This window comes from Herpailurus yagouaroundi, unplaced genomic scaffold (assembly GCF_014898765.1).
Source record: "Herpailurus yagouaroundi ecotype Mexico unplaced genomic scaffold, PumYag 250, whole genome shotgun sequence".
Lineage (NCBI taxonomy): Eukaryota > Metazoa > Chordata > Mammalia > Carnivora > Felidae > Herpailurus > Herpailurus yagouaroundi.
Genome location: NW_024412467.1, coordinates 3,795,826 through 3,867,914, shown reverse-complemented (window position 1 = coordinate 3,867,914; position 72,089 = coordinate 3,795,826). Strand labels below are relative to the sequence as shown.

General features: G+C 37.9%; 1 long non-coding RNA gene across 1 annotated transcript; it reads right to left on the bottom strand.

Annotated features, from left to right (window-relative positions):
- Window positions 1-15,402: 15,402 nt before the first annotated feature.
- On the bottom strand, window positions 15,403-31,910 carry LOC121020478 (uncharacterized). The gene is made up of 3 exons (XR_005786150.1): window positions 31,850-31,910; window positions 18,139-18,298; window positions 15,403-17,381 (listed from the first exon to the last, which is right to left on the bottom strand). It is a non-coding gene; the product is annotated as an uncharacterized LOC121020478 (long non-coding RNA).
- Between the last annotated feature and the right edge of the window lie 40,179 nt (window positions 31,911-72,089).

Sequence of the window (72,089 nt, the reverse complement as noted above, 5' to 3'; positions counted from 1 at the left end):
GTCATTCTTAAGGCACTCTGCACACACACACACACACACACACACACACCCCGTCTTGATCTTCAAAGATAGCAAAGCATTCACTGAAACTATTTTAATAGGGAAAGACCATTGCAGTGTTGAATTCCAAATTCTCAAAAGCACTGGGTTCTGTAATAGCTCATTTTTTTCTAGCACTGGCTGTGAGTATTTTGCCACCAAAGATTTGGCCTTTTCTTCTTATAGTTTTTTTTTAAATATTTTAAAAATGTTTATTTATTTTTGAGACAGAGAGAGACAGAGCATGAATGCGGGAGGGTCAGAGAGAGAGGGAGACACAGAATCCGCAACAGGCTCCAGGCTCCGAGCTGTCAGCACAGAGCCCGACGCGGGGCTCGAACTCACAGACGTGAGATCATGACCTGGGCCGAAGTCGGACGCTCAACCCACTGAGCCACCCAGGCGCCCCCTTCTTATAGTTTTATATTCTCTCTGAATTTCTTCCAATATCACCAGTTGAAATGCTTGGGGCAGACCTTCATTCTAGAATATTGTTCTCTTCTTAGACATCGATGTTTCAAATAATTATAAAAACCACCGCAAAGTTAGTGCCAAACCAGTGAAAAAAAGGTCAGTCAGCAATTTTACACGCAGGAAGAGTCTATCCTCAATTTGCACATCAGAGTTTTAATATTATGTTGACTTTAAAACCGAATAAACCATAAAGTTTACATTTGGACAACTTGAGTCAAAATTAATCTAAACAAAATGCCTGAAGTGACGGTGATTTCCTAAATGAATAGCAGGACTTGGGTCGGAGAAAGACTAATTCTCAGCATTAAAAGAGCCTCAAATATTTCTATTTCCCCTCTTAAGCAGATGTTAAGATGAATGGGCTGGGTCCCCCCAGTCTACTTTATGATCATGTCCTTAGGAAATGATTACTTCCATGTGCTCCATATTTGAATAACATTAAGAAGAATTTGCCACCTTCAGAAAGGCATTACCAATGGGAACTGCAGACACTTGGTAATAAGATGACAAATCATTTCATTGAAGCAAGATTTTCCTACGTGTGTGTGTGTCTTATTTAAGAAGTCAGGACACAGAGCTGGTGTCGTCAGAGGGGCAGGGTTAGTAATCGTGTAATCAAAGTCACATGTTTTTTAAAGTTTGGAGTGCACTGAACAGTGTATGCGTTGATTTAAGTCAGTTAAGTTTATGTGTGAAGTTCTTTTTTCCTTTAGAAAAGAGAAAGGCATGAGGAAAACAGGTAACTTCTCTACCGTCTTTGTGGTTGGAGGGTGTAAAAGAGACCATGCTTGGTATCAGCTTTCTTTATTTCTCTCAATCCAATCTTGCTTTTCTCCTTCTGCCTAATTACTCTAGGAAAAATATCCAGTTTTTCTCCCTTTTTTTTTTTTAATTTTTAATGTTTATTTATTTTTGAGAGAGACAGAGACAGAATGCGAGTGGGTTGGGACAGAGAGAGAGGGAGACACAGAATCCGAAACAGGCTCCAGGCTCCGAGCCGTCCGCACAGAGCCCGACGCGGGGCTCGAACTCGTGAGCTGCGAGATCACGACCTGAGCCGAAGTCGGACGCTCAACCGACTGCGCCACCCGGGCGCCCCCTTTTCTCCCTTTTAATATCTACTCTGGCTGGCAGAGAATATGAAGATATAAGGGTGAGTGAAAAGCTCTCTGGTTCTTCTAGCTCACATTAGAATATTTAGAAAGTTAGAGAAATCTTAAAAGTCTAACTCACCCAGATCTCTTCCACGTTGGGAGGCCAATTAATGTATTGGGTTCTGTTATGTCCTATTGGGCAATGTTCTGTACCCCGGAATGTCATTCTGAAGCATTACTTTTAATGACAGAATGAGGAAAATAAATAAACACAAAGTCATTTGCCCCTTGGTTGCAAACGGATATCGAGTTCGGAGAGATCTGATGTATCAATAGAAGAAGGCAGTTCTGAATGCTAAATCAAATTACACCTTTTCCTGTTGGGATTTGAACATCTGCCTCCGTGTAGATTGATTAGAATAAAGCAACCATCAGAGGCCCTTTGTCTGTGTTTGACTGGGCGAAACAACTGACGAGTGGCCATCAGATTACCCACAGAGGGGCAGCTGTGAGATGGGGTTTGACAGCTGACTTCATTATAATTCGTGGGCTGCAGACTGCAATGGATTTGTCCTTTAATTGAGCTGGGCCAGCAAACTGCCCAGAGAGGACATAGGAGGGAAATGGTTGGATGCTGATAACACAACAGAGGACCTAGCAGGTGAATCCCACTCTAGGACAGAACAGACAGTATCAGATCCACCCTGGAAAGCAATGTTTGGTATGGAGAGAGTTCCAATGGCTTTAACTGAAATTGCCCTACCTGGGCTTTTGGAAGGTCTGCAAAAGTCCTTTTATTCATCAGGGATCTTTTTCCCCCCTTAGCAGGCAATTTCCAAAATATGTGCCTATAGCTTCCTTTGTCACGTGCCCGTGAATGCTGTCTACCAAGAAGAGTGTCTTCAAAAGTGTATGAACAACGATGTGTAAAGAAGGAAAGAAGGTTTGCTACGGTTCGCAAGATTCTGGAGGGGTTTCTCATAAAACATTTTTTTTTGCAGATTGTCAAATTATTATGATTTACCATGATTCAGCATATATAGATATATTCAGGAACATAAAATAGTATATGGTCAAATATTCCTAAGTGAAATCCTGCCGTCTGAACCATCAAAGCCAATTGGATTTAATAAAACACAGAGGTCAAAATAATCCGCCATTTCAAGTTAAAAGAAAGACAACTTACAACTGCATACATTGTGAAAATGTTATAGATTTTTGCTTTGGGAAAATAGCTTGGTAATAGTCTTTGGCATTTAAATATATGTGCTTCTGTGATTTGTCTTCATTTGCTTCTGGTAGGTTTTCTTCTGTTCACAATAAGGAGCCAACGTGAAATAATTACTAAAAAATTCACACTGGTCATAAATAAAATAATACACACTGTTCAATGTCACCATCACAAATGCTTTTTGTGAGGGGCGCCTGGGTGGCGCAGTCGGTTAAGCGTCCGACTTCAGCCAGGTCACGATCTCACGGTCCGTGAGTTCGAGCCCCGCGTCAGGCTCTGGGCTGGTGGCTCAGAGCCTGGAGCCTGTTTCCGATTCTGTGTTTCCCTGTCTCTCTGCCCCTCCCCCGTTCATGCTCTGTCTCTCTCTGTCCGAAAAATAAATAAACGTTGAAAAAAAAATAAAAAAACAAACAAACAAAAAAACAAATGCTTTTTGTGAATGTTTCCATTTACGTTATCATCGCTTTACTTTATAGAGTGGAACTATATAGTGGGACTTCTTTATTTACAATTATAGGATTAATTGAATAAATCAACGGAGGGCATTATTACCATATTTTTTATTACCGTGTTCAGCTTCCTTTCCCTCAAAATTTTTTGCGAGTTCATTGCAAGAAGAAAACTCTTTACATTATTATCATGGTTCAATCTTCCTGTCTGTGAATGCCGAACCAGAAATGTAAAGTAGTTAACAAGCAATCAAAAGAAAATCTAGATAAATGATACTTTGATAATTGCTTTTAGAATCATAGAATTTTAGGTACTCAAACATTTAATGGTCATTTACTCAAATAACTCATTTCTTTCTGGTGGTAAAAATCAATGTGGAGATGGGGTGATTCATCTTAGGACTTACGACCTAGTAACAGAGATTTTCTGAATAGAACAAGGTGAGGTCTGGTTTATTCAGGCCAGTAGTTGAACGTTACTGTCAGACCCTTCACAGAATGTCAATACTTAACTCATGAAGGACATTTCCTCAATATGTATAATGGTTAAGTATAGAGGTTAACTCCTATATACTTTACAACATAAACTCCTAAGTGCAAATTTCTACTATTCTACTATTCTATCCTACTATTATAAAGGTAGGTAATGGTAACCTTCTAATTTTACAAATGAGGAAAGTGAGGCACAGAGCGATTTTTTTTTAAGTGACTTGCCCAATCTCTTTGTGGCTGTTTCATTTGTAAAATTAGGAGGCTAATATTATCTACCTTTATAATATTACAAATTCTGTGTGTGTGTGTGTGTGTGTGCACGCGATGATTAACACATATAAAAGCATTAGAACAAATAGAAAGTTGGGCACCTCGGTGGCTCAGTTGTTTGATTATTCAACTTCGGCTCAAGTCATAATCTCATGGTTCATGAGTTTGAGCCCCGCAACTCCGCATCTGGCTCACCGCTGTCAGCACAGAGCCTGCTTCGGATCCTCTGTCCCCCTCTCTCTGCCCCTCCTCCACTTGCTCTCTCTCAAAAATAAATGGACATTAAAAAAAATCTTAAAGAACAAATATAAAGTAAGCCTCATATTAAAGCAAGTGTTAACTATGACCCACCCTTCTTTCTCTCATTAGCCTCATTATATTTTTTGCATGCTAATGTATTAAATATAAATAAATGAATAATACATGAATGCTTTTTTATGAAAATAGTATCTAGCGATAAAATTTAGAAAATTATCGACCTGTATTTCTTGAGCAAATAACCATTCCAGAAATAAACATTCCAGCCAGTTCTAAAGGCAATTTCTGATTGCCTGATTTATTCTTCATGAGATTTTGCCTCATTGGTGTGCCCTTTCCTTGAAATGGTTTCCGCAGTTATGGAGACACTGACCTCCAGAGGGGGGAAAAAATGGGGAAAATCAGCCAGGCTGATAAAGTTGTGTCTCTATGTGACCATGGGAAATTATTCCCAGTGAAGAAAACCTGGATCTATTTTACACCCTTATTTGAATCATGTCCATGACTTTCAGACCCTATCTTATTTTTTGCCACCTGTAATCTGGTCTTCCTAGATTTCTTCAATCAAATGCTAATTACTTGTAAACAATCCTTAAAAAACATTTCTCAGGATTCCCAAACTAACTAAAAATTGGCAGTATGAGAGACATGGGATTGGCATAACTTTACAAAATAGTGATGAATGGGGGCGCCTGGGTCTCTCCGTTGGTTGAGTGTCTGACTCTTGATTTTGACTCAGGTCATGATTTCACCTTTCTGAGTTCGAGCCCCACGTTGGGCTCAGTGCTGACAGCACAGAAGCTGCTTGGGATTCTCTCTCTCTCTGCCCCTCTTCTCCTTTCTCTCTCTCAAAGTAAATAAGTAAACATTAAAAAAAGAGATTTAAAAAATAAAATAGTGATGAATAATATTAACCCCCCAAAATAATTCTCTACATTGTTCTGTCCCTGTCCCTGAAACACACAGTCTAGTAATCTCCTAAAAGGCCTCCCATAATAGGTCACAGAATAATAATATGTTATGTTCTCAATATGATAATTTACATGCAACAAAATTCAGCACATGCATAATAAGTTTCTGTATGTTTTTCCACAAACTATAAAGCAGCAATGGGCATTTTTAGAAAGTAAATGTGTCCATTACACAACGGCCACTAAATTAGGTTATATATATGCTATGCACTAAAATTCCTTACCAAATAAGATAATGGAAACTAATAGAGTTATTGACCACCAATACCACATTTGCTTCATTGTGCACACTAAATCTCTTATGGATAGAGAGTGCCACTTTAGATGTTACACGATTTGTGTTCATATGGAGGAAAAGATAGAAATTAAAATCAAGATTTTATATGTTCTGGGTCCCAACTCTCTCATCATTGTCTAAAATTTGAATTGCTAAATAAAGTGAACTAATTATAAACTTTCTCTAAAACTTACAGTGTGAAAAACACAAGTCTTGCATTTGTTATCTCCATGGGTTTGTCTAATGTCTGTGACTTGGAAATCATGTTTCCTTTGTTAGGTCAAGGCTTATTCCCTCAAATCAGACATAAACATTATATACAAGAACCATAGAGGTTCTCTTTCTTATTCTGAATCCAGGCATTCAAATGAGTTTACAAGGTTCATTTGGGGAAATCACACTTAAAGTTTGGAGGTTCTGTTTTAGCTTTATTTGAAGGACGCCTGTGAATCAGATACTCATATTCACGTTTGTTGCTAAGGGTGAGGTTTGGGTATGGAAAGGATGTCTTTAGGAATAGCACACCTTGGTCCTTCAGAGTGGTTGCATTTTAATCTTCAGAAAGATCTATGGGACTGATACATCGACAGTACCCGTTGACATACAAAAACGAGATCACTGAATCTGACTGAAGATTAATTCAGCCTCCCTTACTCAGGAACCATCAGTGAAGGACCCGAGATTAGGAGATGAGGTGTAAAGAAGAAAGATATGGAAGAAGGAGGTCAATTCAATCCAAATTTATACAGTTAACTAAATAGGAAGACTTTCTTGGACTGAAAGAAAAGAGAGATTGAAAGACTAAAAAGTCCAAATTTATAAAACTATGCTTTTAACAAAAACATCAGATAAACTGTTTTAGCCTTGGGGGATTTAAATTTTATCTCATTCTGTTGGATTTCTCCTTTATCTCTGTTGTAGAATGATCATTATTTTATCTCTAATAGAAGTATTTAAGGCTATAATTTCCTTCAGCACTTATTAATCTGTACCTAACAAATTTTCATATCCTGCATCATTATTAATATTCAGCATGAAATGTTGTTTATTTCATTTGTGATTTCTTCTTTGACCCTTAGATTATTTAAAAGTTGTTTTTTTTTTTTTACATTTATTCATTTTTGACAGAGAGAGAGAGTGAGAGCATGGGAGGGGCAGAGGGAGAGGCAGACACAGAATCTGAAGCAGACTACAGGCTCTGGGCTGTCAGCACAGAGCCAGATGTGGGGCTCGAACTCATGGACTGCGAGATCATGACCTGAGCTGAAGTCAGACACTCAACTGACTGAGCCACCTAGGAACCCTTGGATTATTTTAAAATATTTGTTTAGTTTGAAAATATTTGTGATTCTCATAGATATCTTTTTTTTTAATTTATAATTACACCCCCTTGTGAGCAGAGAACATACGCTGCATAATTTAAATTTTAAATGTGTTGGGGCTTGCTTTATAGCCCTACGTAATGTCTGTCTTGGTGGACATAACATATGCTCATGGAAAGAATATGTTTTCTCTGGGGCGCCTGGGTGGCTCAGTCGGTTAAGCATCCGACTTCAGCTCAGGTCATGATCTCACGGTCCATGAGTTCGAGTCCCACGTCGGGCTCTGTGCTGACAGCTAAGAGCCTGTAGCCTGCTTCAGATTCTGTGTCTCCCTCTCTCTCTGCCCCTCCTCTGCTCATGCTCTGTCTCTCTCTGTCTCAAAAATAAATAAAAACATTAAAAATTAAAAAAAAATTTTCTCCTGTTGTTAGGTGCAGTGTTCTTTTTTTTTTTTTTAAGTTTATTTATTTTGAGAGGAGGGGAGGGAGGGACAGAGAGAAGGGGGGAGAGAATACCAAAAAGGTTCCACACTCAGTGCAGAGCCCAATCCAGGGTTCAATCCCATGACCGTGAGACCATGACCTGCACTGAAATCAAGAGTTGGCCACTTAACTGACTGAGTCACCCAGGTGCCCCACATTTATTCTTTTTTTTTTTTTTTTTAATTTTTTTTTTAATGTTTTGCTTATTTTTGAGACAGGGAGAGACAGAGCATGAACAGGGGAGGGTCAGAGAGAGGGAGACACAGAGTCTGAAACAGGCTGCAGGCTCTGAGCTGTCAGCACAGAGCCCGACGCGGGGCTCGAACTCATGGACCGTGAGATCATGACCTGAGCCGAAGTCGGCTGCTTAACCGACTGAGCCACCCAGGCGCCCCTATTCTTAAAGGACAACTTTTCTGAATATAGTATTTAGTTTTTTTTGTTAATTACTTTCAAGATATTGTTTACCGTTTTCTCATCTATAGATTTTCTGATGAGAAATCCATGTTAATTCCAACTGTTTTTCTGTTGGTAATGTGGTGCTTTTCTTTGTATGCTTTTGAGATTTCTCTTTATTCAGCATTTGGTGTTTCAACTATAATGTGACCTTGGCTTGGTTTTCTTCATATTTATCCTACTTGATGTTTGTAAAATTTCATGAATCTTAAATTTACATATTTCATTAAATCGGAAAGAGGTTGAACATTATTTCTTCAAATAAATTGTCTTCTTGATTGTCTCTTGTCCTTTTCTGAGACTCCAATTACATGTTTGTTGGATTTTTTGATGTAGTTCCACAGTCTTGAGCTCTCTTCTTTTTTCTCCTTTTTTTCTGTTTTTTTTTTCTCTCTGTTCAAGTTTACTGACTTTCTCTCACTCATATTATGTAGGAATTTTTTAAATTTCAGATATTGTGTATCACACTCATTTATTTCTTTTCCTAATTTCTGTTCCTTTCTGCTTCCTATCTATTCTTTGTGAGCATACTTTCCCTTATGTGCTTGAATATTGTTATAATTGCTATTAAGAATAGCAATTGTCTGCTACTTGTAACATATGGATTGTCTCGGGATTGTCTTTTCCATTCAGAATGGGTCTTCATATGTATAGTGATTTTGGATTGTATTTTGAGCATTATTACTGTGGAAGCCGAGGACTCTGTTTTATTCATTTTAAAACATTTAAAATTTTGCTGTTATTTTTGTTTGTTTTAACAGGGAATTAACTTGTAGAAATTAAACTCCAAATTCTGCATCCTAAATCTCAGTGTAGGTTAGTCTATTTATCCTTTGCTGATGACTATCAAGAGCATGTATGGTTCAGGAGAGAAAACAAATTTGGGCAGAATTGATACAAAAAATTTCGGCATTTTTTTCCTACTTCTTACTTTCATTGGATGCCCCTCACTTTTAAGCAGATGTTAAGTGCCTCAAATTTTGTTCCCTAATTCTTCAAGGCCCAACAACCTTAGGTTTTCTATAAAAAATTAGTTGCCATGTGTGCAGATAACTTTGACTGAATGCCTTAGAAATACAAAATCACCCAAAGTATCCTTTTTCTTCTATATTTTCGCTCCTGAAAGTATCTGTTGTATATTTTTAGTGTCATTATTTATTTTTAAAAATTGGTGTGAAGAGAGTAAAAAGAAATAAAGTCATGAGGATGTAATATACAGCATGGAGACTGTAGTTACGAACACTGTATTGTATCATAAAGTTAATAAGAGAATAGGTCTTAAAAGTTCTCATCACAAGGAAGAAAAAATTCTCTACACAGTATCAGATGTTAACTAGACTTACTGTGGTGATCGTTTCACAGTATACACAAATATCGAATCATTATGTTTTATGCCTGAAACAAATATATGTTAATTATAGCTGAATATTTTTTTAAACAAAAATGTTATTTTATTTTTTCTTTTAAGTTTTTATTTAAATTCCAGTTAGGTAACATGCAGTGTAATATTAGCTTTAGGTGTACAATACAGTGATTCAGCACTTACACATAACCCCCAGTGCTCATTACAAGTGCTCTCCTTAATCCCCTTCACCTATTTCACCCATCCCCCCAACCACCTCCCCTCTGGTAACCATTGATTTGTTCTCTACAGTTAAGAATCTCTTGGTTTGCCTCTCTCTTTTTTCCCCTTATGATTGTTTGTTTTGTTTCTTTAATTGCACATATGAACAAGATCATGTGGTCTTTGGTTTTCTGTAACTGACATGTTGCACTTAGCATTATACTTTCTAGCTCCATCCACATCATTGCAAATGGCAAGATTTCATTCTTTTTGATGTCTGAGGAATATTCTATTACACACACACACATACACACACACACACACACACACACACACACGTATGCATACACATCACATCTTCTTTATCCATTCATGAGTTGATGGACATTTGAGCTCTTTCCATAATTTGACTATTGTTGATAACGCTTCTACAAACATCAGGGTGCAAGTATCACTTCAAACTAGTATTTTGTATTCGTCTGATAAATGCCTAGTAGTACAATTGCTGGATACTAGGGTAGTACTATTTTTAACTTTCTGAGGAACCTCCATACTATTTTTCAGAGTGGCTGCACCAGTTTGCCTTCCCATCAACAGTGTAAGAGGGGTGCCCTTTCTCTGCATCCTTGAGAATATATGCTGTTTTTGTGTTGTTGATTTTAGCCATTATGACAGGTGTGAGGTAATATCTCCTTGTAATTTTGGTCTGTACTTCCCTGATGAGTGATGTTGAGCATCTTTTAATGTGTCTGTTGGCCATATATATATCTTCTTTTGAAAAATGTCTATTTGTGTGTTCTGCTCATTTTTAACTGAAATATTTGTTTTTTTGGGTGTTGAGTTTGAGAAGTTTTTATACATTTTGGATACTAACCCTGTATGAGATATGTCATTTGCAAATATCTTCTCCCATTCTCTAGGTTGCCTTCTGCTGTTTTGATTGTTTCCTTTACTGTGTAGAAGCTTTTTATTTTGATAAAGTCTCAATAGTTTATTTTTGCTTTTGTTTCTCTTGTCTCAGAAGCATATCTAGTAAGAAGTCACTATGGCCGATGTCAAAGAGGTTAGTGCCTGTGTTCTCCTCCGGGATTTTAATGGCTTCCTGTCTCACATTTAGGTCTTTCATCCATTTTGAATTTATTTTTGTGAATGGTGTAAGAAACTTGTTGAATTTCATTCTTTTGTATGTTGCTGTCCAGTTTTCCCAACACTTTGTGTTGAAAAGACTGGCTTTTTTTTTTCCATTAGATATTTTTTCCTGTTTTGTCAAAGATTAAATGACCATGTAGTTGTGGGTTCATTGCTGGGTTTTCTATTCTGTTCCATTGATGTATGTGTCTCTTTTTGTGCCAGTACCATACTGTCTTGATCACTACAGCTTTGTAATATAACTTGAAGTCCGGAATTGCAGATGCTTCCAACTTTGCTTTTTCATCTTTAAGGTTTCTTTGGCTATTCAGGGTCTTTTGTGGTTCCATATACATTTTAGGATTATTTGTTCTAGCGTTGTGAAAAATGCTGGTGGTGTTTTCATAGCAGTTGCATTAAATGTGTAGATAGTTTTGTTTTATTTCTTCTCTAATCTTAATTATTTCTCTCTTTCTGCTGGCTTTAGGCTTCATTTGTTGTTCTTTTTCTAGTTCCTTTAGGTGTAAGGTTTGGTTGTATATTTGAGATTTTTTTTGTTTCTTGAGTAAGGCCTACATTGCTATATATTTTTCTCTTACAATTCCTTTTCCTGCATCAGAAATGGTTTGGACCATTTTTTCTTGTTTTCTTGTCATTTGTTTCCATGTATTTTTAAATTTCTTTTTCGATTTCCTGGTTGACTCATTAATTGTTTAGTAGCATGTTGTTTAACCTTCATTTATTTGTGGTCTTTGAATTTTTTTTCTTATAGTTGACATCGAGAATCATAGAATTGTGGTCAGAAAATATGTATGCTATGATCTTGATCTTTTTTGTACTTGTTGAGGGCTGATTTGTGACCCAGTATGTTGTCTGTTCTGGAGAATGTCCCATGTGAACTTGAAAAGAATGTGTATTCTGCTGCTTTAAGATGAAATGTTCTGAATATGTTAAGTCCATCTGGCCCCATGTGTCATTCAAAACCATTGTTTCCTTGTTGATTTTGATTATATGATCTGTACATTGATGTAAATGGGGTGTTAAAGTCCCCATACTATTGTTGTATTATTATTATCAATGAGTTCCTTTGTTTTTGCTATTAATTGTTTTATATATTATAATAGTTAGATCTTCTTGTTGGATTGTCCCCTCTATTATGATATTGTGCCCTTCTTCATCTCTTGTTACAGCCTTTTGTTTAAAGTCTAGTTTGTACGATATAAGTATTCCTACCCCAGCTTTCTTTTGACATCCATTGGCATGATACGTCCTTCTCCATCCCCTCACTCTCAATCTGCAGGTGCCTTTAGGTCTAAAATGAGTCTCTTATAGGTAGCATTTAAATGGGTCTTGCTTTTTTTTCTATCCTTTCTGACACCCTATGTCTTTTTATTGAAGTGTTTAGTTCATTTACATTAAGAGTAATTATTGATAGATATGCATTGACTGCCACTTTATTACTTGTGTAGTGATTGTTTCTGGAGAGTTTTCCACTCAAAGTATTCTCCTTAATATTTCTTGCAGGGCTGGTTTAGTAGTCATGGACTCCTTTAGTTTTTGTTTGTCTGGGAAACTATCTCTCCTTCTATTCTGAATGATAGCCTTGCTGAATAGAGTGTTCTTGGCTGCAGAATTGGCTTCCCAGTCAGCTCATTGAATATATCATGCCACTCCCTTCTGTCCTGCCAAGTTTCTGTTGAGAAATCGGCAGCTACCCTTATAGGTCTTCCCTTGTAACTTATGGACTTTGGTCTTGCTGATTTTAAGATTTTTTTTTTTTCTTTATCACTGTATTTTGCAAATTTAATTACAGATTGCAGGGCTTCTTGGTGTTCTCCTGCTTTTGTTAGTTTTGATGGGAGTTCTTTGTGCCTCCTGAATTTGGATGTCTATTTCCTTGCCTAGATTAGGGGAGTTTTCAGCTATTATTTCCTCAAATACATGTTCTAGCCCTTTTTATCTTTCTTCTTCTTCCATAACTCCTATAATATGAATGTTATTATGTTTGATGGAGTCACTGAGTTCCCTAAGTCTGTTCTCATGCACCATAATTCTACTTGTTCTCTTTTGTTCAGCATCATTATTTTCCATTATTTTGTCTTCTTTATCCTTTATTTGTCCCTCTGCTTCTTCTAGCCTTGTGTTCATGGCAACCAGCCTGCTTCTAATCTGTTATTGCATTTTTCATTCCTGACTGATTCTTTTTTAACTCTTATTTCTGTTATAAGGGCCTTTTTGAAGTCCTCCATTCTTTTCTCAAGCCCAGTGAATATCCTTATGATCTGTGCTTTAAATTCTCCATCAGGCATGCTACTTATGTCTGTTTCACTTAGATCTCTGGCTGTGACCTTATCTCGTTCTTGCATTTGGGATGAATTCCTCTGTTCTTGCATTTTGTCTAAGTCTCTGCCTTCTTCTGTGTGTTGGAAAAGCCTCTTATGTTTCCCGCTCCTGAGAGTAATGGCTCTATGGAGAAGAGATCATATAGTATCCAAGGCACGGTGGTTCAGGAGGTGTATCCGGTCCTGCATGTGGTCTGCTGTTGTGTTTTGTCTGCTGTATCTTTTAGATCAGTTATCTGCAGAGCCTCTCCTTGCTTGCATGGGGCGGTGTTTGGTAGTTGGCCAGAATGTGGTGAGTTTTAACTAGGTGTGCTCTGGTCTGCTTGTTAAATGAGAGCTGATACTATTTCCAAAAGAACTGAGGCCCTGCAGAACTCTCTGGTGGCCATGGGTTTGTGCTGGTCTTCTATGGGAGGGGCCTGTTGGCCTGGGATTGAGGCAAGCCTGACAGAGAAGTGCAGGCCTTCCAGAGAGCAAGTGGTGGGGCTTGGTGTGAGCAGATTAGGCAGGCAGTGTAGACATTGTGCTGCTTCCCACTCACTGAAGCTGAGGGGCGGGCGAGGGGATTGGCACCAGCCAGCTTCTTTGTCCCTGGAGAGGTGTCTCCCTGAATGCTACCTTGAAGGCATGCATTCCAAGGGGAGCAAATAATCTCCCCCACTGTGTGCCTCAGGGGCTCCTCATGTCTGTTGTTGCAAGCCATCTGCCCCCGGGCCGTTTGCCTGCCTTCTCGCCTAGAGTAGGGCAATGCTCTCCAGGCTCTATCCCAGCCAAGCCCTCAGACCTTTAAAACTCCAGTCTTTAAGACCTGCTGGTTGCAAGAACTCACTAAAATCAGCCCCTCTCATTTTCCCAGCCCATGGCTTTGGGAAGATGCTCTTGTGCTTTTCCTCGTGTGCTTCTCTATCTGTCACTTTTCTCTGTGACCACGGCTCCCTCCCCTCCACAGCATCTGCAATTTGAGATCCTTTTCTCCTCCAAACCATTCCTCGAAACTTCCTAACTTCCTCCATGTGGCCTCTTCTGTTCCTTTAGTTGTGGAGCTTGTTTTGTTAGTCTTCAGGTTGATTTCTGGAGTATTTAGAATGATTTGAGAGTTGCCTATCAAACGGGATGAGATGAGTCTAGGGTCCTCCTACTCCTCTACCCTCCTTCTTTCCTTCCTCTTAATTAAAACAAAAATTTAAATGTATTGAGAGTTTATAGCTCTTATCTGCAGTAGGATTATGTCCTTTAGAAATTACTTGGTTATAGCAGAAGTGGAAGAGTGATCAGTGTTTCTTGAAACACAAGAAGCTCCAACTACCCAAGATTATTTGAACTTTTTTGGGCTGGTTACCTAAATGCTTACATGATGCTTAGTTATCTTTTTCCCAAATGTCTGTCAATAAATGGAGCCTGAGAAAGAAAGTCATTCTGAGGCAGTAGCCATGCTGTAGCCACATGCAAATATTTAAGGAACCCAAGAAGGTGCAGTGTATACCCTTGCTATAATTCTAATAATGAAGAACTCTTTAGGAATATGAGCAACGAAGTAGGAGAATTTAATGTTTAAGGGTATTTCTGAATTAAAATCCTTCTCCCCATTCACCTAAATTGGTCAATACTGTATAGAAGGTATGATAAATCTTCCTTACGTTAAAATTAGACTGCCATTAAGAATACAATTTGAGCCACATTTTCAGATAGTGGTGATGCTTCTGAGCCCATGATTCATAGCACCTTACTTAGCAATCTCATCGGTAATAGAATTTTCAGAACAGATTACTAAACTAGAGGCTGAACACATCGCCACAGGAAAATAAAAAGGATAAACGGGATTGGGGGCTGGGTGGCTCAGTGGGTTAAGCGTCCAACTCTTGATTTTGGCTCAGGTCATCTCAGGGTTTATGGGATCAAGCCCAGCGTCAGACAGATCCCACTTGGGGTTGCTCCTCTCTTTCTGCATCCCCCGCCCCCCCCCCCACTCATTCTCTCTCCCCCCCTCTCTTTCCTTCAAAATAAATAAATAAACTTTTTAAAAAGGGAGAAATGGGGCAAAATGAATTAACTTCAAAACTAAGATATTATTAAATACATAGACAAATAAATGTTTATGGACAAATATATGTAAGCCATCTTGCTCTAAAATGCTTATCGAGTATATAAGCTACCCGACACTCGGGACGGGACTAAGGAAAAGTAGAGATGTGTTCTATCCCACAAAAGGTAACAAAATTTATGCAGTAATGGAAACAATATTTGGAGTTGAAGGGAAGTGTGTGTGTGTGCTCTTGTGTACGTGTGCACAAGTTTGTCGTTGAATGTTTTTAAAGCAAGAATTCTAGTAGAAAGGGTATCTAACTACCGTCATTCTTTTATGTGGCTTCTTCCCTATTCATGTAATTCTAATTTATCAATCCTGCTGAGAAGCTTAAAGAGCAAAGTTTAGTTTCTTCCTGAATATAATTTTCATTTTTATTGTTTAATCCAATATGAATTTTTATTAGACTTGCTGAATTTTAACACTAGTTTCTTTGCAATATCCTAATGAATTTTTGTCACTGTGGGGCACTTTATATTGCTATCAGATTAGTAGGGGAGCACATGTTAGTTATTAGACTTCCTATAAATAATGTATATTCACTTACGTGGTACCAGTCCATACTGAAAATTGTTTCTTAAGGAACATAGAATTTACCAAGTTAAAGAGTAAGAGAAATCAAGTTGACAAAGAGAGAAGGTGCTGAATTTTCGAGGCTAGGTTAAGAATGTCTGCTAAATGTTAATATTCACTCCTGGTGACTATTTCTATTACACTTTGATATATAAATACTGAACTTTATATTCAAAAGCTAGTCCGTTGGAGAGGATTTTATGAAAGCTGTAGTAGAAAGACACTTGGCCAAGCTGCCCAACAACTTAATTCTCTGGGTTTTATTTTATATAAATCAACTAAATGTGGCAAAAATGACAAAGCCCAATGCTGGTCAGAGTTAGAGATTTCTCACTGAGCATCAACAAGGTATAAATTATAACTTTATGATGGGAAATAAGTCAAAATAAAGGTGATATCATAAAAAAATTATAAAGTCCTTAAATACAGCAATTCTACCTCTACTAACAAGCATTTCTTTGCTTAACCCAAGGAAATAATTAAAAACATGATGAAGCATTAGATGCAAAGACGAATGTCAATTACGGCAAAAGAATTAAATGACAAAAGAATCAAAATTCTTCCATTGTGACTTTTGTTGAGATCAAGGCACTCCACCACCAGGAGGGCCACCTGGATACACATGGTCTGAGGCAGGAGCAGGCAGGGTTGGAGTGTATGGAAGGACATTTGGGCCCTGTCGCATAGCTCTTTGCTCAACTGGAGTTTTTTATTTTGTCTTTGTTGTTGTTGGAAAACATAGGTTAAGTCACTTGTTATTTGGAAAACTATAGGAAAAGGTCACCACAGTAACTGGTACAAATGGAAATTTATTTGTATAATTTCTTTTGCAGGATCTTGAGTATTTTCAAGATTATGAATAGTAACTTATTTGTGCGTGTTCAAAATGTGTGAAGAAATCATTTTACCAAATCATTCTACTACAAATGTCAAGTATAAAGATGCATAAAATCGGAAAGCTTATGTAATGTTCTCTTGAATAACTAGCAAATAATTTTCCTCCTGGAGAAAAGTTAGGAATGAACCTAAAAGATTGCACAGAAATCGGATACATATGCTTTTTTCTCAAGCCATTGAAAGCTGAATGGTTGTAAACTCAGGGTCATCTGTCTGATAGTAAGCTACGTACATTTTTTGCCTGGAGTTGTGCAATGAGGAAAGCCCTCCACCGACATCTGTTTTGAAGAATCTGTAGCTATTCATTTATTTCATTATCCTTTTAGCAAAACCAGAGCATTTCAGAGCTATTCAAGTCACGGCTTTCAATACATTACCAAGCCATGATTTAAGCTCTGCTACAAGCCCATACATTTGAGGGGGGAGAAAAAAACCAATGGGGAAATCATTGGCTCGGGTCCTCCAGTTGAGATCATGGTTAGAGGTGTGACAGTTGCCAGAAACCTCGGAAAAACATCACATATTCTCACATCACTCCACCCTTCACCACAAGAAAAAATAAGGCAATATGAGGCTAACGTCTTTCCACCTTTCCCAAAAGTCAGGGCGTTAACGGCCACTCTGTGTGGACTAGATTGTTAAGTTTTGTGTCCGAATGCACAAAGAAATGGCATAGGTCACAGGTGAGATACAGCATCCTGCAATCCACTGTAAAAATCGATTTTTCACGTGGCATTCTCCTTGTACTAAGGTTGACCGTTATTAAACACAAAAATATCCTGACGTGTAACTGCCAAAATACTTACAACCATATCCTTGAGGAAACTGGAGTGCATGATTTCTCTCGAGGTCAAAACTTGAAGTAGAATTAAATATAAAGTCTCTTGCTCCAAGATAATTTAGTCTGTTGCCCTAATTTACTGTGCTGGTTTAACATTTGAATAGACTTTGGAAAATATTCTTCTTCTTCTTCTTATGACTGATTTGGAAGACAGAGGTAGAGAATCAGATTAAACATTACAACCATTGCTTTAAAATACACTCCCGTTCTGCTCTGATGATATCTAATTATTTTATTATTTCTAATAACATAAAAAGTACCCATAAACCACTTCCCAAACCAGTGGCCAAAATTGTTTGATTATTTATCTGTTTGTTTATATTTTTAGAAGCTAATACCTTAAAAGTAAAATACAGCTAACCAGTGACCTCTCACAATGCGTAACTCTCCCACTCTCTCTACAGGGGTAAATAAATATCATCCCAAATATATATTTGTCTTTTTCTTGCTTTCACCTTTGGAGCAGCTTTATTGAGATATAATTGATACAAAATAAACTGCCAATGTGTTTTTCCTGCTTTACTGAGATGTAATTGGCATAAAACATTGTATAAGTTTACGGTGTACAACATAATGATTTCACATATGTATATACCGTTATACACAATGTAACACAATAAGACTATTTCACATCCATCACTTCCCATAGTTATACTTTTTTCTTGTATTGAGAGCTTTTAGGATCTACTCTCTTAGCAACTTTCAAATAAACGGTGTACTGATGTCTGTGCACCAATGTGTTTGGTCTGTGATCCATTTTGATATACCTTTTCTGTGATGTGAAGTACAGACCAAGATTCATTATTAAATTGGGTATCCAGTTCTGGCACCATTTAGAAAAGCTTATTCTTTCTCCCCTGAATTAAATTTGAAATGTTGTCAAAAATCAACTCACCGTATACATTTGGATTCATTTCTGGAACTCTCCATCCTATTCTATTGGTTTATTTGTCTATCCCAGTGACAAAACTACGCCTTCGTGATTGGTCTAGTTTTGTAGTCACACTTGAAATCAGAAAGTCGTTTTGATTCCATTAACATCTTTGCATTTCCACCTGAAACATATAATCAGCCTGCCCTAACCTATAGAGATCTATTCAGAAGAATTTACAACTCAACACTCTTGAATTCTCCTGCCCACGAACACAGTGCTTCATTTATTTACCTCTTTTTGTAAGAGTTTTACACTTTCTTTTTAAGAAAAATGCTATTGAAGTGTGGTCGACGTACAATATTATAGTAGTTTCAGGTGCATAACGTACTGACTCAACAATTCCTATGTGTTGCCCAGTTGTTCACCATGATAAGTGTACTTGCCATCTGTTACCATACAGTGTTATTACAATATTACTAACTTTATTCCTTATGCTGTACTTTTCATCGCCATAGCGCATTGAATTTATAACTGGAAGCTCGTGCATCTTAATTCCCTTCACCTGTTGCGCCATCACCTTGCTCCACACCTCCCCTTTGGCAACCCCTAGTTTGCTCTCTGTATTTATGAGTCTGTTTCTGTGTTTATTTTCTGTTGTCTTGTTTTGATTTTTAGATTTCACCTATCAGTGAAATCATACGGCATTGGTCTTTCTCTATCTGGTTTATTTTACTTAATAACCTCTAGATCCATCTATGTTGCCACAAATGGCAAGATTTCATTCTATTTTATAGGCAAGTAATATTCCATCGTGTATGTGTACAGCTACATCTACATCTATATCTATCTATCTGTATATCTCACATTTTCCTTATCCATTTGTCTACCAATGGACACTTAGATTGCTTCCACGTCATGGCTATTGTAAATAATGCTGCAATGTGTGCGTCTATGTTTTCAAATTAGTGTTTTTGTTTCTTTTGCGTAAATACTCAGTAGTGGAATTACTGGGTCACTTTTAATTTTTTGAGGGTTAGCTTTTAAACTTTCTTAACAATGTTTTGTAACTTTCACACTTTGTTTCCAGACTTCTTCCAAAGTATTTAATATTTTTGTTGTTATTTTAAATGGTATTTTTTATTCAACTTCCAATTTATTGTTATTACTATTCTTGGTCTTAGGGAGAAAGCATTTAGTATTTCTCTGTTATAGATGATGTTAGCTGCAGGGTTTTCATAGATACCTTTTATCAGGTTGGAAACGCTCCCTTATATTTCTAGTTTTCTGAGAGTTTTTATCCAGTGTGGATATTAAATTCTGTAACATGGGTTGTTGTTTTGTTTTTGTTTTTTTCTTGCATCTATTGCAAAGACCAGATGGATTTTTTGAGTCTGTTAATACAGTGAGTTATATTGACTTATTGTCCACATGTTAGATCAACCCCATATTTCTGAGATAAACCCCACTTGATGTTACTGTATTATCCTCTCTCTTTGTATCTAATTCCATTTGCAAAAATTTTGTTAAGAATGGATACTATAGTTTTCTCATGACATCTCTCATTTTGCTAATATTATTTCTTCTTTAAATACTTGGTAAAACACAATGTTGGATCGATTTGGGCTTGGAATTTTCTGTGGGAAGGTTTAGCCACATATGCAATTTATCTAATAGATCCAGGGCTATTCAGATTATCTGATTCATCTTGAATGTGCTTTGGTTGTTTGTGTCTTTCAAGATATGTGTCCATTTCCTCCAAACGGTCATGTTTATTTCCATTAAATTATTCAGAATATTCCCTTATTTTAATATTTGTAGAATCTATAGCGATATCAGTTTTCTCATTCCTGATATTGGTAATTTTTATCTTTTTTCCCTGATAAATCTGGCTAGAAATTTACCATTTTTATTTATCTTCTACAATAGCTTTTGTTTTCTCTTTTTTTTTTCTATTTCTCTTTTATTGGTTTTATTGATTTTTTTGCTATCACTTCTGTTTAGGTTCAATTTGCTTCTATTTTTCTATTTGTGGAAGCTGGAAACTTAGGTAATTGTCTTGACACCTTTTTTTTCTAACATAGGCATTTTGTGCTATAAAATTTCCCTTTAATATTGCCTTAGTGGTATTCAACATGTCTTGATATGTTGTGTTTTCATTTTCATTCAGTTCAAAGTACTTTTAGCTTTTCATATCTTCTTCGGCCCATGACTTATTTAGAGCCATATTCTTCAGTTTCCAGTTATTTAGGGAATGTTTCAGTATCTTTTTGTTATTTATTTCTGATACAATTCCATTGTCTTTGGAGAAAATACTTTGTATGACTTGAATCATGTTAGATATTTTGAGATTTGTTTTGTGACCCAGAATATTACCTTTAAGATAAATATTCAGTGTTCATTTGAAAATAATGTGTGCTTTTTGTAGTTAGGTAGAATATTCTATAATAATCTATAATCTATGAAATTTCTGATCATATTTTCAGATGTGTCTATTTCTTCTTGCATTTCCATCAGCTTTTGCTTTATATATTTTGAAGGTTTATTATTAGTTTTATAAGCACTTAGAATTTTTATGTCTTCCTTTTTTAAAAAATTTAAAAAATTTTTTTCAATGTTTATTTATTTTTGAGACAGAGAGAGACAGAGCATGAGCAGGGGAGGGGCAGAGAGAGAAGGAGACAGAGAGTCAGAAGCAGGCTCCAGGCTCTGAGCTGTCAGTACAGAGCCCGACGTGGGTTTCAAACTCACAGACCACGAGATCATGACCTGAGCCCATTTGTCTTTAATTTAAACTGTGCTTCTTATACGCACCATGTGTTGGGGTCACTAAATTATCTAATCTGACAATATCTTCCTTCTAACTGGGATAATCATACCATTTGCTTTTTATTTAATTTGAATACAATGGTTTTTAATTAAACCTTTTATTTTGAGGTATTGTAGAGTTACATTCACTTATAAGAAATAATACAGGGAAATACTCATGCCCTTTACTAAATTTCCTCCAGCAGAATCACCTTGCAAAATTATGACTTACTATCACAACCAAGATATGATACCAGTATACTTAATATACAAAACATTTCCATCAGCACAAAGAAGTTCCTTCATACCTTTTACAGCCCCAACCACTTTCCTTCCACCTCTTCCTTAACCACTGTCAACCACTTACCTATCTGTTCTTTTCTCTAATTCCATTATTTCAAGTTTGTTGTATAAATTCAACTGCATGTTATCTTTTGGGACTGGCTTTTTTTTTTGCAACCCAATTATTTGGAAATTCATCTATGCCATTGTCTCAATCAATAGTCCATTCATTATTACTGTTTCATGACATTCCATAGCAGAGTTGTAGTACAGTTTGTGTAACTATTCACTCATCGAGGACATCTGGTTTATTTCCAGTTACTAATAAAGAGTGGCTTCCAGACAGCAATGTATGAGTGATCCAGTTTCTATGCACCTCTGTTAGCAGTTGATGTTGTGACTATGTTTTATTTTAGCTAGTGTGATATTTGTGTAGGTAGAGCTCACTGTGGTTTTAATTTGCGTTTCCCGAATAAGTAATGATGTTGAACATTTTATCGTGTGTTTATTTGTCACCTGTATGTCTTTTTTTTTAGTTATGTCTTTTCAAATCTTTTCAATTTGATTTGATTTGATGGTGAAATCACTATTAGTTTCTTTTGCCAAGAGTCTATTTGGATTGTCTTATTTTACAATTGAGTTTTAGGAGATCTTTATATATTGTAGCTAGCGGTGTCAACATACACATAATTTGAAAATATTTCTTCTCACTCTGTTCCCTTCATTTTGATCTTCTTCATGGTCTTCTTTGCAGAGAAAAAAAATTTTCAATTGTGATGAGTTCCAGTTGATCTTTTTTTTTTTCTCTTTTATGGATCGTGCTTTTTATGTCATGTCTAAGAATTCCTTGCCTAACCCAAGATCCTGAAGATTACCTCCTGTATTTTTTTGAAAAGTTTTGTAGTTTTACATATTACATTTACTTCTATATCCATTTTGAGCTAATCTTTGTAAGGTGTCGTTTTTTGCCTGTGAATGTACAACTGCTCTAGCACCATTTATTAAAAAGACAATATATCCTCCAATGAATTACTTTTGTCTCTGTCAAAAATCAGTTGGACATATTTGTGTGAATTTCGTGGGTTTTCTATTCAGTTCTATTTATCTATGTAGAGATCCTTCTGCCAATATTATGCTATCTTTACAAGTATGTGTACATAACAAGTCATAAAATTGAATAGACTGGTTCCTCCCACTGGTTCTTCTGTTTCAAAATTATTTTAACCATTTTAATTCCTTCGCCTTTTCATATAAATTTTAGAATAACATTGTTTATATGTATAAAATATCATGTTGATATTTGACAGAAATTATGTTAAATCTGTATATGGACTTGAGAGCGATTAACATCTTTACTATGTTCAGACCTTTAATCCATGAATGTAGTACATCGCTCTACATCTTCAAACTCTTTCAGAAATGTTTGTAATTTTTAGCATGCAGGTCCTGCACATATTTCATTAGATGTGCAACTAAATATGGCATTGTTGAGTGATTATATATGGTACTGTATTATTAATTTTGGTGTCCATGTGGTTATTCTTAGTGCTATAGAAATACAATTGATTTATGTATAGAAATACAGTAGACGATCTAGCTTAGTACATCTTCTATGAACACTTGAAAATAAACTGTATTCTGCAGTTGTTTGGAGAAATGTCTGTAAATTTTTTTTTAATTTTTTTTTCAACATTTATTTATTTTTGGGACAGAGAGAGACAGAGCATGAACGGGGGAGGGGCAGAGAGAGAGGGAGACACAGAATGGGAAACAGGCTCCAGGCTCTGAGCCATCAGCCCAGAGCCTGACGTGGGGCTCGAACTCACGGACCGCGAGATCGTGACCTGGCTGAAGTCGGACGCTCAACCGACTGCGCCACCCAGGCGCCCCGAGAAATGTCTGTAAATTTTGATTAAAGTTAGATGATGGCATTATTGATTTCTTCTATATCTTTGCAGAATTTCTGTCTGGATGCATAAGAGGGAGAAGTGCTGAAAAATCTGACTGTATTTATGAACTTGGCTATTATTTTATTTCTATCGGTCAGTTTTTGCTTTACATATTCTGCAACTGTGGCTGCATGCACATTAAACATTTCTATATGCTTTTTAGTGGTTTGTTTATTTATCATAGTATAATGTCTCACTTTGTCTCTAGTGAACTTCTGTGCTCTGAACTTTACCTTATATTAATATGAATACTCCTGCTTTCCTTTGACTAGTGTCTGCCTACATATCTTTTTCCATTCTTTTACTTTCAAACCACCTATGTCATTATATTTTAGGTGAGCCTTTTGCAAATAGCATATAGTTGGCTCATGCTTTTTATTCCATCCTGCCAATGTTGGTCTACTTATTGATGTATCTAGGTCATTTACATGTAATGTAATTATTGATATGTCAGGGCTTAAGTCTGCCATTTTATTTTTACTTTTCTTTTCTCTTTGTTTTCTCTATTTTTTTGTTTCTCTGTTTCTTTTTTCTGCCTTATTATCAGTTACTTGAACATTGTTTAGAGTTCTACTTTGATTTATTTATAGTGTTTTTCGATATATATGTCGACATACCTATTTTTAGCGGTGGGCTATGGGTGTTAAGTTACATATACGTAACCTATCCTAATCTACTTGTACAATGACTTTACCAGTTTGAGTGAAGGTAGTAACCTTGCTTTCCTTCATGTCCCTTTACGATTTTCTTAAATATTTTCACTACATATGGTTAGAATTATATCAGACAGTGCTATATGTGCTTAAGTTGTAAACCATAATTTTTGGATTACTTGAGAATGAGAACATATTGCATTTATACATAGTTTTACTCTTCTTGTTGCCGCTCTTCTTTCCTGTTGTTACAAAATTCCTTTTTAATCATTACTTTCTGTTTAGAAAACTTCATTTAGTCACTATTTTTAGGGTTCAGATGCTGTTGACGAATTCACTTATTTTTATTCACCTGAGAATATTTTACTTTCTGCCTTATTCTTAAAGAATATTTGCATCAGATAAAGGGATGTTGGTTGACAGATTTTTCTTTTAGCATTCAAAACCATTGTGTCACTTTCTTCTGGACTCTATTGTTTTCTGATGAATAATCTTCCTGAATTCTAATTTTTTTCCCTCATCGGTAAAGCTTTCCACTTTCAATATTTTTTTTTGTCTTTAGTTTTCAGATGTTTGATTATGATGTGCTTTGATGTGCAATTCTTTAGATTTTCTTTTGGGATTCCTTAAGCTTCTTGAATTTCTAAGTTTATGTATTTTGCTACATTTGAGACATTTTCAACCATTATTACCTGTAGTATTTTTTAATCCCCACCTCCCTACCCCAGACACCACCCATCTTTCTCCTGTCCTTTTGGGACTCTGATGACACAAATGTTACATTTTTTTGTTGTTGTAATATTCTCACAAGTCCTTGAGGCTCTGTTTTTTGTTTATTAGGTTTTTGGTCACAAAAAATTCTCACCGTTGTTTAGATGGATAATCTCTATTGTTGTATTTTTCAGTTTACAGATTCCTTCTTCTCTCCTCTCTATTCTGCTAGTGATCTACTGAGTTTTTCATTTTGATTTTCACATTTTTCTGTTCTAAAATTTCCATTTGGTTCTTCTTTATATCCCAATTTCTGTGCCAAGATTTTATTTCCATTTGTTTTAGGAGTTGAAGTACATTAGAGTGGCTGCTTCAAAATATCAGATAATTCCAACAATCTCTTATTTCAATGCTGACATCTATTGTTTCTTTTCAATCCACTCGAGATCTTGCAGGTTCTTAGTATGACAAGTGATTTTCAATCAAAACCTAGATATTTACGTGTAATTTAATGATGCTCTGAATGTGATTTAAACCTGCTATTGTAGCTGGTTTCCTCTAACACTGGTCCAGCAGGGGATCGGAGGTTATCACCTTGTTTCTGCCATTTGAGGATAGGATTCCAGGTTCTCAACTCAGCCTCTATTGACATCTGAGGAATGGAAGTTCCTCCTTATCATTGAGTGAGAATGGGAGTCACAGCTTCCCGCTAGACTCCCTTGATGCTACTTTAGCTGGGAGGAATAGCAGTGCCTGGTTATTACTCCCACTCTCACATGGTCTCTACTGATACCACATAAGAATTAGCCTTGTTACTGCTGGGTGTTGGGCAAATCCTGACACTCTCTTAGGCCTCCCCTGACAGAAAGCCAGCAGGAAAGATGAAATACTTCATACTTACAGGTAGCGGTAAGAGTTCAAGCTTCCATGTGTTCTCTACTGTCATCTGAAGGAGGGGGCAAGTCCCAGCTCCTCACTGGCACTTCTCTAACACTACTCTGGCAGCAGTGTTGGAGTGCTGCCCCATCACAGCCAACGCGGATGGAAGTCTAGATGCCCCACTCAACTTCGCTGGTGTGGGTAGGGAAGGGGCCATATTTTTCCGTCGTGTTTGATTGGAATAGAGCAGTTATCATCTCAAAGTTTTCTGTCTTAATCAGCTGCCCATTTTCTGGTGCTTTGATGAGAGACTGTGAGCTTCTGAGGGGTTTACATTTCTGCATGCAATGACATTTCAAGATTGCCAGCTCCTTCGGTTCCATGTCTGGCACATAGAAGGCCAAAATAAAATAAATAAATTTAAAAAATATATAAAAACAGGAAACTCAGATGATGTCAGTCTTCATATCTTGAGGACCCCATCTGGTTTTCTTCCCACTTTCTAGAGTCCTCTTATATTTGTTCTAAATACAACGTCCAGAGTTTTTAGTTGTACTTAGTGAGAGGACCAAGAATAAGTACCCTAATCCATTTTCCAGGGAGCAAAAGTCCTAGGTCCACTTATTTTTAAGGTTATTATTCATATATTTGGGTTAAAATCTACCATCTACATTTTTTTTCATTTCCCATGTGTCCTTTGTTCTTTTTTCTCTTGTCTGCCTCCTTTTGAATTAACTGTGTATATTTTATGATTCTCATTAAGTTGCTTTTTAAAAATCTTATTAATTATAATTTTTCTTATGTCATTTTAGGGCATACCTTACAGTAACCTAACCTATTGTCTAACTTTAAGTGATAATATAATATTTTAAAAATACTTTAAGAACTTTACAATAATATACTTCCATTTCTCCATTTCTAATCTTTGGGCTATTGTTTTCACATAATTTAATACTCTGTATGTCATAAATCTGACAGTAGAGTTCATTATTTTTCCTTTAAACAGCCATTTACCTTTTAATGAATTTTATATGTCACATGCTCAAAAAGCATGTGAAATTCGGTCATAATATTTGCTTTAGTGTCCTGGTCTATTAATCAGTGTCATTTCTGGGTCAATTTCAGTTGGTTGGGGATTTTTGTTTTTTGGTTTTGTGTGTGTGTGTTTTCCTACATCTTTACGTGTCTTTAATTAGATATCAGACATTTTGGATTTTACATTATTGAGTGCAGTATAGATTCACATTTTACAAATATTATTGAGTTTGTTTAGAGACATGCTTAAGTTATTTGTAAATAGTTTGATCTTTTTGGGTTTTTTTTTTTTAATTTTTTTTTCAACGTTTTTTATTTATTTTTGGGACAGAGAGAGACAGAGCATGAACGGGGGAGGGGCAGAGAGAGAGGGAGACACAGAATCGGAAACAGGCTCCAGGCTCCGAGCCATCAGCCCAGAGCCCGATGCGCGGCTCGAACCCACGGACCGCGAGATCGTGACCTGGCTGAAGTCGGACGCTTAACCGACTGCGCCACCCAGGCGCCCCTTGGGTTTTGTTTTTAAGTGTTGCTAACTGTTCACAGAGCTCCATTTCCTAACGTTTATTTTTCTCGATTAGTGAGGCAAGAGGCTTCGGGGTGTTAGAACTAATGTCCCCTGAGTTACAAGATTTTCCATTCTGGCAGGTTTGGCACTTTTTCCTCTAATTCTTTCAGGTAAGTCTTTTTCTGAGCTTGGGTAGTTTTCTCACATGCATGTTATGATCAGTTCTTGACGGAATACTCAAAGGAGATCCCTGGGATTCTCTCTCTGGGCATCTCTCTTCTCTACTGTGTTCTGCTCTATGACATTGAGACTTCTTGGCTTCAGTATACTCCCACATCCACCTGTTCAACTCAGGGAAATGCCTAGGCTCTGAGTTTTTCCTTTGTACACCACGACTTAGAAACTGAGAGGGCCTTAAGGACAATTGTAGTGCTCACTTTGTTTTCTGTTTCTGATACTCAACATTTTAATCTCATTATAACACTGTGATGTCTTATTTGTATTTGTTATTGTTGCTGTTATTTTTGGACAGAAGGTGAATCTATTGTTTGTTTCTCCATCTTGACTTAAAATTTCTTGCTTTCCTTTTATGTTTTCTCTTTTAAATAATGTCCTCACATATGCCTAAAGAGTATATATAACCATGTTAGAAGTTTTTTTTAATTTATTTTGAGAAAGAGAGCAAGTGTGAGCAGGGGAGGGACAGAAAGAGAAGAGAAGAAGGAAGGAAGAAGAGAAGGAAGGAAGAGAGAGAATCTCAAGCAGGGGTTCAACATCATGAACTGTGAGATGATGAATTTAGCCCAAATCAAGAGTCAGTCGCTTAAAGGACTGAGCTACCCAGGCATCCCTAGAAGTTGATTTTTTAACTTTATAAGAAGTATCCTATTGTAAATATTTTCACACTCTTATTTTTCACTTAATTTCATATTGCTAAAATTAATTTATGTCATTGAATTTTATGTGTTTTGACTATGGCATAATACTCCATTGTTTTAATATTTTTAGCTGATTCATATACATTTCTTTTGATTGACATTTGGTGTTTGTGGGGGATAATCTTAGGGATTATCCAGGCTTACACCAATGGGTTAACAAGGCATAAAGAATTACAAAGGCATAAAATGCTCACACCTGAGTTTGGGTAAACCAGATTGGCACCCCAAGAATAGGGTGGTGCAAAGGCACCCTGAGAATAGGTAGGCACAAAGGTGCCAGGAATAGGGAGGTGCAAAGGCACCCCAAAATAGAGAGGGGGTGCAGAGTCCCCAGAATTGAGAGGGAGGGGCAAACGCCTAAAATAGGAATGGTGCAAAGGCCCCCAATACACAGGTATATGAAATAAACAATATTAGAAATTCAGGGAGGAAGACTCCCAATTTAGTACTATGGCAGAAAAGCTGCTTTCACAGGAGGATAGGGACAAGTTAGGTAAATTGGTGAATTGGACTATGGACCGCTGCGCTGCAGGCAAAGCAGCCCAGAGTGGAGATGGTTAACAAAAGAAAAGGTGCCTTGTTAATTTCCCCATCTGTCCCATCCCCTAAACTAGCTAAGGTAAAACAGAGGTGCTGCCTCATTTCCACTGTAAACAACCTTCCTCCCGACTGCCGGCACCTGGATTTTGTTTTGTATTAACCCAAACCCCAAACACTGTATATCTTCAAGACCCCCTTTCCCTTACATCCACAAGTTAATGTTCACAGATTCATTGTCCCTTTGTGCACATCCATTGGCATGTTTGTAAGCCTTGTGATCCTAATAAAAACAGGGCAAGGACCCTTATTCAGGGGTCTTGCCTTTTCCCAGACATTAGCCATCTCTCTTTCAATCCTGCGTCCCTTTTTTTTTTTGCTAGACAAGAGAGAACTCTAGACCCAGAGTCTATGACAGGTATTTATTTCTATTTTGAGAATTACTTTTCTGAAAAGTTTATATTTCCTGCTATGCATATGCAAGATGTTCTTTTATACATATGCCTAAAAATTAAAGTTCCCATAGAGTACATGCGTCTTTAGATGTGGGAGATAATGTCAGTTACATTCCAAAGTGAGTGCAAAGCTTTACACTTCCAATAGCAAGTGTAAGAGAGCTCATGGACACACATCTCCAGCATTTTGTGTTGTCACACTTTTTAATTTTTAGCAAATGAAATGGCATTACATTTTGGTTTTGATTTACATTTCACTGACTTATAGAAGGGTCAACCTACTACACATATTTTCTATTCTTTATTTCTCAAATTATTTTTGTTTTTAAATGTCTAAGTATATTTTATTATTTTATTTATACAAGTGTTTCATAACTCTTGTTAGATTCTTAGATATTTGTTATCCTTGGATGCTACTGTAAGTATATCTTTTTATTTTCATCATGTTTCATTCGTGTGTTCCTAGTGTCTATACTCTGTTTTTTCTATTAAATATATTTTCTTCAATTTTTATATAAATTTTACACCCATCTGCATTGTACATGAAGTTTTCAACTTTCTTTTATGCATTTCCCTTACTTGACTCTTGGTTTTCCAATAATTGCAATTATTTGAACATAACTTTTAGTACCTCAGAAGATCTTTTGCAAACATAGTTCTTGGCCTCTAAATGCTCAGCTATTTGCTAGAAAGTGAAAAAAATAACTTCTGTGGTAATACTGCCTTTAATGGCTGTCAATTCTTCAAAATATCTGTTTCATCATACTAAATATAACTTAGTGGTATACATGCATCTTGGATACAAGGAAGAGTGCTTTCTTATGCATGTTGTAAACCTCCCATATCTGATAACTCAGTTTTTCTCTGAGCAGACATATATTGGTGTTGAATACTGTTAGTTTGGCCTAGGAAGCCCACCATAATGAAGATTTCTGTAACCAGAAAAATAATGAAGTCATTGAGTAGTGACTAAGTCACCAATAGCTATTGGGTCAAGGAAGTAGATGTGGGGCATGCACAGAGACACGTCTTTCATCATGCATTTATTTTTAATTCATATACTCATTCTATTCCACGAAGATTGATTGAGTTCCTCTTGTTTGCCCAGAAGTGTGACAGAGTGTGAAGTATATGAAAGACGCCCAAGTCTTGCTCTCCTACCAGTGCCACTAAATTTATGTCTGGGCTTCATAGCAGATTCAACAGAGATTACTTTGCGTTTTTATAATCAGTGAGAGACATATTTAACATAGAAATTCAAAAATTTTTATTTTTTTTAAATTTTTTTTTCAACATTTATTTATTTTTGGGACAGAGACAGAGCATGAACGAGGGAGGGGCAGAGAGAGAGGGAGACACAGAATCGGAAACAGGCTCCAGGCTCTGAGCCATCAGCCCAGAGCCTGACGCGGGGCTCCAACTCATGGACCGCGAGATCGTGACCTGGCTGAAGTCGGACGCTTAACCGACTGCGCCACCCAGGCGCCCCAAAAATTTTTAAAGAATAATACATATTATGAGTGCGGCAGTAATACAGATTTTTAAAACTGAAGGGGATTTGAAACTATCTCACCCAACTCCTTTATTTTATTGGTTGTATGACTTGATAAAATTCAGATGGTCCAACAAAAATAGTCTTGACAGTTAGGCTGCCTCGGTACAATCTGAGACTTTATCCTTCATTTTCAGTAGTTCCTTAGACAATGGATTTAATTGTCAGTTACATCTCTAAGCCTCAATGTCCTTTTCTACAAAATAGGGATATAATTTTAGTAGGACTGAGTAAGTGGAATGCATCACAGGACCTAAGACATAGTAAGCAAGCATCACAAACAATAAACAATAACATGAAGATTTGAACCCACTGACTCATCCTCAAGGGAAGAAACTGATGCTAAATCCCTGGTATGTATGAGGCAATAATCAGAATCTACATAGTGTAAGGTGTGCCAAATTTTATTATTGTTCCCCATTACTTGCTCTCCCTTCTTGTGAGAGAATTATACCTTCCTGAGACCTGGAAGTCGGATGCGGCCATATTACTTGCTTTGGCTTAGGAACCGGACATATACCATTTTCTACCAGAAGCCTTAAGAGTAATTGTCTAAGTTACTCCTTTTCTTTTTCTTTCCCCATAAGGCCAGCATAACCTGGTAGAGGTAGAGCTTATGGCTCCAGAACAAAGAATTTATGGAGCAGAATCTCAACTAACCCATGACGGATGGATATGTATTGTGGTCAAGGAATGAACTACTGCTGTTATAAACTATTGAATTTTCAGGGTCTCCAGTACCACAGAAATAACCTTTGTTACTACAGAATAATCTAGAAACCTGATCAATGCAGTGAACTACATATGTTCTCTGTGCATTGTCTTGTTACTTATTTCCATGGCAGCAATATGTACAAAACCTGCCAAATCTATAGTTGAATGTTGTGCATTTATTTGGCAATTTTATTTGTAAAGTGCTAATCTTCTTTCTGGATGCAAGGGAAAATATGAATGAGTAAATTTTTTTTTCAGTTTTCACCCCAGATGTTTGGCAACAAACAGACAGAATAGAATTTAATGGTTTTGAAATGAAATTAGGCCAGAATGTTAGTTTCATCGGAAAAAAAAAATTGCTTTTTAAAATGGGAGGAATAAGAATTGTATTTCTGATGGTAGCCTCTTCTGCATTTATTCAGAAGCTTCTTATTTGTCATCTGGTCTGAGGAAGGGTTCATTCAGCTCAGCTCAAGCAAAGTTGCTGGAAGCCGAGCTATCCCAGCCTGAGTGGCAGGGCCCGGGCTGTGGACGGATTGGTGACTGCAGGGCGGCCCGCCAACAGTGAAGCTTCTTGTCCTCCCGCTTTTAGGTAATTTGGCCTTAAAACTACCTGGCATATTGTCTGTTTGGGGAATTGCCCTCGGCAGGCCCCCTGGGAAAAGAACCATTAGGGAAGAAAATAAGGTTCTGCAAGAAATTGCGTGGCCTTACGTTTAGCCTTCGCCATTCCCTATGGAGACTCCTCTTCTTACAGGAAGGATAGCTTCATACGTTTTCCAGCAAAGAGGGCCTGTAAAAGAGAGACATATGGATTTGAAAGCCCCACTCCGGCAACTCAGGAGTGTATCTCTGGGCACAGGTGACTTCAACCCCTAGGCCCACCTGGCCCCCCGGAGGCATTCCTGATGATGACTGAACCTAGTTGGTTAAGCTACAGAATGGTTCATTGGTTCCTAGGTGCATTGTCTCTCTGAGAATGTATGAGGCATGGGTTTCTAAGGCTTTTTCGGCCCCTTTCTGGCACCTCGGACCGAAGCAGACACATTGTTGTTCTGGTCTCATGTGGTTAGGAGGTCATGTCCCTGTAACTGTTCCACTTGAGGTGTTGAGAAATGGAGGGCCTTTCACGAGAACAGCAAAGCAAATGCTTTGTAGATTATAGATAAACGCAGATGCATAATGGAATAATGTAAGAAATTAATCTATAATCAAGGGTATGCAGGAAAGTTAGGGGAAAATCACCATGTTATTTCTTAAAGGTCATTTATACATAGGAACATTTTCAAAATTAGGTAATGTTAGAAAAACATAGTTGACGTATGCTCCGAGGAAATCACTAGCATATATAATGCCACATTTACTGCAATAAATCGGCCAGTTCAACACATTGCTGTTGTCTGTGTCCATTTTTATTTTAGCTTTTTAATTTAATTTTTAGTTTTTTATTTTTTTCGTTTTGTTTTATTTTCACTTTTACGCTGACGCCATTCATCCTTCGGGAACCCCTGGACCCGCTGGAGCTGGACTCCGGCACAAAGTCAAGTAGATGGATTAAAAAAAAAAACACTAGTCACATAATAACAGCCAATCAAAATACAGGTTTTGAGGCTTTTAGATCACTGTGTATTATTAAATTCAAAAGAGCATGATGAGTAGATTATCGTGAAAATTCCTTAAAACTAAGAATATTATAAAATCACTTAATAGAAAATAGTGATCATCAGAACCAAATAAATTCCTTCTTATTGTCCAGCAGAAGTAAGCTTTTATAAAACAATATCGTTAGGCTGTCTGCTTTGTTTTATTTTATTTTATTTTATTTTTGATAATGCGTCCGAGGGGGGGATGCAACGGACTAGACAGGGAGAGAACCAATGGGGACTTGAAATGCCATGGTGGAATCATGTTCCTTAAATTTCTGTGTTGTGTTAGGTAGATAGCTATTAAATGCCTCTTATACCTATTTTCATCTCTTCTATATTTAACAACATTTTAAAGAGGAGAAATCCAATAAGTTGAAAAATGGAGAATATCTGTTTGATTTTTGACTTGTGAATTGTGAGTGACAGTGTTGCAGGAGTTGCTTCAGGGAATTGATGAGAGGCAGCCGGACTGGAGACAGGTGGGAAAAGGGCAGGAATTGATCAAATGAAGAAATGGTGTGTTAGCGACTTTTTCAAGAAAAGAGATATGGTAGTAAATGGAAGAGGATGCGCATTAGCAAAAAGTGGTCATTTGACCTCAGTTTGTAAAAAAGGAAGGATTGGCATGTTTACAGTGGAAAGGAGGACCAGTTGAGAGGAAAAGACACAGAGAGTGGAAGGATGCCCAGTAGAGAAAGGTCCTTGAGAAGAGAGTAAGAGCGGACTCCCTACTGTACACAGAGGAAGTTGCCTTGAATTGGAGAAATAAACAGCCCCTTCATTGTAACAGGAAGTAAGAAGAAAAGAATGTGATTTTTTTCCCCCAGAAAACCAGGAGACAGATGCTTATTTTCTGAATTAGGGAAATAGCAAAGACAGTGGAAAAAGCGTGTGCAATCAAGACAAATTTGGTAAATACTAACACGACTCTGTTGCTGCTTAAGTTTTTTTTTTTTTTTTGGTCTGTGTTTTGATTTGTTTTGTTTTTTGTTTTTGTTTGTGTGTGTGTTTTTTTCTGGGATTTTTTTTTTTTTTTTTTTTTTTTTTGGTGAAGGGGAAGAGTGTGCATGAATACAGAAAAAACACAGTAATAGCTAGACTTCTGGCTTGAGTAGATGGATGGATTATAATGCTATTTGTTATCACTGAGATCAAGGAAGATGGTAGATTAGAAACCAGTCTCAACTAAGGATCAAACCTGCACAAAACTTCTCTCAGAAACATAGGTCGGAACAAGCACTTTGTGGGTACTACCTAGCTAGTGCAGTGGAATAATAAAAATAAACAAACAACAGGAGTTAGGAGACCTGGATTATTTTCTTCTGGTGGCACCATTACATCACGTTGACCTGAGCCCACCTCTGGTGAACTCATTGCCTTTATTAGACCATGTCCATTGCCGGTCCTTCATGATATTTTAATGAGCCCTACTGAGAAACCGTGTTTGAGAACATCTTCAAAAATCCAAGTTTCAAGGTGTTTCTTCGAGAAGGTTATCGTGATTTTTGGGTTAAACCTGGTTATAGCAAGACAGTGGTAAAAACAAAAATCAACTGTGTTTGGAGCACAGCTTTGAGATTTATATAATTTTAGTATTCACTCCATCTCTTGATAAAAATGTGTTGAGCATGGACCATGTGCAAAGCACAGTTTTCAAAATTTAGCACAAATGAAGACCCTCCTGCCATAAAAAAAAAAAAAAAATCTGTGCCTTCAGGAGGCTTATTTTCTGGTGAGAGGAAGAAAGTAATGAGCAGTAAACCTAATACATCAATGATGAATAAAAATAGGATAGAATGTTTGAAGGGGACAAGTACCACAGAAAGATACAAGGAGCAATGAAAGGGAGGTCAGACGTGATGAGCAGCTATGTTGTAATTAAAACAGGATTATCAGCACGGGCAACACTGAGGCAGTAACAGTGAGCAAAGAATGAAGGGTTAGCCATTCAGATGTTCGAGAGATAAGGGAGCAGCTGGGGAAAGTCCTTGGCATAGAGAGGAACAGCAGGGTGGCCGGATGGGAGAGACCCCGGGGAGAGCGGTGGGCAATGAGATGATGGAGAGAAAGATGTGACAGTTCATTGGCTTCCTCTCCTGCGTGAGATGGGGTGTGTGTGTTGGGGGGGGGGGATGGTGGGTCTGAGCAGTGTAGACCCAGAAGTCAGCTCTAAATAATTGAAGTTTGAGAGGTCAAGTAGATATTCCAGAGAACCGGCAGTGTGGATGGTGTCGTCCATCTTCCACCTGAGGGAATTCCTCCTCTCGATAGAAGACCCAGGACGGTGCATCTGCGCAGAACGTGCTACATATTTAACGATGGGTCAATATTCAAATTCTTGATATTCTACCAAAGTTGTTCATATTTGTTTGAATGCATTATTATGGAATAGCTTAGCATATCCAAAAAGCTAACTCCGATGGAATGGAAATAGGTTAGAATACCCCAAAAACAGATTTAGTTAAGCTCTTTCAAAATGCTCAAAGTGCTTGATCCTTGGTAGAAGAACCTCTCTATATTTTTAAAATGTAATCGAGACTTGAATGTTGCTCTGAAATCTAGCATCGCTCCCCATGCCAAATTCCCTTGCCTTCTATATCGCAAATTTCTAAAATAATTATTCTGTCATTTTGCGGTCAAGACGAACATTTCAGTGTGTCATAATATAATCATAAAGCAGTGAAAGACTAGGCCTGTCTCATGTTCCTCTTATTCTGTAAGTAGGTTTCGGTTATGCCTGATGAGGAGATTAATTCCACATATTCAAGTCAGTAATGATTGCCAGACAGGTTTATGGGATGGAAATGCTTACAGACCATTCAGGGACCTTGATTGTAGAGTGATATGAAATATATTTGCAATATTTTCTCTCCGTTATTTTTATATGCTAGGCTTATAGACCTGTAAATAAAAGTGGCAGATTTCCCAAAAGAATTAAATTTCAGCTTATGAGTTTATTTTATGGAGCCTCTATTCTACCTGTGTAAGTACTTCGAGTGGTTACACAGGCAAATATAAAGCAACATCCGCTTCTGTTTTATTAGTGTGTTTTACAACAATTCTGCAGATACACAAGCTTCAGAGATCATAAACACCCAAGGTCTTGAAGACTTTACCTTCCTATAAAGTGCTTTTTGAAAAGTGGTACTGCCTTCCAACCTATAAATACATTGCTACCCTTGAGGGAGCAAAGATTTATCTCTTCTCAATTTACAAGTAAATCCATTGTTAACCCACCTCACCTCTTCACCAATAAAGGGCTGATTTATGATCAGCGGTCAATGAGTCCATCTGAAGTGGTTTCTACAAAGGCTAAGGGAAAAAAAAGTATAAGAAAACCTAGTAAATTGTGCACCATTTAATGTAGATAAAATGAAGTGAGCTGTATTATACTGCGTAGCATTAATCCTGTAAGCACCTGACTGTTGTTTGTTCTATTTCCACGCTGGGAATAATGATGCCAGCCAGTCACCATTCCTCCAATGGAACATGGTTCATGGTGCTTGGGAACTGTGGGTCTGTCACAATTGTGTCTTAGATAATCCTGATGAATTCCTCTTTACAAAAAATTGTCACTTGCCTATTGTGTCTTGCGTCTCCTGCCAAATAATTTTGGCATCCATTTCATTGTTTACATGAATATATTATTCCATGATAAAGAATAACCAACAAAAAACCCCCAAACAGGCGCCTGGGTGGCTCAGTCGGTTGAGCATCCGACTCTTGGTTTCAGCACAGGTCATGGTCTCAAGGGTTTGTGAGTTCAAACCCTGCATTGGGCTCTGTGCTCATAGCTCAGAGCCTCCTTGGGATTCTCTCTCTCCCTCTCTCTCAAAATAAATAAATAAACTTTAAAAAATAAAACCAAAACAAAGAGCACATTATATGTTTATAAATAAGAAATGTTAGAATGATAGATTGAAATAGGGATGGTTCTTACGGCTAACAGAAGAGCGTTTTTGAGAATGCAAAGAGTGGTATATGGAGTTAAGGGTTGCAAGCACACCACAAGTCTTTTTTAAAATGCACTTTCCCTGAGGTGAATAGCATGCTTGAGTTTTCTTAAAACATATCTTCTGGGGTGCAAACCTCCTAAAAGATCCTTCATTCTTCCTCTTTCTTAGAGGATGAGCAGCCAAACATCCACTAAGAGGATCTCTGTGTGACCTTACTACCTCATGGTCAATGGATCTCAAATTTGAGCCCTGGGATAGATCCCAGTGAGCACTAACCTCTTTCCAGTGTCGTGGGGTTAAAACAAAACAAAACAAAACAAAAAACTCTGAGGAATACTGCATGCTGAGTCCTCTTCCTGAAGGTTTGTAAATCACATGAACATTAAAGGGCTCTGGGGTGCCTGGGCGGTTCAATGGGTTAAGTGGCCACCTCTTGGTTTTGGCTCAGGTCATGATCTCACTGTTGGTGAGTCTGAGTCCCACATCAGGCTCCATGCTGACAGTACAGAGCCTACTTGGGATTCTGTCTCTGTCTCTGTCTCTCTCTCTCGCCCTTTCTCTCTGCCCCTCCCCTGCTTCTGCGCACGCTCTCTCTCTCTCTCTCTCTCAAAATAAACAAATAAATAAACTTAGAAAAAAGCACTCATGCTCTGAGCATTCCTACTATAGGGAATCCCCACTGCGTGGGGCAACCTTTCTCAAATATATTTCATCATCGATTTTTGTTGTTGTCAAGTTGAAATAAAATTCACTCACACACTGGTGATGTTAACCAAATCCCACTACTCTGGAAACGAGGAAACTGAGACCAGGAAAGGTAAGTGATATGAACGTGACATCTCAGACTGTGTCACAGTCTACACTAGAGCTGGGAACGGTGGGCTACCAGTTAGGGGCAACTTGGGGGGTTCTGCTAAAGCTCTTGTGAAGGGGTCGAGCTGGGAATCATATAGGGAAACATACAGGGAAACAGAGGAACATGTCTGTTTTAAGAAACAGACTGCTGAGTATTTTAAGAAACAAATAATATATTTTTACTGTTAACGTTTTATTGTTGGGCATGTATCGCCTCATTTACCTACCTCTATCAGACAAGAAAGTGTTATGCTGTGGACTATCCAGAAACATGATCCTTCTTCTTTAAACTTGGAAAAATTAAGTTGTAGTTTCCTATATTAGTCGGCTCCAGCTGCCATGACAAAATACCACAGGCTGAGTGGCTTCAACAACAGACATTTATTTTCTTGAAGCTCCAGAGGCTGTAAGTTTAGGATCAAGGCACTGACAAGGTTGGTTTCTGATAAAACTTCTCTTCCTTCCTGGATTGTGGAAGACTGCCTGCCTGCTGGAACCTCACATGGCCTTTCCTCTGTGCTCTTCCTCTGCTTGAAAGGACCCCAGCCCCAGCCCTATTGAATTAGGATCTCATCCTTTTACATTTAATCCTAATGAACTCTTTAAAGATCTTCTCTCCAAATATAGTCAGCCTGGGGATTAAGGTCTCACCATGTGAATTTTGAGGGGACACAATCCAGACCAACACATTCTCGTCCATATTTTTAAATTGTCTGCTATCAGTGTTGTTTCAGAAAGCATTCCTATTTCATGCTTGTTCTCTCAGTTTGCCCCAGGTTAGCCCTTTCTTTCTGGTCCCTACACTTACCACACATACTTTATAACTGAAAATCTCTAACGTTTTGGGAATTGACCCAAGAACAGTCTTGCTTTCCATTACCTTCAAGCTTCATAGCCTTATTTTCCAGCACACACTGATCTCTCCCCAGGCTCTCAGCTCCGGAGTCCTGCTTCAAGGCTGGGGCTGCTGTCCTTGGCATTTTTGGCAAGCCCCCTGTAGAGCCTGCCTAGGGTCTTGCTGCAATAATCAGGTCAACAGTTGTTTTCTGGAGTGGGCCCCTGGGCCACCTCCCACCTGGGTGATCAAATTTTTTGTTTGTACCAGCACATTAGGAGTATCAATCTGTTCAGTCTTTCTTTAGAACAGTGTAATCTATTGCATCAAGGAAGAAATAAGCATGGTTGCATCGTGATTACTTCTAACACTCTGCTAGTTCATCCAGGGCTCCATGCATGGTGTGAGTTCCAGGGAACATTGATTGTGCTTCCCATTCACTGTGGCCAAAGAAAGAAAATATGTAATAAACAGACCAACCAAGAAGTCAGTTGTATTTGATTACTTTCATAACAACCTTGACATTGCGCATCATGACTATGTAATTAAAGTAACTAACATCTCCGTATTGTTTTCAGTTGTGCCTTTTTTATTGCTTCCTGGAACAATGTTGCAAAGCAAGAAGCAGAGGTAGGTAGTTCTATACCTTGGCTGGGATCACACAGCTATTAAGTGGTTGAACCAAACGTAAACCTAATTGACTTCAGCTGAAATTCAATAATTAATGCATCCAACATTGACTGCATGCCAGACCTCAGTAGGATATGGTGAGCAAAGAGGCACCAATTCTGCCCTTGAGAAGAATCAGGTGATAGAGACACACAGACATTCATATGGCAATTAAAAACAGATTTTAAAATTGCAGCCCTGAGAAGTGATGCTTGGAGGGACAGACACTGTAATCATAACAAGTAATAAGAGGGGCTCCATCCCATGAAAGGGATTACAGATAGTAATATTCCATGTTTCAAATAAACCGGGCTATCTCCTATCTGGAAATGTCACTAGCCATTCAATCCCCCTGTTTGTGGTGCCAAATAATCCATCAACCTAATTGATATACCAGGATCACCTTCCTTTTTGATTACCACAAGGTTAGATTAAGATAGATAGATATAGATAGATATAGATAGATATAGATATAGATATAGGTATATAGATATAGATATAGATATAGCTAGATATAGATAAAGCTTGGTAGTATTTGCTATCAAGCATCTATTTCAGACAGAGCTTAGAAAACAGATAACCGATATTCTACCCTGTCTCCCCTAGCCTCAGGTGGAAAGACAGGTACATTTGCATGTGACCAGTAGGGCTATCTACCAGGTTCTTATTGGCCACAGAAATCAGGAAAAGGCATAGAATTAAGGTTGCACAGAGGACCAAAGTAGTTAAGTAGGAGAAGAGCATTCATTCACTGAGGCAGGTGAGAATGGAGCATGAGGTTAGATAGGTAGATAGATGATAGATAGATGGATAGATAAATGATGGATGAATAGATAGATAGATGATAGATGGAAAGATGATGGATAGATGGATGGATAGATAGATGATAGATAGATAGATAGATAGATAGATAGATAGATAGATAGATGATAGATAGAGAGATAGATGATAGATAGATAGATGATAGATAGTAGATAGATGATGGATAGATAGATGATAGAGAGATAGATAGATGGTAGATAGATAGATAGATAGATAGATAGATAATGATGGATAGATAGATAGATAGATAGATAGATAATGATGGATAGATAGATGATAGATGGATAGATAGATAATGGATAGATGATAGATGGATAGATACATGATGGATGAATGGATAGATAGATGATAGATGGATAGATAGATGATGGATGGATGGATGGATAGATAGATATATAATGCATAGATGATGGATGGATAGATAGATGATGGATGGATAGATAGATAGATAGATAGATGATAGATGGATAGATAGATGATGGATGAATGGATAGATAGATGATAGATGGATAGATAGATAGATAGATGATATATAGATAGAGAAGGTATCAATTTTAGGCAGAGAAGAGAGACAAAACAGGATACTACTATGAAGATTCTTGGCAATATTTTTTTCCCCTATAGGAAATACCATTTCCAGGACAGTTAATCATAACATGCACCTAATTTCCAAAAACCTATTTATGTTTGAAGCATATTTTGATTTTTTATTAAGTAGTACCCCTTTGTCTCAATCTAAGAATCTAAGAAGTATTTGCTAAGTCCAGACAATGACCTTCAGTAGTCAGATGTTGATGTCTGGTATTAACGTTACAGAATGTGTGTGTGAGTGTGCAGGCCATCAGCCTTAGACAGTGCAAGACATGACATAAACTTGGCCGTAGCAACTCATTATCAAAAGCTAGATGTAGGAAAGCCTGGGTGGTTCATTCAGTTAGGCAGCCGACTCTTGGTTTCAGCTCATGATCTTGAGGTTTGTGAGTTCGAGCCCCGCATCAGGGTCTGGGCTTGCAGCTCGAGCCTGCTTTGGATCCTCTGTCTCTCTCTCTCTACCCCTCCCCCACATGCTCGTGCTCTCTCTCTCTCTCTCAAAAAGTAAATAAATGTTAAAAAAAATTAAAAAGCTAGATCTAAAGATTACACCCATCTTGAATATCTTTATATTCAATACACTTTAGGGAATAATATTCCTCAATTCATCATTCTAATATTGTACCACTGTTATTTCCTTTATAACTGTTTTCTTAAAATGTCAAGAGGTACCTCATTGGTATGTGGTTATAAAGTTCAAAATTTAATATTTATTTATTGTCTCTACATCATTCACATTTATAGAAATATCAGTAACATCGGGGTTTTATCTTTATAAGAAAAGTCTTAGTTTATTTGATTTTCTTGCAATTTACTCAGGGACATATCTACTATTTTCTTTCAGACACAGTTCTATGTTCAATAATTTTTTTATGATTGTTTGGTAGAAGAATCATCAGCATATTTCTTTATAATTACTTTATACTTAGTTCATAATTACTTTAAACTTACCTTTTGAAGCCGTCCAGTCAATGCAATATTCAATACTTAACTGTGTGCCATCTATTAATCTAGTAATGTAATTCAGCAACATGGTGACTTTTTCTCCCTTTTAAAGGAGATTTATTTTGTCTTGCCATAGAAGAAATCAGAAAGATTAAAAGCCCATGCATGCAAGCAAGTAGTTACCAGAAAAGCTTTTTATGATACATGATTGTAACATGCCAGAAGACACTTGCATTGAAAATGATGTAGTCTGACTAATAAGAAATACATTTGAAATTGAAAATTAAATATACTTTTGCATATCCTGATATGCTACTTGAGTTGCCTCATTTGCATGCAAATAAGGGTTCAATAACTATTTTAATTGCTATATTCTCCCAAAAGCAAGGAGAGAAGATTCAAAATATATGTATTATTTTGTATGGGAAAGAATGTTAATATTCACCAAATAATTACCTAATTTACATAGTGATTAGACTCATCTGCAATAAAGTATTTTTATAAATATACAGAGGGAACATTAGACGTTGTGAAATTTGACAAGTGAAATCACAAGCAAATCTAATAAGGAAAATTATATGCAGGTGAAAGACTCCTAGTACATTATTTTTAATATAACTTTATTACTAATGTCAGAATAATAAGTCAAATCCTTAAGCATTTGGTGCATCATATTTGGTAGGTGAGAGGAGAAAAGCAAATATAATATAGTTAAAAAAATATTGAACATGATCAAACACATCTGAAAGGGAAGAATTCCTCAGGGAAGAATTTCCACCTACATAATTTCAAGTGAAGTAATCTATTTTCTAATTAGCAAGGAAAAAATCCCCTGTATATGACCTTGAATTCTAAAATATTAGCTCAGAGGGAATATTTACAATCCAAAGGCTCAGATGCATAATGAAAATACGGACATGACTTTTACTGTTGTTAAGGTTCTTTTTAAATCATTCTTAGGCATAATCAGCCTATGTTGACTGACATTTATAGTATGGAAATTGGCTAGAATACAAATGCAATGGCGTTTGAAATTAGAAAACATTACTGAGGAGACAGGTTAAATATTTGTGGCGTTCAAAGCCATTTTTCTTGGTAGAACCTACACCTTTGCTCATTTTGATCAAGCTTATATTCTAAATGAGTTTTGCATATTGAAATTATTTTAGCTCTCCAATGTTACTTCCTTTGTCATTTTCTATGTCGCTGCTACTCATTTCAGAGAAATGCATTTTTCAGCTCTTAACATTTTCAGTGTGATAAAGGAGGGAAAACTTTAGGATTTAAACGAGGCGAATTGGTCAGATGGAGATAGGTGCTAAGTGAACCACCAGCTGCTTGAATCAATGAGTGAACAAACTGACCCTCCTGATTGTAAACAGTCTATTCACTGATTTGTTTGTGGGCTTACAGCGATCTAGAAACGTTAATTACAAGGTGAAGAGCAAGGCCAGGCAAAGAATATCAAGAATGAGGAGACCTGATGAAAACTTCTAGTTCACAGCCTTTTTTCTCCAGAATGTGGGACACGATAGAGATTTCTGGCTTCTGGGAGAATAGTGAGGTACTGTATACACGGAGTTGGAAACTAAAATTATAAGGGAGAGGATGCCACCAGAAAATGTATCTACATTCTGGAGTGAGCCAATGATGACTCCTTCATTCATTCATTATTTGATCCTAGAAATTACCACTCAGAAGTTCAGGTTCATGTAAAATGAGAATGAAAATACTTTCAGGGTTATTGGGAAGATTCAATATGATTGTTAGCATAAAGTCTGTAGATCATGGCCAGTTTAAACTTTTTTTAATCTTTATTTATTTTAGAGAGAGAGAGTGAGACAGAGTATGAGTGGGGGAGGGCCAGAGACAGCAAGACACAGAATCAGACGCAGGTTCCAGGCTCTGACCTGTCAGCACAGAGCCCGATGTGGGGCTCAAACTCACGGACCATGAGATCATGACCTGAGCTGAAGTCGGACACCCAACTGACTGAGCCACCCAGGCGCCCTGATCATGGCCAGTTTAATAAGTAATGGCAAGTTATGTGTGTTATAGACGGTTCAGGAACATAGATTTCTGCAATTTTTCCCTCTTAAGCAACTGACTCTCCTTATCCTTTGAGATACAAGATTCTGCATCTATGATGGTTTCTTTAAAATTTTTTTTTAACGTTTATTTACTTTTGAGAGAGAGAGAGAGAGACAGAATGTGAGCGGGGGAGGGGCAGAGAGAGACAGAAACACAGAATTCGAAGCAGGCTCCAGGCTCTGAACTGTCAGCACAGAGCCCGACGTGGGGCCCAAACTCATGAACCCTGAGATCGTGACCTGAGCTGCAGTCGGACGCTTAACTGACTGAGCCACCCAGCTGCCACATATGTGATGGTTTCTATGGTATGTTTAAGAGAGCTGACACTTAACATCCACAAGAGCATAGATCAATCATGCATGCATTTTGAAATAGAAAACTAATGGGATCATGGGAAATAAAACACTGTATGATTACAATTTATTGCACATACTACAAAATGTATATTAATCTAAATGTTCATTCGTTAGGTTGTCATTGTCCGTGAACTCGATACTCCTGGTATAAAGTTTTATTGTACCCGACACATAGTGGCAGGTGAAATTTATACACAATTCTACAAGGCTTTCATAACCTTGATATCAAAACCAAAATAGTACATTGCAGGCCAAACAAAATATTGGCAAGATGAAATCTAGCAACATATATATTGTGACCAAGTTGAGTTTGTCCAAAGAATGCAAGGGGGTGGGTGAGGGAGCCTTAGAAAATCCATAAATCCTACTCTCAGTATTAAAAGATTAAAGGAGAAAACACGCAGATGCCTGAAAAGCATCTGATATTATTTAGCCCTCATTTGCAATTCAAATTCTTTGCACACCAACATTAAAAGGGGATTTTCTTAACCGAATCACTGGTGTCTATATAAAAACCTCAGTAAAGAAGGAACCACTCCAAATAGAGTGTTAAGATAATTGTTTATTTTAGAAGACTACATTTTGAAAGGCCTGTTTATTCTTTATGTTGCGTGTGTCATGAAACCCGGAGCAAATGTCATAAATTGTGTGTGCTACAGAATCATAATCTCCGTCAAGGGGATGTTGCCTGACCCCTGTCTAACTTAATGAGATGAATTCAATTAAAGGGGAAGGAAGCTAATCTATCCCTGTGCTAGCAGTCAGTGTAAAAAACAAAAAGGACCGTTGTTTCATGCACTTATGTTGATGCCCGTGCTGCGATCTTGCACCTCAATTATTCCTGCTGTCAAGGTGGATGATATTGCTTTAGCCCTTGGTATTCCGAATGCAGCGGGAGAAGAGGCCGCACCAGCGTCACACGGGAGCTTATTAAATATTGAGACTCTCAAGCCGACTCCACCCTCGACCCTCTGAATCCGAGTCTGCATTTTAACAAGGTCCCAGGGCATTTCTCCGCACGGCTAAAGCAGGAGAAATGCCGTCTAGGCCCCCGATCGTCCCGAATTTGACTCTTGGCATAGACCATGTGATATTTGGCAGTTTTTGTTTGTTTTACCTGAAGGTGTGGGAATTTGTCGGCATAACGGTAATATTGATAATAACGGATAACGATATTGAACTGGCCACGGCCCTGTCCTAAGCAATTTCGGTGCATTTACTCCTTTTGTTTTCCCAAACTTCCCTGGGAGTTCCATGACTCCAAGGTACAGAAGAGGAAACACACAGACTTCAGTTCCCTGCCCCAGATGAAAGTGGGTAAGACCAGGTCAGTTTGGGAGCCAGACTCCCTGTCTTGCACTGTTAAACTCTCCCAGGCTATTTCTGATAAGAAACTGCTTTCACGAAGAATGCCAAAATGCTGGCCACCGTGCAGGATAGAGGTGAAAGGTCAGAGGAAACCATCATCCTATTCTATAATGCGAGGTCCACTGGAAAGACAGTGCAAGCCACAGGAGTCGTTGTAAATTTTCTGGTAGCCGAATCAGAAGAAGAAGTAAGGAACAGGTGGAGTTCATTTCAGTCGTATAGTTTATTTCACCTACCATGTAAAAACAAGACACTTATCATTTTAACATAGTGAATAGTAACATTCATTTAAGGAATATTTTATCTGTTTTATACTTTGCCTTTGAAATTGGTGTATATGAATTTTATTTTAAGTTTGTTGATTTTGAGAGAGACAAAGAGAGATAGAGAGAGCTCAAGAGGGGAGGGGCAGAGAGAGAATGAGAGGGAATCCCAAGCAGGCTCCATGCTGTCATCGCAAAGTCTGACACGAGGCTCGAACTCATGAACTGTGAGATCATGACCTGAGCTGAAATCCAGAGTCAGTGGCTTAACCGACGTAGCCACGCAGCGCCTGAAGTTGTTGTATATTTTAAAGTGACGGCTTTAAAACATACATGTTACTCTGACCAGCCACAGCTCCAGTGCTCAGGGTCACCTGGGGCTAACGGCTGCCATATTTGGCCCATTGGGCGGCTTGTTCTAAAGGCTCTGAGCACCTGAAATAAAAAAGCTTGCATGTTAATAAGGAACAGCAGATCAATAAGTATGTCTAATATCAGAGGAACCATCTGTAACACACACCAGCACTCTCTTTCCTTCTGGGCTTTGTGCAAACTTATCATTCCTGCTTTTACTTTTAAAACAAATTGGGGTGAAGGGGCGCCTGGGTGGCTCAGTCAGTTAAGCGTCCGACTTCAACTCAGGTCATGATCTGAGTTCATGCCCTGCGTGGGGCTCTGTGCTAATGGCTCAGAGCCTGGAGCCTCCTTCAGATTCTGTGTCTCCTCCTCTCTGCCCCTCCCACACTCATGCTCTCTCTCTGTCTCTCAATAATAAATACACGTTAAAAACAATTTAAAACAAATTTGGGTGAGGGGCACCGGGGTGGCTCAGCTGGTTGAGTGTCCGACTTTGGCTCAGGTCATGATCTGGCAGTTGGTGAGTTCAAGCCCTACATCGGGCTCTGTGCTGACAGCTCAGAGCCTGGAGCCTGCTTCGGATTCTGTGACTCCCTCTCTCTCTGCCCCTCCCCTGCTCTCTCTCTCTCTCTCTCTCAAATAAATAAAGATTAAAAAAATTTTTAATAATAAAATAAAATAAATTGGGGCAAAATAACATGCTGTGTGATTCTGTGTTTTTAATTTGGAATTTATAACGAGCTTCATTCCATCACACATTATTTTAAGAAATGATCTTAACGATTGCCTAATAATCTTGTGTGATTTTCAACCATTTTTATGTTTTTAACTTTATTTACTTATTTATTGAGAAAGAAACAGCATGAGCAGGTGGGGGGCAGAGACAGGGAGAGACAGAATCCCAGGCAGGCTCCAAGCTCAGCACAGAGCCTGATGTCGGGCTTGAACTCGGGAAACCGTAAGATCATGACCTGAGGCAAAACCAAGCATGGGACGCTTAATGGTTGGAGCTACCCAGGCGGCCCGATTTTTGACCATTTTTAAAAGAAATGATCTGAGTGTTAGCATTTGGTTTATTTTTTCTCGATATCAAAAATTACATGATGAAGTCCTGATACCCAAATCTTGGTACCCATGTCTGACTAAACACACACATTTGGAATGGCCTCCATAATATGACCAAATTGCTTTCCAGAAAGAGAATATTAATGGTACCCATCAAACATGTCCTTTATCCCTCTAACACTACCAAACTTTAGAAAACATCTTTGCCACTTTAAGAGATGGTATATAGTTTTTAAATTAGTGTTTCTTTTGTTACAGTTTAGGAAAGTGTGTGTGTGTGTGTGTGTGTGTGTGTGTGTGCACGCACGCATGCACATGTACATGCACCTGTGTGTTTTACAGACTCTCTGCTTCTTCTTACGTATTTCTTGTTTTTGACCTGGGACAAATTCTTTACATATCGAGGGAATTAACTATTTTTCGATCAAATATGTTGCATATATTTCCTAGCTTGAAGAAAGATATTGAGAGGACCTTCGGTATTTACAGTTACACAGTTATAACTACCAATATTTTCCATCGGTGTGCCCCTTCACTTTTATCTTTACACAGGATCCTTTCCTTCTCAAATTAAAGATGAATCTACATTCCCTCCCTGCTGCTTCACGGTTTTCCCCCATATTTAATGTCTCAACCCATATGGAATTTATTTTTTTCCAAAGTATGTAAATGAAGTGTAACTTTAATTTTTAAAAAAATTACCAGCTCTTTCCACCAAGTATCTTAATATTTGTTGATTGCAGAATTTTTTGGTGCGTGGAATTAGGTATCTCGTTCACCTAAAACAACAATTATTTTATTTTCTTAGAAAGTTTTGAGCTAGGTTTTGCTTAAGACCAGTGTAAGTCTTTTCCTAAATCAGTCCCAAATGATGTGAGAAGTGTGACGTTTAGAATTAACACAGTATTTCCTGTGCGTGGTCAGTGACCCAACAAGTGCAGCAGCGGGTGGGAAGGGAGGAAGCCCAGTGAAAGGTAAGTGCTGTGACAGTGTTTCCTTGTGCTGGAACATTTCTCTATGCTGGCCCAGTGCCTTTTTTTTTTTAAAAACTCCCTGGCATGTCTTTCTTCATCCACAGCCAGCCCTGGTAATAATCACCATGTTTGCCTGGGATGAAGAGCCACATCAGGGGTTGCCTGGGTGGCTCAGTGGATATGAGTGTCCCACTTGGGCTCAGGTCATGATTTCCCGGTTTGTGAGTTCAAGCCCCGCGTCAGGCTCCGTGCTGACAGTCCAGAGCCTGGAGCCTACTTCGGATTCTGTATTTCCCTCTCTCACTGCCCTCCCCCACTTGTGCTCTCTCTCTCTCTCTCTCTCTCTCTCTCTCAAAAATAAATAAATATTATAATAAAGAACCACATTAGGTGTAAACATGCAAATAATATCTGCATAATCTTCAGGCTTGACCTAGAACCAGAATCACTTTCTGGTCCCTAAAGGGACCCAGATGCACTCACTCAGATCTCTTGATTTTCCCATGTCCCCCAAGCCACATGCTTCCCCTAACATCTCTCTCATTCTCTTTCTCACTCTCACACACACACGCACGCACACACAAGCATCCACACACATATCTCACGCCCTCAGAAATACCAGCAGCGTTCTGCCAGGTTTCCTCCCTTTCCTTTCCGGGATGCATGTCCTTCCCGTGAGAAGAGTCACAGCCCAGTCCTGAAATTTGCTCTATCTTGAATAAAGTGGATCCAGCAGAAATGCTTTAAACTTCCTGGTATTTGGATTTTTCTCTTCTCTCGTTTCAAACATTTTTTTTCTTTCTATTTTTATATTCAATCGGTGCATTTCTTTGGCAATCTGAAAGCGAGCAAGTAAACCGCCTGTTACATAGTCATCATATCATTAACCGAAAGAGAGAATATCGCTGATATACGAAGCGTATTGTCAATGCATAACTATTTAGCATTTGCTTGTGCTAAATGCACGCGCGTCCGAAAACAGGCACGCGTGCCCGAAACCCACATTTGGGTGGTTTTGCGGTGGTCTTTCAATAGCATTGAAAGAGCCGATACATTTGGGTATTATTTCGTTTGCCATCAACAAGATCTTCAGCATAGAGAACAGAGTTAATGGATGGAAAATCTTGCTTGCACGCATGGAAGACGCAGACTTCCCCTGTCAGTGGCCATGCGCTTGGCACATATTTTTCAGCAAGGTGATATAAACCTCCGTTGAAAAAGTTGGTTGATGGAATACCATCTGATTTTATTGAGAGCATAATGAAGAGAAAAACCACATTCCTTCTGGTGCCATCCCTGGGGTACCCTGCACTCCTCTCTTCCAATAATTGTGTATGGCAATAAGAAGCCGGGGGCTCTACGCGGTCACTGGTTCCCCCTCACTGCATCTGTAGGTAAGCAATCTGAGAATTACTGAGACCGAACGCAAGCCACGGTGACGGCAAGACTGAGGCCCATATCGATCCAGTAGGAACATGATGGATCAGTCAGGTTCAGGCAGAATGCATCCTGTGCCTGGTGGGAGAGTTCCTTCCACGGAAAGGGAATTAATTCTTCTCTCCAATGAAACACTTGAGACTGAAGTATACACACTCACAAAGGAGTCTAATAGAACCTGGAACATAGAAAAGAAATAGCTTTCTTCTCTCCTTTTCTTTTTCATTCATTCATTCATTCATTCATTCGCTGTTTTGGTAGGTCCTGCCTGGCAACACATTACACTGAAGCTCTCTTGGTCTTTCTGAATTTCCTTCAGCCTATCTGGGCATTTTTATTTTTTAATCAGTGTATTCACATTTGAAACTCTGGTTAAAAGCCTTCAGTTAAAACAGAAAGAGGCAGATTCATTTGGTGTATATGAAGTAGGCAGTAATTGCATTGGAAAACCCCAAAACACACAAACCAGAACCAGCTGTAACCAAACATGTGTGGAAAGCAGCGCACAGAATTTTCCATGGCCTGCAGCAGCAATGTTATACAAATAGTCCCTGAGGTGTCTCAGCAGCTCCACACACAGTGGAAAGAAATTAGATAATGTTAAAGACTTACCAGATGGATATTCAATCAGTTGTGTGTAAAATTCTCTCTGTAAATTGAATATTGAAGGCATAGCTACACTGAACTTATAAAATTAGCGTCTTTGTTTTCTAGCACGGTTCCCTGATGTGAATGGGCTGCACTAAGAATACCAAGGACACAGTAAGTGTTATGTAAGTTTATAGGACACATGAAAACAAGCATCAGGGATAACCCAGAAACAATTGGCCGAAAGCACATGGAGAGTAGATTACGAGAACATGCACAAACGAATAATAATTTGCAGGGCTCTTGGTTCAAGATTTGAGATAACAAATTGCCTTTTTAATAAGAAACAGACTTTTTGTTTAAATCGTTGCCTTCTTGGAGAATGCTGTAACTTTCTTAGAACACAGCCATATCTTGCTGTCCATATAGAAAACTCCTAAACTGTATGTTCCTTGTCCCACTAAGTCCTGACCTTTCCATTTTATTGTTAAGTCTCTTTCTAATCAGACTTCATCATAACCTGGGTAAACACCTATTACCCATGCTCACTAATATAGATCAGGCCCAGTCTGTGCCCAGTCTCTTCCATAGCTACTTCAAACCTCAGCGGTCTCCTGTCAAAAGTCCCCTACCATAGGAATAATACTGGCTTTCGTCAGGCAGTAGGTGAATATTTATTGACAAGCAAGTCGAAGGACTACCATTCATGGATGTTCATGCTAGGAAAGACAAAAGGTGTTAGATCCAAACACATTGAGATAGGAGTGCTGAATCAAAACCACTACAGTGTAGGACATGAAGACTTCACTAATTATAGCAAAAAATCAGGATGGCCATGCGTCCCCATTTGCTCTGGGTGACTCGAGTTTATACCTGTTGTTCCTGTATGTTACCAATGGTATCCTTTACTCTCCAAGTTGTTTCTATTTGGATGATAAATAAGATGGCCACTTTACCAATGCTTGTTGAGCATTTACTACATGACTGGTAATATTCTGAATGCTCTGTGAATTAACTTCTTTGAACTACACAACAGCATTATAAGATGTTCAGTAAAATTATTTTGGTTTTCAAGTGAGGAAACAGAAGCCCAGGGATTATCTTTCAAAAGACCACACAACTATGGAAGTTAAGGCAGCTGTAAAGGACACCCGTTGGAGAATTAGAATGGGTTTTGCTGAATTCTAACAAAATTTTTGAGAATAAAGTTAAAATTAATGTTAAATATTTATGAAGGGGGTTAGAGAGTCCTTGGAGAATTCTCCCCTTAGACTTAAGCAGGTCTAAATATTTAAACAAATGGCACTTAGTGTTTTCTAAACAAAGGCATCTGTGATACTCCCACAGGAAGACCACAGATACTTGCTGAGGGAAATGGGGGGTTGGGAGCTGAAGCAGGAAGAGATTCTGCTACTAATAAGATGGCCTCTAGAGCCCATCAACACAAATGGCACTGCTCGTTTGCATACTGGAGAGCGTCATGCAGATCTTCAGAATTCCACAGGTATTTGGATTTTTGGAAGTGTTCAGAGTAGGGTAGAAGCAGAAGCTTAAAAATGTAATTGCTTTGCAGTAATTTATCTTATTAAAAGCAATGTTAAGATCCATTCCCTTCTGGGTGGCTGTGAACTGAAATGAATCTAGTAGCCAGCTGTAAGATATTAACAGTGATGGTATTCCTCTAGGATGTAGAATTGGCTCCACTGAATCTACTCATGGGAGGTGTGCTCCTAGGTGTTCAGTGAATTCTTTATGGATGATTTTTGAAAGTAAGAAAATTTACATGTGCTCATATCTGTGAATAATCTTGCCCTATTAAATGCACCTTAGGAAATAAAAATTCAGTTCAATTTTAATGAGTAGTACATTGGGAATGAATTCATTCATTCAGTCTATATAGTCTATAGTATTTGATCCTTTGGGGACCCAAGAACATGACTATTCTGTTCAAGTGTGTTCTTGTCCTTTGGGTCTATAATTTTCCAGATCATAACCCTTAATCTATTACATAAAGTTTTTAATCTTTCATATTGAGTATATTCAGAGTTTATGCATCATCATTTCTTTTCTCAGGAAGTTTTGTTTTGCTTCTAGAATGGTCTGTGAATTGTTAGATGCCTGCTTTGCATGGTGTCTTGGGAATGATTTCATGTGTCCTTCCTTGATGCTGCAAATCCACATGTTTCTTACCTCAATACTGTATGTCTATCTTTTGTTATTTGGCCTGATAAATCTGTGTTCTACTTCTGGAAGTAAAATGGAGGTAGGCTTCACAATTTTGGGAATAGAGTAATTTCTTAAAGAGGCAAAAACTAAAAATGGATTCCCCTAATGGTGAGAACATAAATGTCATTGTATTTTGTCTCTAATAGCATAGATGTTTAACACGTTCACGCAAATTCAAGAACACTTACAACAATGTCATCTTAATTAGCGATTACTTTCTCTTCTGTGATGCGTTGTGTTTGCAAAGGGGCATTTATATATAGCAACTAAAGCATTCTATTTATTAGCACTTGACCTTTTTATTGTTAAGTACGATTATACTTATTTTTTAACACATAGAGTGACAATAATGTGCTTGCTCTCGCATCTCTAAAATCAGTAGCACACTTCTTATTTCTTCACTTCTTATGTGAAGATAGACACAAAGTACAGTACTTTGTATTAGACATCATTGTCAAGTTAGCACCTAGTACTCCAATACTCCTGCAGGTATCATTTCTTATTCATACAGTATATATGCTTTAGGGAAAGTGGGTTCCACCCTCAGCCCCAGAGGTGTATCCTGATTATTCCAAGCAATTAGATTGTGAACAATCTAATATCCCTGGCCAACAGAGTAGGTTCAGCTGATGACATTGACATAGCCATTAGGACTTCTATTTGACGCTGAGAATGGAGATACTTTTGAGATAATTTGAGATATCCTAACAGATACAGTCTTAGTGTCCTTATTACACTAACTACTTATAAATAAGTTATATAAAACTAATTAAATTTATATAAAATTTAAATAAATTTAGAATTTATGATTCATATTAATTTTAAATTAGTAGTTTGTATAAAATTAAATTTAAAAATAAATACAGTGTGTGTGTGTATATATATATATATATATACACACACATACACACATATACACACATATACACATATATATACATATATATTCCCAAACTGGTAATAATATTACTCCTTAAAACCTACTGCTAAAGGAAGAAAAACCCAAAGTACTTTCAGAGAATTTTATACTTTATGGTAGCTACTACAGCTCTGTAGACTTTCTTCTAAAGGACTGTGACTAATACAGGACTTTCTCCCTTAGGAACTTTCTAGACAACGGCACAGGGCCATGGAGCCCAGGCAGAAATCAGGAGTCTAACTAAGCTAACTCTACTTAAGCTAAGCTGGCAGAACTGTGGAAGTCCATTGTTCCAATGGAACTATGGGGAGCAGGGAAATGTCTATGTGGAACTACCCTTTGGGTCTTTGACTGAGGCCTAGATTAGTTTGCAAAGTCTAACAGAAATCAGAGGCTGTGCAACTGGAATTGAAATGAAATATCTGAAGTCACACAGTGCTAGGACTTCTTAGAATGTTCCATCTCATCAGAGGAGAAATGTCACACTGAGCATGCTGGGCATTGAGTGAAGCTCCCAGGGGGGTAAACTTTATAACTATGTACTTCTTAGAGTAGGTCTATAACATAAGACTAAAGACAATAAAGACAGACATGGCCAAAGAAGGTATAAAACCCAGCCTGACTGGGTTGAGAAAATCCATTAATAATTTAACTGTTTATTTAAAAAAAAAAAGTCAACCCCTAGAAATGAAGACAACATATTCCAGATTCCTTATAGTTTAATGTCTACAAGATCTCATGCAAAAGAAAAAAAAATACTTGAAATGTAAAGAAGCTGGAAAATATGGCCACCAATCAAGGCAAAAAACATTTAATAAACACAGACCCTAAAATGATGCAGAATTTGAAATTAATGGAAAAATGCTACAAAACAGCTATTATAAATTTTTAGAGGATTTAAATAAAAAGGTGAACAGAAGCAAACAAATGACAAAGCTCAGTATACAACTAGAAGCTGTTAAAAAAAGAATCAAACAGGAATTCTAGAACTGAAAAATATACATCTGGCATGAAAAATTCACTAAATAGGTTTAATATAAAATTGGAAATGTCAAAAGAAAGGGGTATTTGTGTGAAAAAACAAATCATTCAACCTGAAGAAAAATATTACAGAAAGTGAATGGAACCTCAGTGATGTATAGAACTACTTCAGCAGTATAATATATATGTATTTGAAATCTCTAAAAATAAGGAGAATGGTGTGTGTGTGTGTGTGTGTGTGTGTGTGTGTGTGTCTTTATATAAACATCAGCCTAGAGATCCAAGAATCTCTGCAAACCCAAGAAGAAAAGTACAGAGAAAAATCAGTCAAGTTGTTGAAAATCAAAGGTAAAGAGAAAATGTTAAAAGCAGCCATAGGTAAAAAGACACATAACATATATAGGAATAGCAATATGAATGATGGTTAATTTCTTAATAACTGCGAAGGCCAGAAGATGATGAAAAAACATCCTAAAAGTACTGACAGGGAAAGAAAAGAATGATGTCAATCCAGAATTCTATATCCAATATTTTCTAATGCACTAAAGCTGAAAGAACTTATCACCTACAATATTGCACTGAAAGAAATACTAAAAGAAATGTGTTACACTGAAACAAAGTGATACTACCTGGAAGCTTAAATGTTTAAGGAAAAAGAATATTGGAAGTGGCAAATATAATGGTAAATATAAAACTATATCTCATTTCTTTTAAAAAAAGTTTTTTTAATGTCTATTTATTTTTGAGAGAGAACAGGGGACAAGCAGAGAGATAGGGAGACAGAATCTGAAGCAGGCTCCAGGCTCCGAGCCATCAGCACAGAGCCCAACACCGGGCTTGAACCCACAAGCCGTGAGATCATGACCTGAGCCGAAGTCAGACGCTCAACTCACTGAGTCACTCCGGCATCCCAACTATATCTCATTTCTGTTGCTAATGTTTAGAAATGACAACTGATGGTTTATATAAAATCTATTCAAAAATAGATTGAAAATTAAAGGAAAAAAAATACAATACAAATAGTGAGCATGAACACTCTGAAATGGTTATATTACTTTCAGATGAAGTAAACATCAGTAGAAAGAATATAATCAGAAGTAAAGTGGAATAATTCATAATGATAAAAGGACTAATTTATTAATGAGCCAAAGCAACCATAAATATGTATGCAGCTAACCATAGCATTTAAATATATAAAGAAAAAGCAGAGGTAAAGGGTGAAATAAATCTGTAATCATAGATGGAGATTTTAAGACCCTACTTCAATAATTTACAGAAAAAGTAATTTATAGATAAAAATATATAAAGATTTAAATGATGATACTATACTATACAAATGGTACTATAAACTAAGTTGACCTAATTTACATTTATAGAATATTGTACCCAGTAACACTCAAATATGCATTTGCTTCCTTGTGGAACATTTAACATGATAAAAAATATGCTGGTTCATAAAATAGCTCTCAATAATTTTCAAAATATTTCAATCTTACAAAACATGTTCTCTTACCTTTACAGAATTAAAATAGAAATCAGGGGTGCCTGGGTGGCTCAGTCAGTTAAGCGTCCAACTCTAGGTTTCAGCCAAGGTCATGATCTCATGGTTCATGAGAACCGTGTCAGGCTGTGCTCTGTGCTGACAGTGCTAGGCCTGCTTGGGATTCTCTCTCTCTCCCTCTCTCCTCTCTCTCTCTGCCCCTCCCCACTTACACGCATGCCGTCTCTCTTTCTCAAAATAAATAAACTTAAAAAAATAGAAATCAATAAAAAAAAATAGAAATAAGACATCTGGAAAAACCCCAATACTGGGAAATTAGACAACACAAGTCTAAATAACTCATGAGTAAATGGAGAAATCACACAGAACCTTATACAATATTTCACACTGGATGGTAAAGAAAATGCTTTCACATCAAAATTAGTGGGATGACATTATAGTAATGCTTATAGAGAAATTTATAGGTTTAAATATCTGTATTCGAAAAGGAGAAAAGTTCACAAAAATGATATAATATTTTTATCTTGGAAAGCTACCTAAAGGAAAGCAAATTTAGTCCAAAATATGTAGTTGAAAAGAAATAATACAGAGTAGAAGCCAATGAAATAGAAGACAGAAAAATAATAGAGAAAAAATAATGAAGCCAGAGTTTTTCAATCCTGAATTCTATATATACATTTTCTTTTAATTTTTTTTTTCAACGTTTATTTATTTTTGGGACAGAGAGAGACAGAGCATGAAGGAAATTATCACCGATAAGATGGCACTAAAAGAAATACTACAGACAGTCTTTTAAAAGTCTTTCCAAAAAGAGTAATAAAAGGGATAACTCCAAGCAATAGTTTCTTTAAGTTTTTATTTAAATTCCAGGTAGTTAACATACACTATAATGTTAGTTTCTGGTATACAATACATACAACATCCAGTGCTCATCATGACAAGTGCATTCCTTAATCACTATCACCTGTTTCCCCCGTCCCCCCCCCCCACCTTCCCTCTGTAACCATAAGTGTGTTCTCTATAGTTAAAAGGCAGTTTCTTGGTTTGCCTCTCTCTTTTTTCCCCCATGATCATTTGTTTTGTTTCTTCAATTCCACATACGAGTGAGATCATGTATTTTTCTCTGACTGAACATTTTGCTCAGCATTATATTCTCCAGCTCCATCCATGTCATTGCAAATGGCAAGATTTCATTCTTTTTGATGGCTGAGTAATATCCCATTTTATATATATATATGCATGCCACATCTTCTTTATCGATTCATGAGCTCGTGGACATTTGGGCTCTTTCCATAATTTGGCTATTATTGATAATGCTGCTATAAACATCAAACAATAGTTTTTATTTTAAAAAATGGCATGAAAGAACAAATTACCAGTGTCAAGATTAAAAGAATATCTGGCTTCCGATTTTATAGTTGTTACAGAATAATAAGGTACTATTAGGAACACCCATTTAAAACTAAATATGATGGGGTGCCTGGGTGGCTCAGTTGGTTAAGCATCTTACTTCCACTCAGGTGATGATCTCACTGATCATGAGTTCAAGGTTTGTGTCAGGCTCTGTGCTGACAGCTCAGAGCCTGGAGCCTTCTTAGGATTCTGTCTCCCTCTCTCTCTCTGACCCTCTCCCACTTGCACTCTGTCTCTCTCTCTCTCTCTCAAAAATAAATAAATATTAAAAAAAATTAAACTAAATATGACAATTTAATTAAAATTAAGAAATTCCTTGGAAAATGCAACTTGGTGAAACTGACACTGTAAGAAATAGAAAGTCCTAATAACCCTGTATCTATTAAGGAAATTGAATTGAAATTATCAAAGAGGTTCCCAGGAGGAAAATTCCGAACTCATTTTTATGGGTAAATTCCAGCAAACAGTTAAGGAAGAAATAAGATGGAACATACCCAAAGAGTTGCACAAAACGAAGGAGAAAAAATAAAAACAAAAAATATTTCCCATATCATTTCATGAGATCAGCATACCCCAATACCAAAACCTGATCAAGACAATGTAAGAAAAAGAAAAATTACAAACAAATATCTCTCTCTCTATTAATATATTTGAAGAGGTTACCTTGAAACTCCTCTTCCATGTTTGAAGGATAAAGTCAATCAATATAGTTACTACTCGTACAAGGACCTTAGGACTCTTTCTGAATTTGAGATTGTCTTGTGAAAGTTCACGTTTAGTGCTTGGTGAAAATTAACACTCTGACAAATGAATATTATGGTAGTTATTGTTTGTTGTCAGAAGTTTAAACTAAGACTGGAACAGAGATATCTGGCTGGGAACGTTCTCTGAGCATGGCTTCATGAATGTAGGGCTCAGTTCCTCATGTAGGTGACAGTGGCATTTGTGGGTTGGGGGTATGGTGCCAGATGGAATTCACTGCACACAGGTGACACTGGCTTGCTTTCTGACACATACACTAACGACTTTCAGAACATGCCTGACTCACTCCATCCTAACATCTCTGAACTAGCGAGCCACTCCAAAGGGATGTTGTACTCACACAGTTCCGTTGACCTGCTCCTTATCCATCACTCAGCTGTCAGCTACCCATCATCACTGCAGACATGCTCTCCTGACACCCTGCCTGGAGCCATGGCTTCTCATCCCAGCATACCCTCTTTCAAGTTGCTATTTCTATTTTTCTTTTTATAGAACTTTAGAATGTTTTATTTCTATAGAGAATGTCACCTCTACCGAGAGTCACCTCTGATGACCCTTCCAAGGGAGGTCGTCAGTCACTCTGAGATCAGACTACTTCATATTCTGTAGAACCTACCAAGATTAAAAGGTATTTATGTATTTTTTGTTTGTTTGTTTGTTTCCCTTGTTATTGCAATGTAAGTTCTTTGAGAGAGAGAGACTTGGGTATTTTTTTTCTCTTTAATTAATGTATACCCAGTGGATTGAAGAGTGTCTTGAACATTGTAGATCCAAAATTAATACCTCCTAGATGACTGAATGTATGGAAGTGAAACCTGCTGGAAATATAAGTTGAAACATAAAGTTTGGAAATATAAAGTTGAAAGAGAAAATTAGAAGTCTGGTTAGGTAGGGTAATACTTGAGTCTTTTAAAAAACCTTCACTCAAAAAAAAATGTTTATTAGTTATCATTGTCTCCAAGGTAAAGTCCTTGAAGGGTAACAAAAGTTTTTTTTATTTTTTAAAAGACCTCTGTGAAAGTCAAAAGTCCTCAGGACTGGGAACATCTTTAACAGCAAATAATTTAATGTGAGTTAATCAACACAAACAGAAAATTTGGCAAGCAGCTAAAAGGGGTTATGTGTGATCCCAGCAGAGGGAAACAGAGCCAAACTGGGAACACAGGAAAATACCTAATAGAGAAGCTTTAAAATTTTTTCCCAGGGCTAATCATGAAAGAATATGATTAAATCTAGCGACATTCGAATTTTATTAAAACAACTGAAGCCTTTTTCCCTCAATCCTTAAAACTACTGTATTATGCAATGACAGTTTCTTAAAATGAAAAAAGATCAATCCCACAAATTTTTTTAAAAATCAATTATCCAATGGGAAAGAGATGGATTATCATTGATTGCATCCTGCCTGTGGTAGAGATGATGGATGACCGCAGTCATGGCATTGATCTTTGGGAACAGGCTTACACCAGTCTTGCATGGCTTATTATAGAGCCACCCACTCAGACGATGCATAGATACACAAAAAAAGACCACATTTTGCATTCTATCAGCGTCTTTCAACTATTCTTTTGTTCATAGAACTTCGATACCATGGTCCTAAATTCAAGCATTGTTACTTGCCTTAGACATTTTTTTTCAGATACAATGACTGTAAAGAACTTCTGGACAGACCCGTGCAGTAACAGCATAAGAGAGCAGCCATATAAATGATCCTCTGACAGTCACTGTGGTTTGTTCCTAAGTGAAGTGCTGAGAGCTCATCTTGTAACTCAGACAAATCCTTCACATTTTCAAATAACCAGGAAATGTGTGAAATATTACAGGTTTATTCCAACCTGCAGCATTTCGAGATGATAAACATTTCCCGTTCAGTTTCCATTTACATACTCTATGAAATATATATGTCTATGTTTTATCAATAGTGACTTGTTAGTTAAGTGGAATGTATTGTGACTCCAAGAAGGCTATTTTTATTTAAATTTATTTAAATGGTACATTCTTTGCGGAAAGGCATCTCAACTTCAGCCTCACGTGCTGTTCCAAGAATCACATGAACTCAGGCCTGGTAACAAGAGCCATTTCAGATTCTACAATGCATCCACTGTTCTTTGGTTGTGTACTGAATACGGCACTGAAGCCACATTGCCCCTTCCTTTTATCACGGCCTGACTGGGTGATGAGCAAGGCGGCCAAATGCACATTTACAGAGATGCTGGGTGCCACCATGTTAACCTTTGTGGTGCCAATTAAAAATGGACAAATAGGATCTTGGCTTCATCCTCGTGATAACTGTGTTGCTGTTTACACAAAATACTCAGGGGGAGAAAATGTTGGTGAGGAAGCAGAGGAGAAGAAGTAGGAAATAGATCTTTGTCTCACATTAACCTAAGTCAATTTGACCGTTCAGCATATCAGGTTTTTATTTTTGTAGAAGTTGGTAAGTCCAGGGTTAAAAGAAGGAAGAAAGTACATTATTTTTTTTAACATTTAGTTATTTTTGAGACAGGGAGAGACAGAGCATGAATGGGGGAGGGGCAGAGAGAGAGGGAGACACAGAATCTGAAACAGGCTCCAGGCTCTGAGCTGTCAGCACAGAGCCCGACGCAGGGCTCGAACTCACTGACCGCGAGATCATGACCTGAGCCAAAGTCGGACGCTTAACCGACTGAGCCACCCAGGCCCCCAAAAGTACATTATTTTTAAAAAAAATGAGCTCTCATAGCAAATTTTACCCAATGTGGTAACATGTATTAGCAAGCAAGTACAGAATAGTCATTCAAACTGGTCTGTACTTTGGGCAAACCCTTTGCCCTCAGCGCCTGGAATGAATGGCCATTCTTCAGACACAATGCAAACAATTAAAGATAACTAATAACTGACTGACATAGATTTGTGTTAACTAGCACATATATTTAACACTTGTATTTGATATATGTTGATAGTGACATGTTTGATACTCAAGTCTCTTAACAAAAAATTACCACATAGATATAATGCTTTCAAACTGAAAAGTTTCACTTGGGGGAATAACAACTTAGCCAGAAGTCACCACCTACATTGTGAGAAGTATTCTAAAATAAAAAGAAGCAGAAGTGAACTTCTTCAAGACTGTGAACGTCTTCACATTTTTTTCTGTGTGACAGTGGGAACGCAGCTTACCATTCCATTTTGTGAGACTAAACAAAATTAACCCTAAATGACAACATGGGAAAGTGGAAGGTAGGACAAGATTCTAGTGCCAGCCATTATTTGGAATTGTATACGAATCGTATACGAAGTTCCGGAAATTTGAGAAAAAAAAAATACTTGCATAAGTATAAACTGACCTGCCAGATTTTTGGCAGTTAGAAGGTAGGTAAATGGATCATGTATGTGAACCTATTTTTATGGAAGCATAGTTGTAATAAACTAACCACCCAAGCAAACAGATCTGGACTAAGGGAGAGGACAGGGAGCAAACATTCACTGAATGGCTGTTTCAGGCACAGTATTAACTGTACTCACATTACACCCTCTCCTTCATCACTTGGTGGGGAGTAATTATTGTCATGTTGATGGATGATGAGTCATCATGACTCATGGTTGACAGAGCTACTTGTAAGTATCAACCGATTGCATGGCAAAACTAAGTTCAAAAACTTTTGACATTGGGGTGTGAAACATCTGGGTTTCTTCCCTAAAACACGACTTTTTTTTCACTTGACATCATATAAGTGTAATTGCTCCCCAATTCTGAAACGGTTGAAATGTTGCCAAATTGCCAGTTCTTTTCCTAGAAGGTTTGCTGTGCCTTTTTTTTTTTTTTTCTTTCCTAGGCACCATCTGGTCATTTTGTCATGTTTACATTATTTTTGTCTCCTTGGAGACTACTGAAATGGTGTGCTTGTGAAAATGGGTATTCCCTTTTCTTTGACCCAGGACGGCTGAGTGTAAGCTTGCCATCATGGCTACACGGAAACCCCGTGCCCACCTAGGCGCCGAGGACATGATAGAACTCAGAGTGTGGAGCACCTGCCTTCAAGGAGCTTACGTTTGCCTGGAATAATTTCCAAAAAAAGCCAACTTTTTTTTCTGGGTGAGCAACAGTTGAGGCTAAACAATGTAGACCTAGAATTGACCCCTTTCATTTTAGAAAGCTGCTTCTAGCTCTTTACTCATAAGACCACCTGGAAGCCTAGAGACTCTGTATTGTAGTTGACATTGGCCACCAAAGCCTTGCTACTAGAGCAGGTTGGGGAGGGCTGATGTTTACCAACATACAGCAAGCTTTGTAATGGGCTTGTGGGGAGAAATAAAGATTGGCAACCTTGCTGCTCTGACCCACTCCTCCCTTTTAAAATATTGATACTTGTTCTGAAGTCACTTATCACCCTCTGTTGTGGCTAATTGGAAGCACTTGGTCCCACTGCTAGCTTCTTGCTGTGATAAATATTTAATCACAGAGGGGAAAGTGCCTTTTTGAGAACATACATTGGTCTATGGCTCTTGAAAACAGAATAAAGGGCACCGTTACCTGGAAGGAGCCTTCACTCCCTCGTCCCGGGTTGAGAAAGGTCCACCTAATTACCTCTGCTGAGAAACAGCAGTCTCCTCACTGACTGTCTGACATTTAGACATTTCTCCCCTCAACTCTTCCCGTTGGTGTGAAAAGGAACTGAATACAAAACGAAAGTCCACTTTGCTAGCAAATTTTTTACCCATCACAAAGTTAGGCCACGGATATGTGGTATGTCACTCTAACCGTGTCATTTTTCTCTCCAATTAAAAATAATGGATGCTATTGGCCTGTCAGGCTGCCCAGTATTCCTATAGGGAGAAAATTAGTTGGTATCTCCACAGTGCCATTGTCCACTAATTTGAAGTTCAAGGTCTGACTGCGCTCCACCTCATGTCTCTGCACGTATCAGAATGTCGCTGAGAATTCGTACTTCCCATGGGAAGGGGTCTGACAGGCACTGTTACAGCCGAACCCATTTTTCCTGGAACAGTTTTCATGCAAACTGGGAGTGAGAAAAGATAATCACATCGTTCAGTTACTCAACTGTATCTCCTGGAAGAAAGTCTTCTGAGTCTGTCAGTAGTTGCCTCATCCCTGGGATGTTAATATATTGTAGTGGCCAATTTTCTGTGAAAATGCGCTTTGAGAACAACAACAACAACAACAACAACAACAAAAACCCAAGAAACTCTTAATATGTCAGGTAGTAGAAGAGAATAAAAGATATACAGCCACCACTGGTCAAAGGGAGCAAAGCATTGTGCTTGTGGATATGTTCTCTTTGTGTTTCGATTTCTCCAATATGGAGAAGAATAAACAAGTTGTCCCTCCTCTTTAGGCGAGTTGGGCTGCTGATTGTTAATAGAATAAATGCTAACAATCTCAATGTTGGATATAAATAATTGCAGAGGTGCAAAAACATTTAAGCCAGAAGTAAATGTTAATAGCTAAAAAACATTTTATTCTTCTTCAATTACATCTACTCAGCCTCAGGGCCTTCTCTTTGAAAGACTACTGTTGCCAAGAGAAGCAACAGTAGATTCCCTTGAAGGGAATCACGTTCTGTGTTGTAACTATGGCCAATACTAACTCCCGTTGGAAAACTACCCCTCTATACCCATCTATAATGACAGCAAACTATATGTAAAAGGAAGAAAGTATTACAATCAAAAACATTAAAGGGATAGAACTTGAATCATTTCAAGACACAATCATTAACCCCAAACTTAGCAGTATTCCAATGACTAAAATAGTACGAGGATAGAGCATTCTGAATGGGACACAGCTATCTGTGCCCAGCTAAATACACTAAGTTTCTCAAGTTCATGTCATGTAATATTTTCCAATTATTCTCCTTCAGAAATTTGTTGAGGTGTCTCCAGGATATGAGCTATAATGATTTCAGATACATAGCATGGATAAAGACATTTTTCTTATTCTGAAGGCCTCCTCACAATTATTGTAAGGAGTACCTAGCCTGGCATTTTACTTTGTCTGATCGTAAGTTAATTTTCATTTTTTCATAAGTATAGATGATTTTTCTTGGGTGTTACATATTTTATTGAGTGACTTCTGGAATTTCCCCAAAGAAGAATATAAATATCCCCATATAAGAACTAAGATTTAAGGGGCACCATGGTGGCTCAGTCGTTAAACATCTGACTCTTGATTTGGGCTCAGGTCATGATCTCACGGTTCATGGGTTCGAGCTCCACATTGGGCTCTGTGCTGACAGCATGGATCCTGCTTGGGATTGTCTCTTTCTCCTTCCCTCTCTGCCCCTCCCCGACTCACACTGTCTCTCTCTCTCTCTCTCTCTGAAAATAAATTTAAAAAAATAAAATATATATATATATATATACACATATATATGTATATATATACACACACATATATATATACATATATATATATATATATATATATATATATATATATAAAATCTAATTGTAAGTTAGGAGAGCCTTAACCTTATAAATTAGAGGCTTCCTACCTCAACTGACACCCCTAAGAAAATATTGGAAAAATTTGTCAAATCCTTAGAAGATGATAGTTTAGAAGATAATTGCATTTTGGATTCATCTTTTATACTAGTTTTAACAGACTAGAGAAATTATCTGTGTGACAAAAAAAATCAAGTGACTCTTCACAGTAAGCAGTGGGATATTTTTGTTCATGAGTTCCATAAATGCACATCAATTAATTTAGCATATCTAGGGGTAGGACCTGGAGGAAGAGAGTACAATAACTCTGTGTCATAATCACTAATTTTTGTGTCTAATTTTACAGAGTACCTTGAGACCCAGTTAAGAGAAGGGTCTTCCAGAGCATTTGTTTCCTTATTCTCAGCCCCACAGTTTTTGGACTATACCTGTATTTCTCCTTTAATGGAAGAAGAGAAATACACTACGGAATTTCTGGGTAGAAATAAACCTTGATTTTAATTGTGATTAAAAACCCAGGCTATGGAAGCCATGAATTAAAGATGAGTTTTTAGTGTATTAATACTGTAAGAAATCTGACAATGACACAGACAACATTAACCAAAATGCCGTAATATCATTCAATCCCTAATGATGACAGTTGAATTAGGATACGGTACTTTGCTTGGGTTCCACAATTGACCAATGGAGTGACCCCAAAAGAGAAGAATGAATGTGATTAATTGCTGAATTTTTTCTCCTCTTTTAGGAAAACACTTTCGACTCTATTAAGCCCGGAGAGGACAAAAGTATTGTTGGGGGATAGTGATTACTTACGAAAATTTCATGTGTAAAAAGCAAGATGATTCAGAAGTGAGAGTGTGACGTATCACTATCAAGACCATAGCAAGAACTGGGTTTGAGTGGATCAGAGGCATTTAGGTTAGACGTAACAAAGCACAGTGTAAGGGATTGCTACACAGCTTCACATTGGTATGAAAAATGTCTTCCCAGGAGAATTGGAAGACACAAAAGGAGAAAAAGGCAATATCTGTCTAGACCATTAATGTAGATGTCTACCTAAAGAGAGGTTTGTGAATTCAGAATTCCTTTCCGGTCCTAGAATTCAGATTACCAGTGACTAAAAATGCAAAATCTCCAGGCTAAACACATCTCTGTTGAGACTTTACATATTTAAGCCAGGAGCAATAAATCATATGTAGAATCCTATACAAAGTCATTTAACTCAAAAATAGAAACAGAGTGATCTCCACTGTTTCATAAATTGGTTGAAACCAAAACGGAAAGGAATTTACGTGAGAGATAGTTACAAGGAAAATGACTTATGACAAATAAATGCAGATTCGTATGAGACGCACACATGCACACATTCAGGAGATAGATTTGTAACAAAGAAAGCGTTTGGGGTGGCATTTAATCTTATTTTAGTTAAATGGGATACTGAGGTACATTTTTCTACTTTGCAAAAGGAAAAACTTATTAAAATAAGAACTTTGGAATGAGATTCTAATTTTTTTAGATTAAAATAAAGTTAGATCATATTTTATAGGATATCAATCTGTTGCCATAGTTAATACTGCAAAGGGGCATAGAAGTAGAAGATCTTCAAGGACACAGTTCTTTGATGATATGAAGCTTTTCTAAGCTAACTTAGTACTTTGTTTCCTCTCTCTCCTCTCCCACCATGACACCACTACCCCAATCTGTCCAACACCCCCTTCCAATACCAGTAGGACACAATTATGCAACAATATTACAGAACGGAACTACAGGAAATGTGTGTCGCTTTCCTGTTGTTGCTGTAAGAAATCACCACAACCTTACTAGCTTAGCTTAAATCGTGATGGATTTCTTGGCTTACAGTTTTGGAAGTCAGAAGTCTGAAATCAGTCTCATGGGGTTAAAATCAAGGTGCACCAAGGGTGCATTCTTTTCTGGAGGCTCTGGGAAGAATCCGTTTTCTGGCTTTTTCCACCTTTGAGAGCCTGCCCGCATTCCTTGGCTTATGACCCCCTTCCCAAGCCAGCCATGGTGGGCTGGGTTCTTCTCACATCGTCTTACTCTGACCTTTCTTTCTGACTCCCTATTCCACTGTTTATCACCACACTACTCTTACGATTGCTTTCAGCCCACCTGGATAAGTACAGGATAACCTATCATCTCATGGATGGTGATTAGAAATCATAATTCTGTTTGAAATCCTAAAAGCACTCTGTAATGTGGCCTAACATATTCTTGGGTTCAGGGAAACAGTGGTTCCCTTTGGTTAGGTGGAAGAAGGGCGGTATTCCACCTACCACAGTCAAAATGGCCATTGCGCACACACATACACACTCATGCAGGAAATTGAATCACGGTACCTACAGAGAAACTTGGAGACTCCCCTTTGCCTCAACTTTAGATAAAATAAGGGCTCTTTTCTGTAAAACTTTCTTTGCATCAAAACGAGGGCTGCTGACTTGCATTTTAGCCATGAGGCCCCTCACCTCACGGTCATTCTCTGAATGATATACCCAAAGTGAAGGAAAAGAGGAAATTTATACACATCCTGAAGAGGACCCTTTTGTGAACACTGTTTTTTCCTTTTCTTGACTGACTTTAAAATTCACTAGAAAGATGATGTGGGGGATATGGAGGGTATGGAAGAAATCCCCAACATGTAATCTCATTGTAAAAGGGAAATACTTCTGTGTTATTCAACATGCTATGGATCTTTTATACGTGAGGTTAAAGAGCAAGCATATCACTGAATTGTTTTACAGGACATGCTCAGAAATGCAAAGAAATCAAGAAGAAAGGCATCTGCGTGTAATTAAAGTACTAGGCAATGTCACTAAAGAGGTAGTCTTTGTGTGAGCAAATGACCAAAAACTTGATTCATGGGAAGAGAACTATAAAGAAATAAATATTTTTGGTGGGCATAAAAATAGCTGATCTACGTTCACATTGTGATTTTCTTGTTTCACGGGCGATTCCGCAGGATTCCCACCCAGACCCCATGTAAATGAAAAGGAAATGCTCTTTAAATATCTTTGAAAAGGCTTCCACCCCTTTGTAGTTGCCTTGTAGTTGATCAGCGTGTGGTGTCACATGTAGTGGTGTGAAATGTATACCTTTTGTGATTGGGAGGTCATGTGTCACATCTAATTCCAGATAATCTGGGAAAGGTAAACTCAGTGTTCCTCTTTCACTAGACAGAGAGGGTGTGGCCAAATATTAAGATAGTGATGGTTTTATCCATAAGTTATTAAAAATGACTTGAGGGGCGCCTGGGTGGCGCAGTCGGTTAAGCGTCCGACTTCAGCCAGGTCACGATCTCGCGGTCCGTGAGTTCGAGCCCCACGTCGGGCTCTGTGCTGATGGCTCAGAGCCTGGAGCCTGTTTCCGATTCTGTGTCTCCCTCTCTCTCTGCCCCTTCCCCGTTCATGCTCTGTCTCTCTCTCTGTCCCAAAAATAAATAAAAACGTTGAAAAAAAATTAAAAAAAAAATGACTTGAATGAGTACAATAGAATGTCATGCTGAGTAATAATTATTCTTTCTATCATGAAATCAGAACATCCCAGTTAGAACCACTCTTTAGTATCCAGTTCTAGCATTCTTTAAATATTTTTAAATGTTTATTTTTGTGAGAGAGAGAGAGAGAGAGAGAGAGAGCAGGGGAGGGGCAGAGAGAGAGGGAGACACAGAATCTAATGCAGGTTCCAGGCTCTGAGCTGTCAGCACAGAGCCCAATGTGGGGCTGGAATTCACAAAATGTGAGATCATGACCTGAGCCGAGTCAGACGCTTAACCGACTGAGCCACCCAGGGTCCCCCCAGTATTCCTAAATCTGTATGCAGGCAATTGTCAGTTTCCTTTCAAGATTCTCTATAGCAATCACGAACATTTTGAATGCTCTATAAAATCAAATAAATTCATGATCAGAGCTTTCTTACCATGCCCAAAGAAAGATACAGATATGCTAAATGGCTTAGCATAACTCTCCTTTTAACCTCCAGAGGAGTTGATACTTCTAAAACTGTCCACAGTAGTGTCCCTTCCCACATCTGGTCACCTTCTTGTTGAAATATATTGAGGGGGCACCTGGGTGGCTCAGCTGGTTAAGCATCCGGCTCTTGATTTTGGCTCAGGTCATGATCTCAAGGTTTGTGAGGTCAGGCTCTGTGCTGATAGGGTGGAGCCTGCTTGGAATTCTCTCCCTTCCTCTCTCTCTCTCTGTCTCTTCCATGTTTGTTCCCCTCCCCCTACTGTCCCTTTCTCTCTCTCTCTGTATCTCCCTCAAAAATAAATAAATAAACCTAAAAACGTTTTAAGCGAATATATTCGGTATGTATGTAAGATGCAGATGGTTTTTTAATGTATGCTCTTTATGAAAGTAATAAAAAAGCAAAGTTTAGAGTGATTTTGATGTACAATCTAAGAAACACAATTACAAAAGCCACGTACCCACACGGTGAATCGTAATTTTTGTTCCCAGTTTATTTTTCTATGTGTAAAGTTTCAGTCCCAGAACGAACAGTAAAATCTGGCAAACAGTATACTCGCATGAATCCCACAGACTCATCTAACAACATGGTCTCATGTGAGGAATTGATGTCAGTGCTGTTTTCATGGGGAAAGTATTTGGGCAGCATGGACTATTAGGAACACAGCAAAGCATAGCACGCTTGTGTTCATATAATTTCGTTGTGCTTCCTTTAACATATAATGAAAATATCTTGGCATTTAAATCTAAGACAGATTGATAAAAGTATTAAGAGTGCCTTAAAAGAGTTATTTAAGATTTAGCATCTGCTTATGCTTCAGAGTGAAGTCTGTACTCAGAAGTTTCCTGCATTTCCTGAAAGGGGGGGGACTTGCATTTCCCGAATATATCCCGCCATCTAAACAAAACACCTACCTTGTTTTCAGAAAAGATCTATCAAACAGTGGTGAAGATTAGTAAAGGGCTAAGATGAATCCCATATGCCTTATTTTTTTTATTGCCAATTACTCATTACTTTCTTACCCTTGAAGTAGAGGATACAATTAAAGAGACTACGTGGCTTTGATCTTGTCCACCTCACTCATTATTTTGTGTTGGGAGGAGCACGTGCCTTGAGCACATTAGACATTTGTTACCTAGGTGAGGTCTGGTCCATTAGAGGGGGCCCGTCTCAACCATAGAGGCTACAGCCTTGGAGTTATGCCATCCACCATTCCATTGGAAAGAAAAGGAGGTGGTAGGAAGCAAATATAGCCTAACTCTTGCTTAAGAAACCATTTGATTGTGTGTGCGTGTGTGCATGTGCCTGTGTGTGTGTGTGTGTGCTTGTGTGTGGCAGTAAGACTCATGGTCCAGCTTTCAAAAGTCACTTTGGTTGGTAAGTTCCATCTACTGAATTTGGGCTGCACTCCCACTGCTCAAATGTGTTTGTTTATTGGGCACCTAGAGAAATAACAGGAACAGTATTGTCAGTTTCTAGTTTGCAGATCCTGGGGGGCAGGGAAGGTGAAGGAAATCAAGGGGAGATGGGCAAAAACACGGACACAGTGTCAGCTTTTAATGTATCTTGAAGTGCAAACAATGAATATGGATAATTGGGTCACTTACACAACCTGAGTAGATGCCTCATAACTTACCGGCATAACTTAATGAGTACAATAGAATGTCGTGCTGAGTAATAATTATTCTTTCTATCATGAAAGCAGTCTCCGCTAAAATAAAGGGGAAAAAATCATCTTGAGGAGTTAAACTAACAAATGCCTGTACCCTCTGAGCCATGTTTGCACTGGACAGCTTTGCCCATCAACCTTCAGCCGTCAGAACAAAATTGCCCCTAGCTGAGGATTGCTTTTTCATTGAAATACAGGAAGGGCTGCTTTTAACACATCATATCTTTCCTGAAATGTGTTTCCTGGAAGGCTGCCTTACATATGCAAACTTGGGGTTAAAAACCAGGTAATTGAAATGGAAAACTATATGTGTGCATGCATTAATGATACCCACAAATTGCATGCGTGCGTTACTGTTGAATTTCCAAATTGAATTAAATATTTCAAATTTCAGTAACAAAAATGTTATACCCGTTGGCTTTTATTCCTTTATTTAGTCATCTATCATCCATAGCTCTCTATCTCAGCTCTCTGATGCTCACTTGAGACTAGACTGGAGGTTTCTTTGCTTTTAACTAGATTAATTTATGAATTAATATCGTAAGTCATGGTTGAGCTTTGTGACCATCTTGCAAGATCGTTATTTTCTGACTTACAAGGAAACTGAGTCCCAACGAAGACCCGGCAGGGAGGAGTAAGCCCCATGATAGGAAAGCTCGCTCCAAGACATGTTGAAAGCTGTCTGCCTTCCGCAAGGGGAGTTTTGCTTGAGCCAAAGAAATGAAAAGGTAACTTTCTTCATCAATTTACCTAGACTTCAATCCTCTCAGGGCACGTTGACTCTTTATCTCATTAGTCCAGATTAGGTTTCTTATAAAATCAAAATTCACAGGACAGTTGCCAACCAGTTCCTATTTATGTTGTGGTAGGACAATCTGGCCTAAGAGGCTTATTATATAAAAATACTACATTGATGGGGCGCCTGGGTGGCTCAGTCGGTTGAGCGTCTGACTTCGGCTCAGGTCGTGATCTCACAGCTCGTGGGTTCGAGCCCCGCGTGGGGCTCTGTGCTGACAACTTAGAGCTTAGAGCCTGGAGCCTGCTTCGGATTCTGTGTCTCCACCCACCCACCCCCAACCCCGCCCCGTGTCTCTGCCCCTCCCCCACTGGCACTCCCCCCGCTGGCACTCACTCTTTCTCTCTCAGAAAGAAATATTTTTTAAAAAGTCCTACGTTGTCGAAATACATTTATTTATTTATTTATTTATTCTTTTTTGAAATTTATTTTTCGTAAGTAAACCCTATGCCCAATGTGGGGCTTGAACTCATGACTCCAAGATCAAGAGTCACATGCTTTACCGACTGAGCCAGCCAGGCACCTCTGTTAAAATACATTGATTAAATAGATTTTTTTCCCTCCTTCTCCTCTGAGTGGAGAAAAATGATGTACCATCAGTATCGACGTGCTCTCACTCTACTATTATTCCTGGACCACCTTGAAAGGAAGATGCAGTAAAGGTCCATTTGTTATGTTCCTACAACAATAGATAGATTTGAATGGCTTTTCTCTCTATCCCTGCATTTGCAGCAGATTTCTTATTGTCTGATGTAACGTGATATACACAAGCAAAGGGCAAAATTCCCAACGTGGTTTATCTTTTTACTGAAACAGGGGCGTGAAGGAGTATTATGTTTTATTACTTGTCTCGCTTTCTTGTTTTGATACGCTTCGTTATAAATGGTGACCTATTGTTCATCCTCAGCTGGCTTTTAATCTTAACCCAGAGAAAAAAAGCAGCAGTCACGTGTATGCCTTATCAGAATCACTGAGCCAATTCAACTGGGATTTCTAAGACATTTGCCTATTTCCATATTGTGTCCTGTATTAATTGGTTTTACTGAATCTTTATTATATATAGGTCAACTATAGGAAAACAAATATCCTAGAAACAAATGATTTCCCAGAGAATCAGTTAGGGAATCTTTATGACTATTTCATTAAAATTATTCCTATTCTTAAAACCAAACAACATAAATGACCAAATAGGACACCTCAGTACAATCATTCTCTCATGCTAACCTCTGACTGCCAATTTGCCTCTGAGAACTTCTGATTGGTTTAGTATTATTAAACTCACATTTAGTTTAAATCAGAATAGGCCAAGTAGAGCTTGACAAACATTTAAATGACATTGATTAATAAAAATTTTTCCTGTGCCTTAGGCAAAAGTCTTTTGTTTTTAAGGAAACGTTCTTAAACTTCAATTATTCTACTCAATTGTGATTGTGGAGGAGAA